This window comes from Pistacia vera, unplaced genomic scaffold, assembly GCF_008641045.1.
Source record: "Pistacia vera cultivar Batoury unplaced genomic scaffold, PisVer_v2 Contig82, whole genome shotgun sequence".
Taxonomy (NCBI): domain Eukaryota; kingdom Viridiplantae; phylum Streptophyta; class Magnoliopsida; order Sapindales; family Anacardiaceae; genus Pistacia; species Pistacia vera.
Window position 1 is genome coordinate 685,272 of NW_022196690.1, and position 71,612 is coordinate 756,883.

Below are 71,612 nucleotides of genomic sequence, written 5' to 3' on the forward strand. Positions count from 1 at the left end.
CGGGTGGCACGACCCGATCTAACCGATCCAACCTTTGGTTGACCGTTTGGAAAGTATTGTTGAACCTCTCTAGGTAGCTCATGATGGTTGGGTCAAGCTGTGAGCTTGAAGGGATATCCCCCACGGTATTTTGTGGGATTGAAGGCATCTCGGGAGAAATGTCCTCTTATACCTGGGGGATCTCCTCATCACCGTGATTGGTTTGCTCAAATTCAAATCAGCGAGCCATTTGCTATCGTGGGACTGATTAGTTAAAGATTCTCCTGATGAAGAACAAGTACTAAATCATGCCCTCCTTCTAGCGTCAAACTGTTGATGCTTGATTTTGACACCAACTAATCACACGTGGGAAATGTTGAGTTGACTTAGAAGACACGTGTATATGGGGGTATTAGATTGAGTAAGAGATGAAGAACAATGTTTAAAGTTGTTCAGATGGTTTAAACAAACGAATCCTATGTCTACTGATATTGTATTGATATGTAAGATCAAGTTGCGTATAGCGAGCTGATTTATAGCCTTGATAGTACAAGAGAGAGAGAGAGAGAGAGAGAGAGAGAGAGAATATGCTATTCTTAGAGTGAAATTAGCTAATCCCACAAACGGGAGAAGAGCCCTCTATTTATAGTGGGATGAATTGAGATAATGATTACTGAATCTGTGAGTGGGTCCGATTGTCGTTTAAATCCTTCTCTGTGTCCCGTTGCTCACCTACTCGAGTGATTTCCTCAATTTGTGTAGGGATTGGACACGTGGAACATCTCCAGCCTTTCGCCATTCTGGCGCATACCCACTACACTAGCAGGAGCATGCCGCTCACGTCAGCATGCAATGTGGTTGCGTTTGAATGGCTGCAGAACCTAACTAAACTCTGACCGCCTATGCTGATAAGGCTCGGCGTCAGCCCTACTTTTTCAAGCATAACACACCTCAATTAATCTTCTGACCTAGACACCCTTTAATTAATTATTGATCCAATGGGTCAGATAAGTCACAAATGTGGTTGATGGTTATTTTGTATGACTTGAATACAAGACCTCTGGGTAAAACCAAATGGTTCCCATCAAAAGATGTTGCTTTTTTTTTTTTTTTTTTTAAATCACCGGGGGTATTCAAGCTAGCCATGTACCTTAACTAATTCTTGAGGCCTTGGAATTGTTGATAAGGTAATTCAACTAATCCTCCGAGGCCTTGAAACTGCTGACTAGGTAACTTAACTAATCTCCTAGAGCCTTAGAACTGTTGACAAGGTAAGAGCCCTAATGACTATCACTATTAGTGCCTTGAGAAACTTGAACTCATAAGTTTATAGAATTTATTTTGGCTCTTTTACCATCAAGTCACCCAGTGGTGATTGATGTTGCTTCTCAACAACTGAAAATTAACCAACATTCTTCCACGTGGTTTCTACCCTGATAACATGAACAATTGGATAAGCTTTTCTACTTCCCTCCATTTTCGCTTTGGTTGGCTGTGTCCATAAGACTATAACTATACAAGTTCCTAAGGCCCAATAAATGTGGGTCGATTAGTGGCCTTGTAAGGATATTATTGTCTTTTCACATTGTTTGAAATTTTATTTGCCTATAAATAACACTTCGTCCCCCAGACACTGATTCACGAACTCCTCAAAACACTACAACAACATACACATATAGCTACAAAAATTAGTTACAGAAAGGAAAACTATAACAAATACATATTTACAACTATAAAAGTCAATATTTATAGCTAACTGAAATAATTTTAGTGATAAGATTTTCTCTCTCGAAGCTAATATTCATCTCTTGCTTTGACTTATTAAAACCGTGGCAATAACTATTTATTTAGCTACAATGTTATTAGTTATGGTAAAACATTGTAGCTAATTAATATATTTAGCTATAGACATTTTATTTACATGACATATAGTATCATTTAGTATCATTATTAGCTACGAGTTTAATGATATAGCTATTATTTTTGCATTAGCTATAAAATATTGGAATTTGTAGCTAATTAATGTATTTAGCTATAAACATTTTATGTACATGACATATAGTATCATTATTAGCTACGAGTTTAACTATATAGCTATTAGTTTTGCATTACCTATAAAATATTGAAATTTGTAGCTATTTAAGGTATCGAGCTACACAAATTTTATTTTCATGGTAGTAACAAAATTATAGTATCATTATTAGCTGCTAGTTTAAATATATAGCTAGTATGTGTGTATTATCTATAAATTATTTGAACTTGTAACAAATAAAGAATGTGAAAATTAATTTGCTACAATTCTTATAGTATCTAGTTATATATATCCTAATTCATACTGTGAGTAATTATATATTTATTACTTATGAATTAAATAGTTATAGTCATAGTGTTAATTACACCTAAGGTCAATAATAAATTAGAACGTTCAACTAATAGCTAACTTAAAAGAACTTTTCAGCAAGCTCAGAGTGTGGGTTTTTAAAAAATAAAATTTCATTTTAAAGGATCTTCGAGGTTTTTGTTTTTTTATGATGATTTAAAGCTAACACTTCATGAAATATAGGTGATTTTAGGTATGAGATATGAGATATTATAAAAATTAGTAATGTTACATATTTGTATATATAGACTTGTATGTATGTTTTAGATGATGATGATAATGATGATGATAGCGTTAATAATACTATTAATATTTGAGAATGACAAATTTATTTATTGTTAATTATATATAAAAAATGCAAGAAAATAGAAAAAAACAAATTAAATCATATGAAATACAGTTAAAATTATAGAAGATATGATACAAATTAAATTATATAAAATACAACAAAATCACCTTTTTAAAAAAAATTTCATTGTTTAAGTTGGGGATTTATTTGCAAGTTCATTTTATGAATAAGAAATAAATAATTCATTACGGAGCTTAGCAATGGTAGGATTTAAGTGGCTCTCGTCTCCTTGTGATTTAATAAATTATTCTCAAGATATCAATTGCAATTGCTTTAAAGCACTTGTGATTTAATTTACAATATCTTTTCGTATTGTTTATAATAAGAATATAAGTTTGCTTATAAAAATTGAACTTAATTGAATCACATGAGACTATGGTTAGCTTGTGTAAAAACCTCACTATGTAAATATTATTTATCTTATTCATCACTTATAATTCAAATTATTTATCTTAAATATGTATAATTTAATTTTCTTCATCATAATTTATGTAATTTATATTTTAAATGTGAACAATTTAATAAATAATTTATATACATCATAAATTATAAGATTAATTAATAAGATACTTTGTTTAACCTTAGTTATGGTGGACCTTATTATTATTTAAATAGCTTAAGCCCATGGACCTTATTATTATTTAATTAGGTCAAGTCCATTAATTTAGGGGTGAGCATAAAATTAGGGTAGAATTGAAACCAACAGGTAGACGGGAAATCGGTTTCGGTTCCTACCCGGAATCGGCTTGCATAGGGTAAGTTTCGGTTCCCATTTTGTGGAACCGGTTGGTTTCAATTCCAGTTCCTATGGACTATGGGGCAGGAACCAAGAACAGGAATCGGAATCTGGGTATGATACCCTGCTAGGAACCGGGGTAAAAAAAGTATTCTTAAAAAATGGGGGGTTCTCTGTAATTTTTATTTTTACAAACCAAAAGTCAAAATACATAAAACAAAAATCTGAATCCGGGGTTTGTAATTTCGTGAATTGGGGAAGAAGGGAAAAAAAAGGTGAAGGTCGCCGCTCGTCGAAATCAAATCTCTGAGTCTCCCAGAAGCCAAAGGTCGCCGATTCACTTCCTACCTATCAGTCTTCAACTTTGTACGCCCGTTGTTTCTCATTCGAGTGGTTAGACTTCTGGTTTTGGGTTCAATTCTTCTTTGATATTAGGTGATAAAATGAATGGCTTAATATGAACTATAAAGTGTTATCTATTAGCTTTTCTAAAATACGAATTTTTTTTTTATGGTATTTGTCTTCTCCAGTCATGACACTTGCTTCTTCAAAATGAAATTCCTAAACAGGACTTCGTTCCAAGCAAATCACACGGTTTTGGTTAATCAAGTAAGTGAAATTAAGTTTTTCTTGTTTCCCTTCTTATCACAAAACTTTATCTCTAATTCCTTGAACCCTAACATAACAATACTCCCAATTGTTTTGAGAAGATTCATTTTTTTTTAACAACCACCACCCGATACTACAAAACCACCACTCGAACAAAAAATTTAAACGCATCGCCATCAAAAAGATCTGCCATCACAGTTTCTTAAAAAGCAGAAGTGCAGAACACAACCACAAAATCAAAGTCCAACAAGAGATCAAATAAATAAAAGAGTGATGGTACCTTGTACTGCGAATTTAACTCTTCTTTCAGTTCAAGGATTTCTCCCTTTTTTGTTGTGGAAAAATACTTTGTCATGACCGCTCATCTTTGCTCCTCGCTTCTCTGAGGTATCTTCTTTCAGTCTTCGACAACGTCCGGTCAACGATGTTCAGTCTCAACGATGAACATCTAAAATGATCTCTAAATGGTGAGTGGCCGAGATAAAAATTGGTTCAGCAAGTATATTGGGGGTCGCGTTGTTGTTGGGCTTAGCCCGAGATTGAGCCCAAACAGCCCATTCTTAACGAACTTTGAATCTGTAATCATATAACCATCTCCCGAGAAATTCCATAACGATCTTCTATGGTTTGTTTTCTCTTCAAGCTATCCAAATTAGTTTATAGCAATTCACATGAAGATAAGTAAAAACATTTTAAATCTTCGTAATAAAATATGTAAAGGTACAATTGGTATAACTAGTGTTATAATTGAAGTACATGTGTCACTATCAAAAGATTTTTTATTTTTTATTATTAATTATTATATTTACCAATAGAGGTGTTCAAAAAAATATAAAAACCGAACCGACCGATTTTTTGGTTATCGTTGTTTCGATTCAAAAATAAAAAAGATTTTTCGGTTTGGTATCGGTTTACAAAATATGTGAACGGTTAATTGAAACCGGTTTATTATACAATATTAAATTAAATATAAAATAAAAAAAATATGATTATAAAAAACATTAAATTAAAAATATATAAATATTAAATATGAAATTAAAAACGGTTCAAAACTGGTTTTCCCTTACTTGTTTAGTTTCAGTTCAAGAAAATTCCTGAGCTGAAAAATCAGTTCGGTTCACAAAATCGATTAACCGTTTTGAACACCCCTAGTAATCGGGATATCCGGGCTAGCTTGCACATACCTCAACATCCCTGGCTTGGACACCCTTCAATTAATCCCTAGCCTAATGGGTTAGGTAAGTCACAAATGTGGTAGATAACGACTTTGGTTACTTGAATACAGACCTTTGGGCAATAATGCTACAGACACTGGGATTTTTGCACCGAAATATTGTACCGGCCTACATGTACACGCCTCTGATTTTTTTAACAATTTTTTTCGAGTGAACGGCCGTCCATCAAATTGGGATGGCCGTTCACTCACATGGACGCCCGTCCTATTATTATGGACGGGTCCATATACCAGGGATGGGCGTCCTCATTTAATGGACGCCCGTCCATAAGTAAATGAAATAATTTTTTTTTTATAAAAATTAGGGACGGCTGTTCATATGTTATGGACGGCCGTCCCTTAATTTTAGACAGGCGTCCGCAAATAAGGGACGCCCATCCTTAACCAAATATGAAAAAAAAAAAAAAAAAAAAAAAATTTGGGGACGGCTGTCCCTTACATTTGGACAGGCGTCCATACTTTTAAAAAAAAAAAAAACCTTTCTTCGCTCTTCTTCTTCTTCTCTTCTCTTCTTCGCTCCACTCCATCCCTGTAACACCTCAAATCCATTTTGCAGCAATCCTAATCCTCCCACTGAATTACAACATAAACAAACACAAAACAAAAATACAGATGAAACAGACTACAAGAGACAGACTGAAGTTCACTGTAAGTTTAAAACATTTTCAACTAAGAAGAACAACTTTAAAGTCTTTGTCTTCCCATTTGCCCATAATTGCCAAAAGACAAGAGAAGAAAGATACAGAGAGATTAGAGAAAGTTGTGAACTTTATATTTATATATTTTTTATTATTTGATGACGTTTATTCTTATGAGATTCTGTTCTTTCTGATCTTTATTTCATAGAATTTGATTCTTATTCAGCTTTCATTTCAGAGAAAAAGTGTTTATTTGCAAATCTATTTGGAGCTCTTCGCTTATGGGTTTTTTCTTCTATGGGGTAAGTTTTTCTGATTCTAATTATGGGTCCTCCCACGAATTACAGCATAACAAAACAAAAATACCTTTAGTGGATTTGAGGTGTTATAGGGATGGAGTAGAGCGAAGAAGAAGAAGAAGAGCGAAGAAGGTGTTTTTTTTTTTTGAAAGTATGACGGGCGTCCATTAGGAATAGACCCCGCAAACGTAAGGGACGGTCGTCCCCAATTTTTTTTTTTTTTCATATTTTGGTTAAGGATGGACGTCCCTTATTTGCGGATGCCCGTCCAAAATTAGGGATAGCCGTCCATAACGGTGAACGGCCGTCCCTAATTTTTAAAAAAAATTTATTTTATTTTACTTATGGAATATGCCCCCCGTCCATATAATATGGACGGATGTCCATGGATTGAACGGCCGTCCAATAGAAAAAATTGTTAAAAAATCAGAGGCATGTTACACGTAGGCCGGTATAATATTTCGTGCAAAAATCCTGGTGTCCTTAGCATATTGACCTTTGGGTAACCCACAATCTTGTCATGTGCTAACAAAGCAAGTGGTTCCCATCAAAAGATGTTACTGCCTTTTTTTTTTTTTTTTTTTTTTTTTTTAATGACTAGGGATATTCGGGCTAACTTAGCACACCTCAACTAATTTCTCGAGACCCTGAAATTGTCGATTGAGTAATTCAGTTAAACCCCCAAGACCTTGGAAACTGTCAGTTGGTAACTCATTAATCTCTCGGGCTTTGAACTATCGATAGGGTAAGAGCCCTATTGGCCACCTCTATTAACGTCTGAAAAAACTTGAACTCTAAACTCAGAGACTTTTCCATCTGATCACCCAGTGGTGTTGACGTTGCTTCCTAACAACTTAAAATTAACCACATTCTTCCATGTTGTTTCTACTATGATATTAGAGCATCTCTAATTGTGCTCTTTATTTTAAAAAGTATATTTCATATAAAATAAAACATCTTCATTATTTTTATAAAGATAATTTTTATTCAAATTCAATAGACTCTTTAAATTTTAAAAGAGAATATGTTTTTTCAAGAAAAAACCTTAATAGGAGAGATAAATTATAAATAAAATGCATAAAAACTTGTATTATTATAAAATTAGGATAGATAGTGAAATTTGACTCTCTAAATGTAGAGAGTCAAATTCACTCTTTAATTTATATTAAAGAATAAGAAGTCTATTGGACTCTTGTTTCTATGGATAAACTCTTTATAATAAAGAGTTGAGTTATATAAAGTCTTTTGGAGATGCCTTTATGGGGCGTTTGTGTGGGGGTAATGTGGATTACTAGAGTTATGTCATCTTTATACTTAATTACCACACTTGTTTGTCAGTATATAATTCTGATAATCTTCGATACTATAGTAGTTACTGTTGGTAATATTGGAGGTAATCTGATTATCTCCATTTTTTTAGGTATTCTAATTACCAGAGTAATCTTTTTTTGTTACAATTTATCCCTTATTAACAAAATTTTAGGACAATAATGCCCTTAATTTTAAATTTATTTACTGAATATGACTTTGACTATTTCACCCTAATTAATTAACTTTTTGAACAAAATTATCCTTGAATTCGAAATAAATTGCAGCCCACCCAAGCCACCACCCCCACCACCTGTCGTCGCCTTCCGCCGCAACCACAGCGCGGCTACACCGTCGCAGTCGAACGGCCCATGGAAGACTGAAAATGGCCATCGTGCGTCGATATGGCCATTTCTGGCCGAAAATGGCCAGATTGTGCCAAATCTGGCCATTGACGACTAAATCTATATGGTCGTCAAAGCCATATTCAACATCGATATGGTCGTCAACGGCCAGATTTGTCATGTCTAGCAGATCTTTGGCCGGAAATGGCCATACGATGCACAAAACTATTCTTGCCTTCTGTGCGTCGTTAGGTTGCTGACTGTCGATGGCTTGCGATGGTTGTCGCGACCGCAGTGGTTGGGTTGGTGGGGTGCTTGGTTGATTTTTCAAACTTTTATTATAGGTTGCTTTTGCTAGTTTTTAAATGCAAAGGGGTTATAAATATCCATATAATCAATATTAAAAAATAATGTAATGATAATATTTAATTAGAGGCAATTTAGTAATTTAAATACCTACCTACAATTTTTTCCTCCCAACTAAATATGTTAATAACATACCCCACCATTAACCAAACATATTGTCCTAAAGATTCTCATGGGGCATTTGGTGGGGGGTTATTTGGGATTACTGGGTTAAGTCATTTATATTACTTGATTACCATGTTTGGTTGTCAAGTAATATAAGATACCGTAATCTTCAAATACCAATAGTGGTTACTATTGGTATATTGGAGGTAATCTGATTACCTCCATTTTCTAGGTATTCTAAGATTCTAGGGTTATCTTTTTTTTTTTGTTACAATTCTATCCCTTATTAATAAATTTTAGGACAATAATGCCCTTATTTTTGATTTATTTACATGAATATGACTTTTCTATTTCACCCAAGGAATTAACATTTTGGACAGAATTACCTTAAATTCAAAACAAATTACAGGCCACCACCCACACCCACCTGTCGCCGGCAACCACCACACTGAAACGGACGAATGAAGGCCGAAAATTGCCACCATGTGCTGATATGGCCATTTTCGATAAGATTTATCACGTCTAGCCATTCGGCCAGATCTCTGGCCGGAAATAGCCATACACGCACGAAGGTCATTTCCTGCCTTTCGTGCGCTGTTAGGTTGTCGACAACCTCGCAGGTCACCGGCAACCATCGCAGGCGTGGAAATAAGGTTGCAACTTTCTGAAGCAATTAGTAGGGCATAAGCCAATCGCTCTATTTTCGGATACCGCATCTCGGCATCCAGTAAACGCTTGCTCGCGTAATAAACTGGCCATTGAACCTTGTTCTCTTCTCGAACTAAAGCCGCACTGACCACGTACTGAGAGAAGGACAAATACAATGTGAGAATTTCTTGTGGAGAGGCTTGGACAAAGAGGTGGCTTTCCGAGTGCTTTGAAATGCTTGTCACTTGGGGTCCACTCAAACTTCTTATTGGCCCTGGTATATTGAAGAATGGCAAGCAGCGATCTGTTGCCCTCAATAGAAGCGACTGAATGCCGCTATTCGCCCATTGGCTCTGAACCTGCTTTCGTTGGTCGGCTTTCATATCGAGGAGAGCTTGGATTTTCTCAAGGTTGATCTCTATTCCCTTTTGGTTAACCATGTATCCCAGAAATTTTCCTGAGGAGACTACAAGAGCATTTGAGAGGATTGAGCTCTCTATGTACTTTCGGAGTTATGCCGAACATCTCAGCGAGATATGCTATGTAATCATAAGTGACATGTGATTTAACCAGCATGTCATCGACATAGACTTCCATCGACTTTCTGATCTGCTTGAAAAACATCCGTTAACCAGTCGCTGGCAAGTTTGCCCCACATTTTTAGGCCAAGGCAAACCCTGTAACAATACAGCCCCCGATCATAACAAAGAGGTATGCTCTTCGTCCGATGCATACATCGAATCTGATTGTATCCCGAGTACGCGTCCACAAAACTCAGCAGCTCGTGCCCGAGGTGGCATCAACAGTTGGTCAATCCTTGGCAAGGAAAAGTTATCTTTTGGACATGCTTTGTTAAGGTCGTGAAGTCAACGCAGGTCCGTCTTTGCCATTGGCTTCTTCTTTACCATAATCGGTTGCAACCCAGCTCGGGTAGAGCCCTTCCCGGATGATCCATTCTGAAAGAGGTTATCTATCTCATCCTTTAAGGCAGTATATCGCTCTGGATCCATCGCTCTCTCTCTTTGGCGAACCGGTCTGACCCACTATATGATGTTCAAGGCATGGCAAAGATGTTCAGGCTGATCCCGCCATGTTGGCGGCGTCCATGCGAACACTCGATATTTTCTCTGAGGAAGCTGGTCAGGTCGCTAGCGAGCTGGGGGTTGAGATTGCTTCCAACCTTAACACTAGGCTTGACTCGGCTCAGCTCGCTCTGGTCGACTGACACTTCAGATAAGTCCTCAACGGTCCACTGGAAGGGCATCTTGGATACATGGATCCATATTATCCTCGGCTAGGCCAGGTTGTGGTTCGATTCGGCTGACCTCATTGCCTGTTTGAATGCCATGTGGACTGCCTTTTCCTTTCACGTCGTCTGCACTACCCTTATATACAGTCGCCAGATGTGCGTTGAGATCCGCTAACTTCCTCTATCCCTGTCGGGTGGGAAACTTCATCTTAGATGGTAAATCGAAGTGACCGCTTTGAAGTTTCTTAATAGAGGTCGTCCTAGGATGCCATTGAAAGCGGACGGGCAGTCCACTACTTTATGGACCAATGTGACCGGGAGTGAATCGTCCCCTTAGGATCAGGTGATCTTCGGTGAAACCATATAAAGGATGGGCAGGCTTCAGGTCGGCCTCATCCAGTTTCATTCTCTCAAAAGCCCGCTGGAACAAGATGTTCACAATGCTTCTATTATCCACTAATATTCGGTGGACGTCGCAACCGCTCGCATTGTTGGGGGATGATGCAATCGTGCTGTATCTTTTTTGAAAAAGGTGATTTTCTCCCTCTGCAAACCTAGATGGTCCACGTCGTGTTCATTACACGGATAGGGTCGTGATGGGCGCGCGAGCATACCTTTCTTGGGCATCTCGCGAATTCCCGAGGTGTGGTCCCTCAAAGATTATCCCTATGCTGCAGAACCCTAGACCATGACGCTTCTTACCCGATTCCTCTTGATTTTTCTCCCGCATGGGGGTAGAGTCATCAACGTTTTCTTTGAAATACCCCTGCTTAATGAGGTCCTCAACTGCTTGCTTGAGTGCTTGACACTCATCGGTGTGATGCCTATTGTCCTGATGATAGCGATAATATCTTTTACTGTTTCTGGGTAAAGGGGAACCTTTCATGGGCTCAGGCTCCCTAAGCAGTCCAACCTCTTCTGACTTGTCAAGAATAACAGAGACTGATGCATTCAGAGGGGTGTATTGACTCTTATCGCGATCGCGACGAGGAACTGAGCATAAGATTTCTTGGGCTCATATCGCTGCTTCTTCCTTTCCGCTGATTGTCATTGGCCCACCGATAATCAACCCTCCTTTTCCCCCCAACTAGGTGCACTGCCCGAAGGGCCGGGTCGTGGTGGTTGAGCGTCGCCACAGAGTTTTTCAATATAAGGTATTTTTCTGTAAGGCTGTATAAGCAGGTGAGGGAAACATCGTCCCCGATTGCGTCTCTTCCAGAGATCTGTCTGTGACAAACTCCCGCGATGATGACAGTTCGCACAAACTCTTCGGAGGGTGAACTACTTTATAAAGCTCCCTGTGGAACCTGTCGCTATAAGATTGGAGGGTTTCATCCCTCTCTTGCCTTATGTTGCTGAGGTAGCTCAAGGGCATAAGAACTTCTTGTTTGCTTGGAAGTGTCTCAGAAATGTCGAGCTCATCTGACGCCACGAACTGACTGATCCAGCTAGGAGCGACCTGAACCATCGATTGACATGTGAAATAGAGGTTCCTACCTGGCAACGACATTTTGCCAAGTCAGAGACTTGTGGAGTTCTATCAAGTCGTTGAATTCGTACAGATGATCCTGCGGATCAAAATTTCCAAAGAATGCTTGTTATCGGGCATTCTGAATCTGGGAAGGAGAGGGGCGGCTAACACAACCGGAGAAAAGGGAGACGTCTCTATGACCTGCCTTTGCTCTCTCGCTGAGCCTTTAGCTGATCTAGGGCTCATTGTAGCTCCTCAATTTGAGGTAGCAGCACACTTAGGGATCACTTTCTGCAATGTGGGTTCGACCCTCACAGTTGCAGTTGAGGAAAGACCGTAGGTCAGATTCCTTTGTGCCTCGGCCGACAGTTCTGGTCAATCTCGACACATGCTAGCTAGAGTCTGTGATGGCGTTGCATGGTTTGGGGAACCTTCCCGCATCCGCGTGGTATGAACTGACCCGTAGACGGTGGGAACTTCCCGCACGATGACGATCAGAGTTGTCATTTTGGCGAAATGGGAATCTCCCCGACTTGCGCTTTTGTGGGAGTGCTCGCGCGACGTGTGATAATCCATAGATTATACAGTTTTCATTAGACTTTTTAATCGTTTCAGGTACTTTCTGGTGCTTTTGACCTGAATTGTTGCTTAATTCTTTACATTTCGTGTTTCAGGTTAGAATGAACATTTGAGCAAAAAGGACAAAATTGAAAATTTTTTACTCAGAATTAGCGGATCATAGTTATGAGATTCTGAAGCAGGATAAAGCACGATGAGGCTTGTTCCAAAGAGAGAAGCCGGAATCGAAAATCAAGTGAAGATGCAAGCAGTGGCAGTTCTGTAATTTCAGAACTTTTCAAGAAGCTTCGCCACACGAGATTTCTTCTTCGCCGCGGCGAAATGACCAGTCACGCTCCAGATCTGTTTGGTTCTTCGCCGCGGTGAGGTTTCTTCTTTGCGCGGCGACATCGCAATTTCTAGTTTTGTAAAATGCACAATTTTACTTTGTAGTGTTTTTCTTAGAATTTAGGGCGAGGTATAAAAGAAACACTTAACCTTTTTGCCCGGGTCGTCCAGAGTAGGGTTAGCAACTTTTGCATTGTTTTTGAGTTAGCTTGGAGAGATTGATCGATTGAAGGGTGAAGATTGGATTTTGAACCAAAAGATTCATCTTTGGGAATTTCTTGTCCTCTCTCTTACTTTTCGTTATGTTGAACTGACTATTATCGTTTTTCTTATTTAGTGTTAATTATCTATGAACTAACCCACTTTGGGTTAAGGTTTTGATTGTAATTTGGATTTCTAATGGGTTAATTTATTGTCAGTGTTATGTTCATATAACTATGTTTTGATTGTTTGTTTGCTCTGAGTTTTAATGCTTTATGTGATGAACATGATGAATGAGAAAATGAATCATGTTAGCTTCTTGGGTAATCACCATTATAGTATTGTTAGAGATAGATTCAAGAATTAATGAAATCATTGTAGGATTCTTATGCTTATGAGTTTGATTTGTTAACCTTCAATTGTTGGGTGCGGAAGGTTAAAAAAGAGAATAGGAAAACATAGCCTGAGGAGGTATTTTTAACACCTTAGTGAGTTCGGTTTACAATCAATTCATATGAATGTGAATGTAGTGTAATTTTTAGGTTTAACCCATAAATCCGAATGAAGTCAAAACCCTACCCGTTTTACTTGAATTGATTATCTGTGTTTTTCATCTTGCATTCTTAGTTAAATTTTAGTTTAAAATTTATTGTTCAGTTTAATTAAAATTGCTCCCTTATCCAAAGAAGTCGATTGCTCCAACTTGAGAATAGTAGAAACTTGGTGTTTAGCTAACAATCCTCGTGGGAACGATACTCTATTCATCATTATATTACTTGTGCGATTAGTAACTTGCTACATATTGCATGTTGAGGAAACACGCATCAACGTGGCACGGGACGGCTCAACGACAATGTCACTAAGCCTTACGCCACGGGTATTCTACCCGGGCGCAATCGGTGTTCGTTGGCCCCTCGGAGCCTCTAGGCCCGTTGTGCGCCCTTGCTTCCCTTTCTTTACGCGTTACAGTCGCGGCGGCATGGGCTGTTGCCCTTTTTCCGCTCTTATCATGTGACCTGCAGGCATTTTTGCGGTGACACCGCCTCATTCGATTCGGTGGCACGACCCGATCTAACCGTCCAACCTTTGGTTGACCGTTTGGAAATTATTGTTGAACCTCTCTAGGTAGCTCATGATGGTTGGGTCAAGCTGTGAGCTTGAAGGGATATCCCCCACGGTATTTTGTGGGATTGGGCATCTCGGGAAAATGTCCTCTTATACCTGGGGGATCTCCTCATCACCGTGATTGGTTTGCTCAAATTCAAATCAGCGAGCCATTTGCTATCGTGGACTGATTAGTTTAAAGATTCTCCTGATGAAGAACAAGTACTAAATCATGCCCTCCTTCTACCGTCAAACTGTTGATGCTGATTTTGACACCAACTAATCACACGTGGGAAATGTTGAGTTTGACTTAGAAACACGTGTATATGGGGGTTAGATTGAGTAAGAGATGAAGAACAATGTTTAAAGTTGTTCAGATGGTTAAAACAACGAATCCTATGTCTACTGATATTGTATTGATATAGATCAAGAAGTTGCGTATAGCGAGCTGATTTATAGCCTTGATAGTACAGAGAGAGAGAGAGAGAGAGAGAGAGAGAGAATATGCTATTCTTAGAGTGAAATATCTAATCCCACAAACGGAGAAGAGCCCTCTATTATAGTGGGATGAATTGAGATAATGATTACTGAATCTGTGAGTGGGTCCGATTGTCGTTTAAATCCTTCTCTGTTCCCGTTGCTCACCTACTCGAGTGATTTCCTCATTTGTGTAGGATGGGACACGTGGACATCTCCAGCCTTTCGCCATTCTGGCGCATACCCACTACACTAGCAGGAGCATGCCGCTCACGTCAGCATGCAATGTGGTTGCGTTTGAATGGCTGCAGAACCTAACTAAACTCTGACCGCCTATGCTGATAAGGCTCGGCGTCAGCCCTACTTTTTCAAGCATAACACACCTCAATTAATCTTCTGACCTAGACACCCTTTAATAATTATTGATCCATGGGTCAGATAGTCCAAATGTGGTTGATGGTTATTTGTATGACTTGAATACAAGACCTCGTGGTAAAACCAAATGGTTCCCATCAAAGATGTTGCTTTTTTTTTTTTTTTTTTTAAATCACCGGGGGTATTCAAGCTAGCCATTACCTTACTAATTCTTGAGGCTTGAATTGTTGATAAGGTAATTCAACTAATCCTCCGAGGCCTGAAACTGCTGACTAGGTAACTTAACTAATCTCCTAGAGCCTTAGAACTGTGACAAGGTAAGAGCCCTAATGACTTCACTATTAGTGCCTTGAGAAACTTAACTCATAAGTTTATAGAATTTATTTTGGCTCTTTTACCATCAAGTCCCCCAGTGGTGATTGATGTTGCTTCTCAACAACGAAAATTAACCAACATTCTTCCACGTGGTTTCTACCCTGATAACATGACAATTGGATAAGCTTTTCTACTTCCCTCCATTTTCGCTTGGTTGGCTGTGTCCATAAGACTATAACTATACAAGTTCCAAGGCCCAATAAATGTGGGTCGATTAGTGGCCTTGTAAGGATATTATGTCTTTTCACATGTTTGAAATTTTATTTGCCTATAAATACACTTCGTCCCCCAGACACTGATTCACGAACTCCTCAAACACTACAAAACATCTGTTTTTGGAGCTGTGCTCTTCAACGGCTTACAAAAGCTTCTGGCGGTTTGTGATACACAGAAGACAACGTAGCAATGTTGGCAAGAAGTTCATCAAGAAGAGAAGAATCAAGTTGGTTTGAATCATCAGTGATCACAGGCTTCTCAGCTAACACAACATCCTTAGCTGCCTGAGAAGTAAAAAATCAGGCTCGTCACATTTACAGCTGATAAACAATGGCCTTAAAATTCCATTCTAGATGCATATATGCAAACAAAGATCCTAAAGACCCAAAGGTTTCAACACGGTAATTGTACCAATTATAGACACCTTTCCTCCAAGGGTTTGGCATGACTAGATCCGTGTGAAAAAAACACTTCAAAATTTGACACAAATAAGATGGATAAAGATATTGTTGGGTTGGATAATTTACTCTCTAGAGGTTGTTGGGAAATTCTACAATGCATGGCTGATAATGAAGACTGGCACAACTGATATGCACTTTTACAGTCCTCCCCAAATTAATAATAATAAAAAATAGAATAAAAGGCAGAGAGTGTAATGCCAATGCGTTCATATTCAAGCATATCTGGTGCTATTGAATTTGAACCGATACAAAAAGAAACTTGACACTGATTTGAGTAAATCCACACCTAGGATCAGTTGACAAAAGACGCCGATACGTATAGCAACTGAGTCGAACTCGATACCTCAAACTCGATCAGGCTTGAACTCGAACTCGTTATCTTAGCAACCGAGTTAAGTTCGAGTAAGTTTCTACTATGATAACGTTAACAATACGGTAAGCTTTTACCCTCTATTTTCGTTTTGGTTGGCTTTGTATCAACAACTACACAAGTTCCGAAGGGGCAATAAGTTTGGGTTGGTTAGTGCCTTGTAAGGATATTATCGTCTCTTCATATTGTTTAAAATTTTATATATTTGCCTATAAATAACACTTCCCCCTGAAACTCATAAATCTTTCTCGAACTCCTCAAAAACTCAAATGGAATCCACGGAGAAGAAATCTAATCACCACAAACAAGATATTGGACATGGTATCTTCGATCTTAAATTTCAACTTCATCTCAGAATTTCACTTAATCAACAATGTTTATTGACGTTTCTGATTTTATATTTGTTCAGGTGATAAAGGTCGACCTAGCAAGAAAACTAAATTTACTAATAAGGTTCTTATTTCTTCTCATTTTACAATTTTCTCAATTTTCTTATGGATATCTTACAGTTCAGTTCTTAAAGAATCAAGCAATTTGTGCAGGAGGATCCCTCCAAATTTGTTGAAGACGATGACGCCTATTACAACGAAGATGGGGATGATCTTCACGATGGTAATTTTTTTTTTATATATTTATTATTATTTTTAATATTTTGAGATTTCTTTGTTTGGCATAATTAATTGGTGAAATGTTAAAAATTGAAGGTGAGAAAGAAGAGAAAAAACGTGATTTTAGTAAATTAGAACTAAAACCCGATCACCCTAATCGGCCACTGTGGGCTTGTGCTGATGGACGAATATTTCTTGAAACATTCTCTCCTCTATACAAACAAGCTTACGATTTTCTCATCGCAATAGCTGAGCCTGTTTGCAGGTACCATTTTTATATTTTTAATTTTTTTTTTACATTTGGTGTAGTTTAGTAAGTTTTGTTATGTAATTAATAATTTTGATTTGTAATATTGTAGGCCTGAATCTATGCACGAGTACAATTTGACTCCACATTCACTGTATGCAGCAGTGTCCGTGGGACTCGAGACTGAGACTATCATTTCTGTATTGAATAAATTGTCAAAAACAAAATTACCGAAAGAAATGATTGATTTCATACATGCCTCGACGGCTAATTATGGGAAAGTAAAACTTGTGCTTAAGAAGAATCGGTATCTTGTTGAATCCCCATTTCCAGAGGCAAGTTAGTTGTTCTTTTGTGGAATGCTGGTCTCGAGGCTTGGTCTTAAGCCCTGATTTTGATGCATGCAGGTGTTGAAGAAGTTGCTTCAAGATGAGGTGATATCAAAGGCTCGGATTAGTTCTGAGGTTGGTTATTAAATATGATTGAAATCATTGGTTGTGGGCGTGTATATATTGTTCTTTACAGTATAGCTAATTATAATATACATTTATTACCCAATAGTTATTTCAAAATGTAATTTAGTCTCTTCTTACTTGCAAATGTTTGGATTATTTACTCTTGAAAGTATTTAAGCGTAATCAATTTATTGGTTCTCTTGTATGTTACTGTTTCCTCTGAGTTGAATCTTGGTGACATGGATCTATTGTGTTTAGGCCTTCCATGGAAGCGATGGATTTACAGTGAGCAAGTCTTCTGGTGAAATTTTAACTGGTCAGGATGAGTTGCTAAATGAAGCAGAATTGGCAGCTGCAGCTGAAGAAAAAGAAACTCACTCATTTGAGATTGATCCTTCCCAGGTATGTGTTGAATGTTAAATTTCTGTAGTGGATCTCACAGTGACCATACATGTTCATGTTGCATCATATCATAGGCATGCTTTTGCCGACATTAGCTGACAGCTTTTGTTCTTTTTGGTTCCTTTAACTGTAAAGACCATCTATTTGGTGTTATTTTGCAAAATCCCATGTATCATGTACATACATTTATTAATTTTTCTGGAAATAAACAATTAGACCAGAGGCAAAAGCATTTGATTATCAAGTACCAAGAAGTATCAGTTGGTTTTGTTGCAATGAGTGTCAGGCTAAAATGATTTGATAACATTTTATTATTTATTGGAAGGAATTTGAGTTTATGTATTGGAGTCATACTATATGGTTTTATATTAACTTATCTTTATGTAACTGTTCTCTACTTGCAGGTTGAGAATGTAAAACAGCGTTGCTTGCCAAATGCTTTAAATTATCCAATGTTGGAGGAGTACGACTTTAGAAATGATACTGTAAGTAACTAATTTCAACTCCATAGACTTGACTGGTAGTCCAGTCATAATCAGGGATTTTACAGACCTTTTTCCCATAATATTTGATGAAAAGCTCTTTTGATCTGGCAGATCAACCCTGACCTTAATATGGAACTTAAGCCTCATGCACAACCACGGCCATATCAAGAAAAGAGTCTCAGTAAAATGTTTGGAAATGGTAAGGTTATATTTGGTTAAAAACATTTATAGTAAAATTTATTTGCTGTTGAAATCTTATTTGACAAACATAAATTCACATTTTTTTTTTTTTTTTTTTTTCTGGAATGGGACCTTTAACATAGTATATCTTAGAAATAGGAAATCTATATGCATAATTCTTCAGCTAACTGGGGAATCATGTGAAGGAATCTGATCTGTGTATCATTTGTTTGTAATTTCTTCCCCTCATATATGGCTGTATTGAATCTTTACTAGGAGATGGCATCTTCTTTACCTAGTGACAACATTCCACCACTTCTTTGTTTGGCTTCAAGTGGATTGTAAACCAAGACATTACCTTGTGGATTTACAATATGAGTATGTGAATTGCAGGTAGAGCAAGGTCTGGCATTATTGTACTGCCTTGTGGTGCTGGAAAGTCTCTAGTTGGTGTTTCTGCTGCAAGCCGGATAAAAAAGAGCTGTCTTTGTTTGGCAACAAATGCTGTTTCTGTGGACCAGTGGGCCTTCCAGTTTAAGTTGTGGTCCACAATACAAGATGATCAAATCTGCCGTTTTACTTCTGATAGCAAAGAGAGGTTTCGCGGCAATGCAGGAGTGGTTGTGACCACATATAACATGGTTGCTTTTGGTGGTAAAAGATCTGAAGAATCTGAAAAGATTATTGAAGAAATCAGAAATAGAGAATGGGGTTTGCTTCTCATGGATGAGGTAATTATATGATTCCTTGATTCAAAGTCATTCTATATTGGTTTATTGAGTTATCAACCAACTAAAGATATGTGTTCCTTGTGGAATAATGTATTTATGATATCTTCTGTCCAGGTTCATGTGGTTCCTGCTCACATGTTTCGTAAAGTTATCAGCATCACTAAATCACACTGCAAACTTGGGCTTACTGGTATCATTCTGATAATATTATTTTTGATCATTCTATGTCGCTAACCTTCATCTTTTGTCATTGAGAGTGCAAAATTTATTGACAAATTGAATTGCAGCAACACTCGTGAGAGAGGATGAAAGGATCACAGACTTAAATTTCCTTATTGGACCCAAATTGTATGAAGCAAATTGGTTGGATCTAGTCAAAGGAGGATTTATTGCAAATGTACAATGTGCTGAGGTATGGTGTCCAATGACAAAGGAGTTCTTTGCTGAATATCTGAAGAAAGAAAACTCCAAGAAGAAGCAGGTTTGTCAATTAAAGAATGACTCTTTAGTTTTGTTGGATAAGTTTCAAATTTAAAATTATTCTTTTCCCTTCTTTTTCCTGTATCTTTGTATTGCATTTACATCGGCTTAAGAGAGTTTCTTTACTTTTCCTTTATTGTGAAAGTGAATGAGTGAATTTGCTATTGCTTTATGAATAGTTCTAAAAATGAACTAATCTTCTATATTTCAGATTCTATGATTATTTTAATGTTCCTTTTCCTGTCTCAACTTTGCGTTTTCTTAATTTTCAGGCCCTTTATGTGATGAATCCTAATAAGTTCCGAGCATGTGAATTTCTCATACGGTTTCATGAACAGCAGCGTGGTGATAAGATAATTGTTTTTGCTGACAATCTTTTTGCCCTTACGGAGTATGCAATGAAACTTCGCAAGCCCATGATCTATGGTGCTACAAGGTTGTTCATCACCATTAATTGCTTGTGGAGATTTGATTTTACTTATGCTTTTTTTCATGGCTAATCATCCATCTTTTTCTGCAATTTACAGCCATGTTGAGAGGACAAAGATTCTGCAGGCTTTCAAATGTAGTCGTGAAGTGAATACTATCTTCCTGTCGAAGGTATTTTTTGTGAAATTCAATGTCATCATTTTGCTCCAGTTATTTAACTATTGTTGGACCGTGTTTTCATAAAGGGAACTCTGTGGTGTCAAGTTATAACACGTATAAGGAAGGGAACTTTGTTTAAGCTTTTGAATTTGCTCTGCATATGCCAAGTCATATCCTGTAGATTGACCATTGGAAAATGTTTTGGTCCTTTTCCAATTGTGGGCATAAATTTGCTCAACTGAAACTTGAGGCATTGAAGGTGATTTTGTTGTTTCTGTTGTTCACAGGTTGGTGATAATTCTATAGATATTCCTGAGGCAAATGTGATAATCCAGATTTCATCTCATGCTGGTTCAAGACGTCAAGAGGCTCAGCGTCTGGGTCGTATTCTTAGGGCAAAGGTTTGTTTTGCTAAGCTTCAATAGTGAGTATAATATATTTGGCTGCCTGGGTTGATAATCAGCACGATGAATATTGCTCACATAATATACATCACAGAGAGCTTATATGCTTATTAACGAACTATGCTTATGAAAAAACTTATGAATTAAGTTTAATTTGTTAGATGTCTTGTTAAGATGAATTGTGTAGCAAAGGAACGAGATTATATCATTTTCTATGGGAAAGGAAAGGATGACTTATGGACATTTATTCTATGTTATTGTTCTTATTTGTGGTGTTAACCATCTGATTTAAGTTTTCTTATTGCCGTACGCCCCTAATTCAATTTGTTTGTTCTTAAAATAATATTGCTCAAATTTGGGTCCACAGGGTAAGCTAGAAGATAGGATGGCTGGAGGCAAAGAGGAATACAATGCATTTTTTTACTCCCTTGTTTCTACGGATACTCAGGTGTGCTTCTATTTTCCTTTCAACTTGTTAAATGCTCCATGTATAAGCAGCACTGTTGAGAATTCGAAACAACCACACCACCACCGGGCCTTTTGAGCTTAGTGTCTAAATTAATCTTTGTTGTCTGCAGGAGATGTTCTACTCAACTAAAAGGCAGCAGTTTCTGATTGATCAAGGTTATAGCTTTAAGGTACATCATTTTAACTATGCACTAGTTTAATTTATATATGAAGTGGGGATCATTCCTTACTGATGAGGATGGTCATTTACTTATTAGTAGCAAAGTACCTAATTAGATTCTGCAGTTAGTATGAGGAAAATTGTCATTCCTTAAATGTACAGGATCCTCCAGGTTGTTAATACCTTCTACATACATTAGTGGAATATTGTTGGGTGTTGGGTAATTGTTAAAATTTGCTTCAATAGTGTTGGAAGCATATGTGTGCATGTGCTTGCATGATTCTTGATGAGGTTGCTTCAATGCTTCTTTGTTAACGTCACTGTTACTATAACTGTGAAGTGCTTTGATAGCACTCTGCGTGTTGCATGCTGCATTGCTATTAGGTATAATGAGTGCCATTAATATAGCTGAACTTGAACTGGTTCACCCAATAGCTTTCAAGTGCAGCAACTGTTACATTTGGGTCATGGTTGGTATGCTATCTTTGGATCCTAATGTAATTTTCTGACAGGTAATTACGAGCCTGCCTCCAGCTGATTCGGGAGCCGAGTTGAACTACCACCGTTTGGATGATCAATTGCAACTTCTCAGCAAGGTTTCTTTTCTTTTCTTTTCATTTTACTTTTCACTTTTAACACTTTTGTGATTGATGAACTAGAAGTTTCTGACATGTTTTACATTTTAGGTATTAAGTGCTGGCGATGATGCAGTTGGTTTAGAACAACTAGAAGAAGATGCAGATGACATAGCCCTTCACAAAGCTCGTCGCTCAATGGGATCCATGAGTGCTATGTCAGGTGCAAATGGGATGGTTTACATGGAATACAGGTTTGGTTTTCCTACGTTTTCAAATCTGTGCAGAATCTTAGGTTTTTTTTGCCAAAGTTGTAGACAGAAAGAACTTTTGTCATCTGTCATTTTTGAATCAGTTTCTCTTGTTAAATGCCCTATCTCTTGTAAATATATAATAAAAAATGATTTCATCCTCTTTTACAGTACTGGTCAGAAGAGACCTGGGCAAGGCCATCTTAAGAGTAAACCTAAGGATCCCGCCAAACGCCATTATTTGTTTAAAAGACGCTATGGCTGAGGTAGCATTCAACACAATAATGCAGAAGATTGTGGTTCCTTTAGCCCTTGTTCATACTGCAGCAAGTCGCCATTTTGCATGAGGTGAATTTGCGTGAAAAGTTTGTATCAAAGAACCATGAACAGTTTGCCCGAGTATAATATTTTATACGAGTCTATTATGATCGAAAAGAGACGAGAGCTACATATTTTCAAGGTTTGATGTAGCTACGCCTTGTGAGCTTCATAAAATCAATAAGAATTTTCATCCCCTTTTCTGGTTTGAATTTCTCATCTGGGCTCTGGTGGCTTGTCACTTGCCAGTAAAATACGAAATGCTATATGGAAGGTACCCAATTGGTTAAAATTTTTCTTCCACTTACTCACGTTGGAAATGTCTTATCAAATCAAGATTGTACTGGAAAAAGGGTTTGTGTTGTTGATTAAAACACCCCCAAATACAAGAAATTGAAGTAAAATTGTATCAGGACTCCATCCACCGAAAGCATCCCCAAAGTCGATGACATTTACACAACTTGAAGATCAAACAACTTTGTCAAAAGAGAGACATATGAAAGACAAATTTCATTTCAATTAGTTCAGAGTTCAGACTCTACATTGAAGTGATCAATGTCTTTAAGCCGAGAAATGCTATACTTACAAACTTGCGTATATAAACTGATTCAACAACTAATTTATAATTATGTTCATAAGGTGAACTGTGTTAAAAAATATTGAAGGACAGTACAGCCATCAAAATCATAGCATTTTGAGTGAAGCAGCCGACAATTGACAAATCAAGTATTGAAATGATAGTATTTTCCCACGATGATGTGATGTAAATGGTACTTGAAAAAGTTTAGACCATGGCCTTGAAGTTGTAGCCTCCACGAGATCAATTTGCACTGCAGCCATTCAGAATTTTTCTACCTTTAAAACACCCACGTACTGACGTTTGATTTACCTCAACTGGCGTTCGGTATTGGTTAGTTTTCAAGTTGCTGCTGTTAAGCCACACCAGCGCATTAGCATTTCACACAAACAAATTATCTCTATTTTTTTTTTTAGTATACTTAAAAGATTTTTATTCAAGTCTTATTTTAATGTTAATAAGAATATATTAAAACTTTTATCGATTGATAATTTAGAGTTCTATAAATAGTTGAATTACACAAAAGTTTGACGGATGGTCATATAAAAAAGAAAAAAAAATCAATGAAGCATGAAAGAGAAACTGAAGTTGGTAAGTGACCCCAGAAACACACTTTCGACAGAAAAGTTAATTGATGGATGGCTTTTTGGATTCTTCACACGTCGGATGATTTCTTTAATTTCTGGCTTACGAAGGCCTAGTAGGGTTCTAGCATTTGACTGCTTTTGGAACATTTCTCCCTCATGCTTTTTAATTGCTTGCACTTAATCGTCTAAACCCCACTTCCATTTCATTTCAGACAACACAAATTATTTATTACACCACCTACTTGATTAGACAAAGAAAATTAAAAAAAAAAAAAAAAAAAGCTACTCACCCATAAGGCTAAAAGATTCACTTCACCAAGCAACATGCAAGAGACCATTACTGCTCATTTAATTTTTAAGTCATGAAAAGGCAAAGAGAATAAGAGTAATCACAAGCGTTCTCTCTCGGTTAACGAGATTTATTCTTATTTTTTTGAGTTCTTGGGTTACTTATCAAAATAATATTGTGACTTATCTATTCCTTTAGACTTGTAGTTGTTTAATGAATTAAGATTAGTTGAGATATGCGTAAACTATCCAATATCCCTGTTAAAAAAAAAAAAAAAAAAAGAATAGATACAAGCACATTACAATACTTGTAGCTTGATAAAGATATTACCTTTTTCTCAACAATCCCCCGAGTAGTGGACACAAAGCTACCAAAAAACTATAATGGTTAGCAGTAAAGAAAGACTGAGTCCACCTATCACAACAAGTCTTAAACAGTATAACCCCATAAAAACAAAATTCTTTATACATCCTATATATATCTCAAAGAGAGACCAAAAAGAAAAAAAAAAGTAAGAAATTCTTCTAATAAGAGAGAAATATTTCTTTGCCATTATCAAATGTCAACCATAACCCTTCACTGATGACTGCTGGCTATCTCTTTCAGGTTAAGCATCAAGAATCAATTCATACTGTTTATTGATTAGAGATTGGTAGCTGTCTGTCTGTTTCCTTTCTTTAGGGTGTATATAGTTTTTGAAAAATTGCATGTTTCATATACTACATTATGAGTCTTAATATAAAGTTTGATTGGATTGCTCTACTGCAAAACATAATTTAGAGAGAGATCCCACATTCAATTGAAAATGGTCTGCAACTGGATGATGGGTAGGCTAGCTGTTTAATAACTGTAGAACTTGGTTCTTCACAAAAGGAAGAAAAGAAGAAAACCCTTTAGAAGTTTGTTCTTTTCTTTCTCTTTTCATTATGATTATTTGTTGCCTTAACAAAGTTTCATCATCAGTGACATAGGGATCTTTCTTGTCTGCTACATGGAAATTATTTAACCATAAAGCCAGTCCACTTAACATTCATAAACCATTCGTTGCGCATACTTGTGATAATATATTCTGTTAAACAATTGCAAAACCAATCACTAAAAAACTTATAGAACTTGGAAAATTTTGATCACCACAAGAGTATCTATTCTCTTGGACTGGACAGAAGACACTTTTTAACATTCATTTTCCTATACTCATCATCTTCTCAATCCCGAGACTTTTCTAAGAAGCCTACCGGTTAATCATCTCATAATCTATAGCTGTACAATGATAGGATATTGAAGCTAATTCATTTAATTTGTTTCTTTTAATATTGATGTGGTCAAAAGTGTGTCTTTGGAATCATTGTTGTTGGGTGCTTATATGTATGATATGATCGATTATTATAATAACCTTCTTTTCTTTACTGCTCTCCCCATTAACTGAGTTGATGTCTTTCCAATTTATTCACTTTTAAATATTTTTTTCATAAGAAGAAGATGTTTTTGTAGCCTTCAAGTGATCACACATCATAGATTTTGAGACCAAGAAAAAAATTAAATCAATTAGGGAGCTGTAGCTTGAAAAGATTCGGCTTGTCTTGCCTTTTGTGACTCTAATTAGATGCTCATCAATATATCATCTCTTTTTCAGTTTCCATTGTCAAATTTTCATTGGAGTAGCCTAATATAGGCATAGGGTTGTCAAGCTCAACAAGGAAACTAGGTTCTTTCACAGAAAATGTTCATATCTTTTTCTGTAAAGAAGGTGCCCAGATGATGATCCATTATTGATAATGCTAGACGGGAGAGATGCCAATCTTGATCAAACATAAAGACTTTTGTCCATTTATATGACTTAAATTACTGGTGAAAGCATCTCCTTGTATTTCCTTATATTATTCATCGATGCCACGAGCCTTCCCACAGGATGAACTGAGACAAAGAAAATGTTATAATACATAGAGATATGTACTCTCATCTTTGGCATATCAAATTTTCAATTTGAGGTGATCGAATCCTGCAGATTTCGGTTCCTGCCAGTATGGACTTAAAATATATTGTGCCCTTTGAGAACAGTGCTCTACTGATATAGTCAGTATGACACCTGGGAACATCACTTTATAGGTGGGATTGATTCAATTTCATTTCAACATAAAACTACTCCAAGAAAGATTAATATAGTTTTTATACATTGCTCATTAATTAGCCTATTCTGAACAAAGTACTGCTCATGCTTTAATTTAACAACAAAAAAAGGATTTAGTTTTGTTGTTTCTGATATAAAGTTGGTTAGGTAAAATTGCACCAGATAGCTCTGAAATACTTAGAATAATCAATCAATATCACCTCAATCATTGGTTCATATATTATAAAGATTTCAGGAGCAGGGTGGTATAAGTTCTTTGCCACCTGCAAATATATATATTTTTTTTCCTAATTTCATTCAAACCCATTTCCATGTGAACATGACAGTCTCACAGAGAGTGAAACATGTGCCATTCATCCACAATCCATGGAGAGACATGAAAATTCAATACTTGATCATCATTAAAGCCATGGAGTTGACAACACTAAGGAATTGAAACATTAAACAATATAATAGATTAAATACTGTCCTCCAGGCCTGGAAATTCTTTGACTGCTCTCTGATTGGAAATTTAAAATCTCACTTTAGTTTTAAAAAAACAATAAATTTCCCTCACACTTATGCACTCTGTCTGCCTTTTCCAATTATGGGCATGAAGGGCTATCTATTCTCATCCATAAAAACTAAAGACAAACAGTCTACATGAAGGGCTATCTATTCTCATCCATAAAAACTAAAGACAAACAGTCTATCCCAAGCAAAACAATATCAGTTTAGACTTTTCTCATTGCTCCCAAAACATCATATCAGTTTCTTATAGTCAAATCTCTACTTGCTCCCAATTTTGCTTTAAAAATTTTCTCCTGATTCAATCAATTGCCATAGCAAACAAAATAACAAGTGTAATCTAACTTCCCTCCTCTTGTGGGGTTCAAGCATGCTATGATTTCCAATATTTTATTTTTCTATTGCTTCTTGCTCTTGGTGCGCCAAGTAGTCAATTGACTTCTCATAAAAAAATTAGAACAAGAAACCAGTACATGATCTTGTACATTTTCACATACATCAAATACAATTGAATATAAGTATATTCCAGATTTCGAACAAGGATTGCCCTTTATGGCTGCCAATAGCATAGACTTACAGTATTCCCATTGAAAGTGAGGCCAACTTGCAAGTTGCAGTAGATTTTTAAATGGCATTGAGTTTAAAGATCAATTACAATTCTAACATCAATGGAATCTACACCTCAAATGTTGATGAGAATTCAATAAAGAGAGCTAAATTCTTGAAAGGAGGTGGCATCCGTACACTTAAAGACTAATTTAAAATTTGATTCCTAGGTAAGGCTAAGAACCAACATAGAATGGTAAGAGTTGATGGATCATTTTTTAAGATGATCTAATCTCATGCATGCAAAGGTCACCAAGCCCTTTTTTTCTTTTTTCTCTTTCGAAAAAAGCAGTTTTGAAACAGTTACCCAAGGAGCTGGTCCCTTGGAAAGAAGTATGGGTCATTTCCCTTAACGACTGTTTCAATTATGAGTTCGATTACATATTCTGGAAAGCCATTTGAAGGTTTAAAGAGACAGAAACCTGCAGTAGCATCTCATAATTTACAGTTTAAAATAAAAGCTAAACAACGGCTGGTAGCAAAAGGTCAAAACAGTTGTCATTATTATTAGCATTGAGTATTCTGATATACAATATAAACATAAAATCATATACAAAGACAACTGCGAAAAGCTGCTAATCCTACAAGAACAAATCTGAAACTTAATTTAACGTAAGTTCATCATGCAGTAACTTATTGAAAAAGAACTTCTGAATTTTGTTTTTCTTCAAAAGGGGATCTGTGTTCTTCGATCGATGTTCTATTGACCTAAACATTCATTCATTCATTCATCCTAATTGGAAAAAAGGGTCACTATCCATCTCAAAGCAGCCATAATACTGGAACTGGTGTTGTCCGTAACTGCTCACAAAAGCTGGTCCTCTCATTGTCCCATGATCGTCTTCTTCATGCAACCCACCAAGCTACAAAAAAAGTCAATCAACACAGACTTTATAATTTTATATATATATAAGAATAGTCCGGAAGGAAACTATATATAATAAAAGAAAATTAAACAAATATATTAATTACTTACACAGAGCTCGTCTTCGTCTTCATATCTGGTTGAACATGCAGCTTTGGGAATCTCTCCAGTTTCGTCGTTGCGCGCGAATCTGCCACGTATACGTGGTCGGTTGTCCGCTAGCGTTTTGCGGCATGCATACTTGCATCAACAGAAAGAACCAGAAAAACCAACCGCATTTAATTCATATTTAATTAATCAAAATACGCATATAATAATCTAATCATGATTTTACTTTCTTTAATTATTGATTAGTAATATAAAAATTTGATTACACAAATAATAAATTAACTACCTTAATCGTCTTGTTGAAGTTCCTTTGATTTCGTTTAGCTCTGTACTTCAAAATCTTTTCTTTTCTTTCTTCAGCACTGTAACGCCCAACTTTGAAGTTTGCTTCCTCCGTGAATGGGCTCTCTGTTGCTACATGACTTGAAAAAGACCTCTGTGGTTTATGTGCTGTTCCTGTATTCTAAAATACCCACGAGAATACAAAAGAAACAAATGTTTAATTAGCATGAAAGTGACAAAAGAAAAAGGAATTTTTTTTCACTAAAAACAGAGACAAACAGGGGATTCAAGTAAACAAATTACTTGTAAATCTCCAGTACTGCAAACCCTCCTCATTTGCCCACTGAAAAAGTTACTTTCAGGTGAACTCAAGGCTTGGTTGTTAACATTTGGAGGCTCCATCAGAGTATCAAAGCGAGGTTGAAAGAGAAAACCAGATTTATTATCAAAAGAATTGCTACTATAACTCCTCTGCATATACTTTGCTACATTTTCAACACCACTATAACTGCGAGGGACAAAGGATTGTTGTTGTTGATTATAACAAGAATCAAAACCCACCAAAGACTCCTCACTTTTGACTTCCATGGCGTCTAAACTAGAGAAATCTTGGTACCCATTTGCAAGAGGCTGCAAATGAGTAGATTGGCAAAGGCTCAGATTTTCAAGAAGGTGACTTGGCGGCGAAGAAGAAAGAAGAGTATGTGTATGTTGGTCAATTGAGGAAGACTCATGAACCAGGTGATTTGGGTTGATCATTGAGGTATTGTTTGGGTTTGAGATTGCTTGAAGGATATGAAGAGAAGAGTCACAAAAAGGAGAGAAAGGTTCAGTGAAAAAGTTAAGGTCTCCAACATCAGAAGAGACCATTTCTGGGCTTGAATGTTGGCGGTAAAAGGAGCTATCAAAAACATAAAGATCAGAAGACATTTTTGAACTGAAATTCTTTGATTGGAATGATCTCTAAAAACCAAAAACACTGAAAAAAAAAAAAAAAACAATAAAGAAAAAGCTGTTGATGTTGTTTCTATAGAATTACTATTTTCTTCATGGCTAATTGGTCTGCGTATTTGGTTGTGAAACGGCTATGAAGCACAGCTGACACTTGGGCTCTAATTTATTTAATCAAGGATTGGCATTACCACAGGCAAGAAGACAAAGAACCAGTTTCTCGTCTCTCTCTTTAGAAGAAAAACAAAAATTGATTTTCTATCCAACAAGAAGAATGGAGATTGCTCCACTTCGCAACTCACATAAATAAAGCACTAATTTACATATGTGCCACTAAACTTTTCTTAAATTCTAAATATTCCCCAAATACTTTTGGATTCTTTCGTTTTGCGCCCTAGGTAGTAAACCAATATCCCCTTTTAACTTTAGGAACCTCCTACTTTGACTGACATGATATCGATAATCACCGTCCATTTTAATAAAATATTAAATAAAAAAAATGATCTATATTTAATTAGAAAGTAAGAGAATCTATATTAATTTTATTTATTTTTACTATAATGTGACTGATATATAAGTAAATAATTCTCATACTTGATTTAAATAATCGTATATATGATTTTTTTTTTATTAATTAAGATATTCGATTGATTTCTTTTTTTTTTTTTAATTGAGATATTCGAATTGATTTATATGCATCTTAATTAATCCTTAAAACAAACTATCTTATAACAGTCCACTAATACGACTCTTCAAATAAATAATAGACAAAAGTATTACCCCATTCAATTGATATTATCGACCCTTTGTTTTATTCTAACCAAAATATAATTATTTCTTTAAATGTCATTCTATAATATCAATTTAATACCATACATAAATAAATATTATTATTTAAAACTAGATTTAGTATTTTTTTTTTGGGTAATTGAATTTTATAATGAATAAAAAATAACGACTAAATGGGAAGACCTCTAAATAAATTGACCCTTGGAGAAAACAAGGAGATCGGTAACAAAAGAAAAAACAAAAACAACTAGAAAGACAATCCTTTACAAGAGAACCCCTTTACTAGATTTAGTATTAAATACCTCTATAAAGGAATTTTGATACTTTCATACGTAGTTTTTCATATGTTTAAGAAGAATATTTTTGAATTTATTTTTACAATTTAAATAATTTACCAAAAAAAAAAAAAAAAAAGAGTTGCCGGCAACAGATGTGTTCTAGCCCATGAGTGAAACAACACTTGTAACACTATAGTGATCAAAGTCCGCCGATATATCTAATGGTGTTTGAAGTGGTCTAAATCACCTCATTTTACAGCAATTTTCGAAAATCCAGAATCAACTGTTTTTAAATCGAGGGACTCATGTCTGGACAGACGAGGAGACCCACTTTCTGATTTTTTTTTTTTTTTTTTTTTAATTTCAAACCTCAAATCGCACACCGGATCTTCAATCTAATCAAAATCAACCGAAGTGTTAATGTGCCCGAGTTTGAATCTCGCCAGATCAGACGGTGAAGATGGCGTCCGACGCTGCTATGGAGAAGATGCAGCTCCGTCAAACCTACCAGAACATGTGGCACAGTGACCTCTTGGGTTCCATTAAAAAAGACACTCCTTGTATGTTTTCTATTTTTTTTAATGTCCGTGTTTCTGTTTTATAACGTTTAGGGTAATTTTTTTCCCCTGATATATTATTTGGTGCTTGTGTTAATGTGCAGATTGCTGCTTTGCGGTTTTCTGGTGAGAATTTTAGATCTTCATTTTTTATTCTTGTTAATTGCGGTTATGGATCTGTTAATTATCAGCTGAATTTTGTGATAGTCTAGGGTTTATTTTGTTTGATAAAATTATAATTTGTGGTTATTAAATTTGCTAATTTAGGTTAAATTTCTTTAACCTATTCTTAACTTGAAACTTTATAGTTAATTATATATCATGTCCATTTTGTTTCTTATAAAAAATGTTGCAGTATTTGAAACAGGGTAATGCTTATAAAGTTAGGATCTCTATTTTTCTATCTCACTCGTGTGGCAGTTGATTTGACAACTAATTCACTTATCTCATCGTTCTAGAGGTGTTGTGAAATCATCATTAGCATTATTGTTTGAAATATTATACATTAGCAATTTAGCAGGCATGAGGAGAAACAGTTGTTTTTTTTTTTTTTTTTTTTTTAACCCTATAAACAGTTGCTGAATTATGCAGGTACTGTTAGGTTTAGCTAGATTGCTCTACTCTATTTAGTACAACTTGTTAATATATTCCATACTGAACGTTGCAATTGTGTTTGTCTTGACATACTGTTAAATTAGCTGCTCTTAATTCTTTCTTGAGTTACCATTTTTCACTTTAATCTTTACCTCTCTTTGCTGGGGAATGAATTAGTCCATTCTGCAATAATTTTTTATTTTCTGATTTTTGCTGATCTCGTTTTGATTACTTTTTTAATTTATGAGATATTTAATTATAAACTGTTTGCTCCTTTGCATCGCAATGCAGTGCATCTGGTTCACCTTGTTTTTTGTAGTCCCCCATGTGTATCTTACATACTTTGGAAACGAGCACTTTACAATGACATGTCCAGGTACTTCTGATTCTGTTTAACTCTGATCTGAGCTGTTTTAATATGTAATATTTTGGTGTAATTGTAGTTTCATCTTGTTTTTCATAGGTATGTCTGTTGTGCTGGTTATATGCCCTGCAGCGGCAAGTGTTATGAAAGTTCTTGTACTGAACTTTGCCTTGGCACTGAGGTATGGGTTTTGTTTGTCAGTGCCGTTGCTTTGTTTTTCATGGTCTATGTTCTCAGCTTCTTGGTTAAAACACAACTATGGAATTTGTGGCTACAAGATATGCCTACATTTTTTTCTTATAGCTTCTATTTCAAAAAGGAGAACATGGGTTTTTTTTGTTCAGTATTCATAGAATGCCTTCTCCTAAGTCGTCACTATTCAATGAAATGATGAACTTAACATGCTTTGATGTGAAATTAATTCGTTATAAACTGACGTGGCAATTGTAAACGCTTTTATTTCAATCATTAATTACATTTAATTTCTGCTAATTTCCTGGGTTTCTGTTGCTTTGGAAATTCAGTGGCCGCTACTCGCTTTCTGTTGCAGGATGAATTCAACATCCAGACAACTCGCTGAGATAATTTTATTATTGTACTGCTGTAAATATCTCTCATCTGTAATTATGTATGCACTTATTTACCATTTGTTAATCATGTTTATTTGTTGATAAACAGGGGTTTATGTTATGCCTTCAACAAGTTGCATGCATATTTTCCATGGTTGCATGCATTGTTGGAAGTGATGAACTTCGGGAGGCTTCTCAGATTTTGAATTTGTTGGCTGATCTAGTTTATTGCACGTAAGGGTTGTTTTCCTCTCCCTCGTATAAGGCTTTAGTAAAAAAATGGCTACAGAATATCATACTGACTCACTGTATGTTTTCCTTTGCAGGGTTTGTGCATGCAGGCAGGTATGCAACTATGCAATTGACTCACTCTTATATATGAGTTTATGCCCAACGGATCTCTTGAGAAGCTCATTTTCTCAATGATAAACAACTCAAATCATCGTCCATGGAGTTGGGAGAAGCTACTAAACATTGCAATTGGTGTTGCACGTGGAATAGAGTACTTGCATCAAGGATGTAACCAAAGGATCCTTTGTTTTGATATCAAGCCACATAATATATTACTAAAACATAATTTTCAACCAAAGATTTCAGATTTTAGGCTTGCCAAGCTATGCTCAAAAGAACAAAGCATCGTATCATTGACAGCTGCTCGAGGAACTGGTTATATTGCTCTAGAGCTCTTCTCCAGACACTTTGGAGTGGTATCTTATAAGTCTGATGTGTATAGCTATGGAATGATGTTATTAGAGATGGTTGGATGCCAAAAGAATATGGATATTACAATTGAGAGTGAAAGCCAAATTTACATTCCTCAGTGGATCTACAACAAAATGGGCCAAGGAAAGGAGCTTTATCTAGAAATTGAGGTAGTTGGAGACGAGGAAATTGCCAAGAAGCTTGCAATTGTTGCACTTTGGTGCATTCAATGGATTCCAACAGAGAGGCCTTCAATGCCAATGGTTATACAAATGCTTGAAGGTGACTCACAAAGCTTAGAGATGCCTCCGAGGCCTTTTGTTTCTTCAGATGTTGAAATGTGTTAAAAAATTATTTATTAATAATGCCATTTGAAACATAATGTATTAAATTTCCTTTACAAGTTTTACAGTGGCGGAGTCAGAAATTTGTTTAAGAAGGGGCAAATTTTAAAAAAAAATCAATTAATTTAAAATTTTCGCAAAACTTTGATCTTGACAGTATTTTTTTTTTTTTTTTTTTTAATTTAAAGAAGAACTAAAACCCAATATTTTAAATATGGGTTTATAATTTTCTTAAATATAATGAAGAGTTGAGCTATCGACACCCGACTGATAGAGTAAAGAAGTCTCATTTCTTAGTACAACCTATTTCAAAGTTTTAAAATTAAATTTCTTTTCTTATGCACTTCATTTCATTTTTTGTAAAGGTTAAAATAGTTAACATTTCATTCGCTTCACTTATACTATAGACCCCACACCATCATTATTCATAAAATAAGATTTCAGATAATTAAATTGAAAGTTTAGAAAAAATTAAAGTTAAAAAGAATCCTTGCAAATAATCCCAATAATGTATTGTTAGTTAAACAACACAATATATATATCTTATAACTTTTGTATTGTTTGTAACTTGATATATCTTGTTACAAATCTTCTTCCTACATTAAATTAACTTTATATTTAAATAATAATTTGAATAGGATAAAAAAAAAATTAGGGTTTATGAGATAATAATAGAGGGCCACTGATAGAAACTTACCCCAATAACTCAAATAATTGGGTTGAGCTATAGGTCTTTTATGGGCTTAGGTAGAGCTCTCCAGGTAAATAATAAACAAAGGTCTTACTTTTGTACGCAATAGAAAATCAAACCTAAGACTATAGGTTAAAGCCATGTACAACGGGATATTTTATTAAAAGGCCAAATCAAGTTCAAATTTAATTAAAAGGTCATGTAGTTTGAAAGTGTTAAGTAAATAGTCTTATTATTGATTAAGGTTAATTAAACATGATTAGTGATAAATTATGATTAATGAAGTATTGTGTAATCTTTTAAAAATTATAATATGTCCCCAAAGAGCCAAAATTCTTGCAAACAAACCCAAACACCTTCTTCTTCTTCCTCCCGCCATTAACGCATCTCTCCCCTAGTTGTTGTTTCTTCTTCGCTTCGTATACATCTTCTTCTTCTTCTTCCGCCATTAACATCTTCTCTGCCAAAGATCTGCCTCTTCCTCCTCCTAACATTTCGTCCCGGTATGTGTATCTTCTCTTTGCATTTTATATTTCTATTTACAAAGGTTTAATGATGGATTGGGTTTGGGTTATGATTTCGATTTAGTGGTTTAGGTTTTTGGGTTGTGTTTGATGTAATGCGAGTTGAAGGAGTGAGATTTGTTGATGATTTTCTTGCATTGTGGCTAGTTGGGGTGGTAGCACCGATTATAGGTGAAGATGACTGAAAATGTATTCCGAAGCTAATTAATCGCTTAAGCGATCTGGTATAAGTCTGGTATATAGCAGCAGATTGCTTAAGCAATCTGGTATAAGTCTGGTATATGACAGCAGATCGCTAAGAGATTAGACTTATTTATACCAAATCGCTTAAGTGATATACTAGATCGCTTAAGAGACTTTGCAAATGTTTTTTAAAATATGTCAACCCTTAATATATCGGTTAATAATTTTTTTTCTTGCATTATAGGCACTTTACTATTATTAGACATGGGACAAGTTGTTTTGGGTGTTGAATATTTTGGTGAGTGGCTAGATGCTATTCCGTTTACTTGTTCACTAGTTTCTCTTGGCTATATGTCAATCTTTTGTGGTGCATTAAATTGATTTTATATTTTTGTATTTTCAGCTATGCCATCAAGAAGAAGGATGAAATCGAGAGAGTTGCCAAGGCCAACTGTTTCAAATTTTTATGTTGACAATTGGATATCTTTTTGTTTGAAGTTTTGAATAGATGATAGTAAGGATGCTTCTAGTTACTTAATTATTGCTCTTATTGTGCTACTAAATTCATTCAATATTGAGTTGTTATTGTGCTACTAAATCAATTCAATATTGAGATGTTATCAATATAGGATCGCTTAAGCAAGCGATGACATCACGTAAGCTAATTTTCTTGAATTTGAGAAAGAAATGTCAAGTACAAATAAAATTAGCCTTGGTTGCTTAAGCGACGTTGGCTATCGCTTAAGCGATCTTGAATTTGAGAAGGAATAGTCAAGTACAAAGAAAATTGGCCTTGGTTGCTTAAGAGACGTAGGCTATCGCTTAAGCCGTCACGACTTATCTGTATAGGATCGCTTAAGCGAGAGCTGACATCGCTTAAGCGATCAAGGGTAATTTGTACTTAGAATAGTCCTTATCAAATAGACAGTCGCTTAAGCGATGTCAGCTCTTGCTTAAGCGATCTAGTATAGATAAGTTGCGATTGCTTAAGCGATAGCCTACGTCGCTTAAGTGACCAAGGCCAATTTGTTTTTTTTCTCCTCAATCTTTTGATATTGTGAACGTTTGAGTGAGAAATTATATTTCGTAATGTGAAATGAGTGAGAAATTATATCTTTCTCAAATACATATTTGTGAAATGAGATACGTTTCTACTAACGTGTCACACTAGTGTGCTATGACATTTCTCCATGTACCATAGGGTTGTTAGTCACATATTGCAACTATTGTATTTTGGTGTTGTGAACGTTCGAGGTTTAAATTAACGGTAATAATCTTCTTAAATGACCTTAATATGTGTTGATGAAATTAGGTTGTCAAATAATCCTCCATAAATGGCCTTAATATGTGTTAATAACCAATGTCGCTTAAGCGATCAAGGCTAATTTGCTTCTTTTCTCTTGAAGCTCGTGATGTTGTGAACGTCCCAAGTTAACATTAACGTTACTTAATATGGGGTTGTCAAATAATCCATTTAAAAAACAAGATTGCTTAAGTGATGCATCTCTCATTTAAGCGATCAAGTATATATAAGCCTTGAACGCTTAAGCGATGTGCGATAACCCACATCGCTTAAGCGACAAAGGCTAATTTGTGTCTAAATAACCCTCAAGTACACAATCGCTTAAGCGATCTAGCATATATAAGCCTTGGTCGCTTAAGCGATAACCCACATCGCTTAAGTGACCAAGGCTAATTTGTGTCTAAATAATCCTCAAGTACACGATCACTTAAGCGATGTTTGCTCTCGCTTAAACGATCCAACATAGATAAGCCTTGATCGCTTAAGCGATAGCTCACATCGCTTAAGTGATCAAGGCTAATTTGTGTCTAAATAATCCTTAAGTACACGATCGCTTAAGCGATCTAGCATATATAAGCCTTGATCGCTTAAGCGATCCAACATATATAAGCCTTGATCGCTTAAGTGATAGCTCACATCGCTTAAGGGACCAAGACTAATTTGTGTCTAAATAATCCTCAAGTACATGATCGGTAGCTCTCGCTTAAGCAATCCAGTATAGATAAGCCTTGATCACTTAAGCGATAGCCCACATCGCTTAAGCGACCAAGGCTAATTTGTGTCAGTAATCCTCAAGTACACGATTGCTTAAGCGATGCAACTCTTGCTTAAGCGATCCAATATATATAAGTCTTGATTGCTTAAGCGACCAAGGCTAATTTGTGTCTAAATAATCCTTAAGTACACGATCGCATAAGTGATGTCAACTCTTACTTAAGCGATCCAACATAGATAAGCCTTGATCGCTTAAGCGATAGCCCACATCGCTTAAGCGACCAAGGCTAATTTGTGTCTAAATAATCCTTAAGTACACGATCGCTTAAGCGATGCAGCTCTCACTTAAGCGATCCAGTATATATAAGCCTTGATTGCTTAAGCGATAGCCCATATTGCTTATACGACCAAGGCTAATATGTGTCTATATAATCCTTAAGTACACAATCGCATAAGTGATGTCAGCTCTCGCTTAAGCGATCTAGTATAGATAAGCCTTGATCGCTTAAGAGACCAATGCTAATTTGATAATCTCATCAAAACCATTAAAATTGTTTTCTGATTCACTAATAAGTGTTCAACAAATAAGGAAAAACTAATAAAACAGCAGCCTAAAAATTTGTCAACCAAGATCCTCACTCACCAAACAATCAATTAAGAGACAAACTGAGGAACTTATATTGATTAACAAGAACAAATGCAATAAAGAAATCTGGAAAATGATAGTTCCAATAGTTCTAGCAGTTCCCAAAATAACAACCTACCAAAACATGCATTTTGTCTTAACTAAATACACTTTTAGTCCCTACTCTAAAGATTCAATGGATCCTGCCAACCCTTTCTAGCTAAATACACTTTCTGCTACTCAAAAAACACAGCCAAATCTATTCCATGATTTTTGTATCTCCACTAGCTTCAGATGCCTTCCTTTCTTCCTCCCTTTGTTGCTTCAAAGTTTTTGAACCATTAATAGACAAATCACCAGGCTTGCAGAAAAAGCAATGTCAAATTCCTCATCATAATAGACAAAAAAAGACATGAACTATGAGGCTTGGAAGGAGTATGCAACTAACTCTTGTTTGCTTGACAGGTTCTTGTATCTTGCTGGCATTACATGCAATAATCTACCTTGGAAAATTGAATTATGTACTTCTACAATGGCCCTGCACAATCAACCAAAAATGTTAACAAATGACTAAAATAAAGAGGAAGAAAATGTACTCTTGTTTGCTTGACAGATTCTTGTTTCTTGCTGGCATAATGTACAAGAGAGATAATGAAGGGCAAACCCTACAAGGCTGGCTACACGTGGACAACCATGTAATATGCAGGGCAAGACCCAAGCCCCCTTATTCAACTATCTTTGCCAACAAAAGTCATCCAACCTGCCATAAACAACCTACCTAGGGACTCCCTTTGCTTCCACAGTCCTTTGGAAGCCCAAAACACCCACTCCTCCGATGCTCTCCAACTGCTCGACAAAATGCAACAATGACCTTAACAACAAACACCAACCAAATATCCCTAAGTTGGCACCAACAACCAATAATTTCATAAAATATATAGATTATTACCTGTTCTTTCTCTTCTTCCACCTCCTCGCTGGAATTTGTACTGGCGTCCTCCTCTTCATTTTCAATTTTGAATCTTTTCGTCCCTTCTTCTGTCGGTGGGATGTCTTCTGTCAGCGTTGTCTCCTCTACCGGTGGGGTATCCTCTGCCAGTGGAGTAACTTCAATCATCGGAAGTTGCTCCACCGCAATCTCTTCTTCTCCATTTTTGTTAGACCTAGTGGTGCCTACAATTTGGGGAATTGATGGGTTTTTTTTAGTTTCTTTAAGGATCTCACCATTGTAACTTAATCAGGAATGGCAAGGAATGGAAAAAATGCAAAGAGCAAAGAAATTGAGAAATGGTAGAGAATTGGAAGAAAAAATGAAAGAGAGGAAGGTGTTTGAATCGTATTTTGAGAAAGAGAAACTGAGATGAATGTGTTTTGCCTTTCAAATTTTTAACCAACTTCTTTTTATTATACTTTAACCCACAAATGTTTAAATCTTTTCACCCTAACCCTTTTTGCTGCTTTAATTACGCTTAAGTGTGCCAGGTAAGATTTTTAAACAAAAAAATCAAAAATCAAAAAATCAAAAACCTTTTCAAGGTTATATTCTCAATTCGAAACTTGGGAAGGCATATCAATTAACTTTTCTCCAACTTCTTTGCTTTGCTCTTACTTATGGGCTACCAATGGATGAATATATATATAATGATAACAATAGTACTAATCTCACAAATATTTTTTACTAACCTTATGTGGTAGTTTGCAATTGGCTTGGTTAGGTGGAATCTATTGTTGGACAGATGAGACCCTCACAAGCTAACCAATTGTGAGCCAACAAGTGGTGTTTGTGAAAAAAAGTTAGTGAGAAATATTTGTAAGTGTATTACTCTAATGATAAATCAAATGATTGATTGTTGATTAGGACATGATGACATGATGTGGTCATTAATCAATTTGACTTAATCAAATCAATTTTAATAAGAGAGGTCCATCAAACTTGGAACTTCAAACTTTATACCCAAAATAGATATAAGATTGGCTATATTACCTAATTGACAGTAGAATCTTTTGTAACCTACCCCACTCAATTTATATTATCGACCTTTTGTTTTATTCCAACCAAAATATAATTACTTTATTAAAAGTCATTCTATAATACCCATTTAGTACCACACATAAATAAATATTATTAATTAAAACTAGATTTAGTATTTTTTTGGATAACTGTAAGTTTATAATGAATAGAAAATAACAACTAAATGGGAGAACCTTTAAACAAGTCAACCCTTGGAGAAAATAAGGGGGATCAGTAACAAAAAGAAAACGAAAGGAACGAGGATAAACAATCTTTTACAAGAGAACTCATTAACTAGATTTAGTATTAAATACCTTTATAAAGGAATTTTGATACTTTCATAGTAGTTTTTCATATGATTTAGAAGAATTTTTTTGAATTTATTTTTACAATTTAAATAATTTACCAAAAAAAAAAAAAAAAAAAAAGAAGTTGCCAGCAACAGATGTATTCTAGCCTATGAGTGAAACAACAGTTGTAACACATATTATTAGTCTTAATATAAAGTTTGATTGGATTAGCTCTACTGTAAAACATACTTTAAGAGTTTAGAGGGATATTAATCCATCTTCAATTGAAAAATGGTCTGCAACTGGATGATGGGTACAGTTAGCTGTTTAATAACTGTAGAACTTGGTTCTTCACAAAAGGAAGAAAAGAAAGAAAACCCTTTAAAAGTTTTTCTTTTCTTTTTCTTTCTTCTCCTCCTCTTTTTCTTTCCATTATGATCATTTGTTGCCTTAACAAAAGTTTCATCATCAGTGACATAGGGATCTTTCTAAAGCCAGTCCACTTAACATTCATAAACCATTCGTGTGCATACTTATGATAATATATTCTGTTAAATAATATGCAGAAACAATCACCAACGAACTTATAGAACTTGGAAAATTTTGATTTTATTCTCCTTGGACTGGGCAGAGGGACAACTTTCTTAACCTACATTCTCCTATACTCATCATGTTCTCAATCCCGAGACTTTTCTAATAAGCCTACTGGTTAATCATCTCATAATCTATGGCTGTACAATATTATTTCTTTTAATATTGATGTGGTCAGAACTCAGAAGTGTGTTTTTGGAATCATTGTTTGCTGGGTGCGTCTATATACGAATATGATCAATTTTTATGATAAACATTCTTCTCTAATAAGCCTACCGGTTAATCATCTCATAATCTATAGCTGTACAACGATAGGATATTGAAGCTAATTCATTTAATATTGTTTCTTTTAATATTGATGTGGTCAAAAGTGTGTCTTTGGAATCATTGTTTGTTGGGTGCTTATATATACGAATATGATCAATTTTTATGATAAACATTCTTTTCTTTACTGCTTTCCCATTAACTGAGTTGATGTCTTCCATTTTATTCACATTAAATTTTTTTTTTCATAAAGGGGAAGATGTTTTTGTAGTCTTCAAGTGATCACTCTATCATAGATTTTGAGACCAAGAAAAAAATTGAATCAATTAGGGAGCCGTAGATTGAAAAGATTCGGTCTTTGTCTTGCCTTTTGTGACTTTAATTAGATGCTCATCAATATATCGTTTTCTTTTTCAGTTTCCATTGTCAAATTTTCACTGCAGTAGCCTAATATAGGCATAGGGTTGTCAAGCTCAACAAGGAAACTAGGTTCTTTCACAGAAGATGTTCATATCTTTTTCTGTAAAGAAGGTGCCCAGATGATGGTCCATTATTGATAATGCTAGAATGGGGGAGATTCCAATCTTGATCAAACACAAAGACTTTTGTCCATTCATATTACTAACTTTACTGGTGAAAGCATCTCCTTGTATTTCCATATATTATTCATCGATGCCACGAGCCTTCCCACATGATGAACTGAGACAAAGAAAATGTTATAATACATAGAGACATGTACTCTCATCTTTGGCATATCAAATTTTCAATTTCAGGTGATCGAATCCAGTACATGATCTTGTACATTTTCACATACGTTGAGTACACTTGAATATAAGTATATTCCAGATTTCGAACAAGAATTGCCCTTTATGGCTGCCAATAGCATAGACTTACAGTATTCCCTTTGAAAGTGAGGCCAACTTGCAAGTTGCACTAGATTTGTAAATGGCATTGAAGTTAAAGATCAATTACAATTCTAACATCAATGGAAACTACACCTCAAATGTTGATGAGAATTCAATAAAGAGAGCTAAATTCCTGAATGGAGGTGGCATCTGTACACTTTAATATTACTTTAAAATAAGGTCAAATTTGATTCCCAGGTAAGACTAAGAGCCAACACAGTTACACAGAATGGTAGAGCAGATGGATCATTTTAAGATGATCTCATCTCATGCATGCATGCAAAGACCACCAAGGCCTTTTTTTTTTTTTTTATTTGGCAGTCTTGAAACAGAGTGGTATGAGCTGGTCCCTTTCCCTTAACGAAATTCAATTAAAAAGAAGGTATATATTTTCTTAACATTTCAAACCATACGACTGTTTCAATTATGAGTTCGATAACATATTCTGGAAAGCCATTTGAAGATTTAAAGAGACAGAAACTTGTAGTCTCATAATTTACAGTTAAAATAAAAACTAAACAACGGCTGGTAGCAAAAGGTCAAAACACTTATTACGTAAATTAATTTAACCTTAGTTCTATTGACCTAAACATTCATTCATCCTAATTGGAAAAAGCTTCACCATCTATCTCCAAAGCAGCCATAATACCGGAACTGCTCACAAAAGCTGCTTCTCTCATTGTCACATGATCTTCTTTTTCATGCAACGCACGAAAGCTACAAAAAGTCAATCAACACATGAGACTTTATAATGTTATATATAACTATAACAATAGTCAGGAAGGAAACTATATAATAAAAGATAATTAAACAAACATATTAATTACCCAGAGCTCGTCTTCGCCTTCATTTCTGGTCGAACTCGAACATGTAGCTTTGGAATCTCTCCATTTTCGTCGTTGCTTACGAATCTGCCACGTATACGTGGTCGGTTGTCCGCTAGCGTTTTGCGGCATGCATACTTGCATCAACAGAAAGAACCAGAAAAACCAACCGCATTTAATTCATATTAATTAATCAAACTACACATATAATAATATAATCATGATTTTACTTTCTTTAATTATTAGTAACATTAAAATTTGATTACACAAATAATAAATTAACTACCTTAATCATCTTCTTGAAGTTCCTTTTATTTCGTTTAGCTCTGTACTTCAAAATCTTTTCTTGTCTTTCTTCAGCACTGCAACGCCCAACTTTGAAGTTTGCTTCCTCGCTAAATGGGCTCTCTGTTGCTAAATGTCTTGAAAAAGACCTCTGTGTTTTATGTGCTGTTCTTATATTCTAAAATACCCACGAGAATACAAAAGAAACAAATGTTTAATTAGCATGAAAGTGACAAAAGAAAAAGGAAAAAATTTACCAAAAACAGATAAAAATAGGGGATTCAAAGTAAATAAATTACTTGTAAATCTCCACTGAAAAAATTACTTCTAGGTGAACTCAGGGCTTGGTTGTGGAAATTCGGAGGCTCCATCAGAATATCAAAGCGAGGTTGAAAGGGCAAACCAGACTTATTATCGAAAGAATTGATTCTATAACTCATCTGCGTATACTTTGCTACATTTTCAACACCACTATGACTGTGAGGAACAAAGGATCGTTGTTGTTGATTACAACAAGAATCAAAACCCACCAAAGACTCCTCTCTTTTGACTTCCATGGCGTCTAAACTAGAGAAATCTTGGTACCCTTTTGCAAAAGGCTGCAAATAAGTAGATTGGCAAAGGCTCAGATTTTCAAGAAGGTGACTTGGCGGCGAAGAAGAAAGAATAGTATGTGCAACTTGGTCCATTAAGGAAGACTCATCAACCGGTTGATTTGGATTTATTATTGAGGTGATGTTTGAGTTTGAGATTGCTTGAAAGATATCAAGGGAAGAATCAAAGAAAGGAGAAAAAGGTTCAGTGTAAAAATTAGGGTCTGCAGCACCAAAAGAGGCCATTTCTGGGCTTGAATGTTGGCAGTAAATGGAGTTATCAGAATCATAAAAATCAGAAGACATTTTTAACTGAAATTCTTTGATTGAAATGATCTCTAAAACCAAAACACTAAATAAAAACAATAAGGAAAAAGCTGTTGACGTTGTTGTTGTTGTTTCTACAGAATTACTAATATTTTTTTCATGACTATTTGGTCTGTGTATTTGGACGTGAAGTGCCAGAAGTGGGCTACCGGCTTTATAGATAGCGGACGAATGTAAACTTTATTAAAATTTTAAACATTCCCCATATACTTTTGATTCTTCATCTTGACACCCTAGCTCAGTAGCTCGTAACCTCCTACTTTGACTGTCACTGTCATGACATTAACCACCATCCATTTTATAAATATTAAATAAAAAAGTTAATCTATATTTTAATTAGAAATTAAAAGAATCCATAAGGTTTACTTATTGTTGCTATAATGTTAACGAGATTGGAGTCTATAATTTCTTTTACAATCTTAAGAGATTCAATCATTTGAATTAGTTAATTAATACACAATCCAATATAATTTCTCAACATATTGAGTTTAATTAGAAATACTATCTTAGTTAATTTATTGATATATGATAAATATAATTTAATAATTATCATACTTGATAAATTATCTTGATTCAAATAGTAGTGTGTGTGTATATATATATGATATTTTGGCTTATAGAAATGCAAATTTATGTGATATATAGAATGATATTATCGATCTATTGTTTTATTCTAAGAAAAGTGATAAATTGCATATAGAAAAATAAAAATATAATACGTTACTATTTTTTTTATTATTTTTTTTGTAAAAGTCATTATATGATATCAATTTAGTATCATACATAAATAGATATTATTAATTAGAAGTACATTTATGTAAGAAAGATATGAAGGACTTTTGTTATATATATAATTAATGGGTAATTTTCGAGAATACTAAAGAAAGAAAGATTTTGATTTTAATGCACTAAAAATTGTTTATTTTTTTGTACATAATATGTATTAAAATAAGTAATTTTTTTTTGTTTTTTGTTTTGTTTTTTAATGTTCTTATTGTGTGCCCTCTGGGTAAATAACACATGTTAAAACAACCCATAAATAATTTAGGAGCTTCTTTCATTAAACATTATAAAAATTAAAAATCACTCATCGGCTAGAATATGACTGTTGCTAGCAACTTTTTAATTTTTTTTTTGTAAATTATTTAAATTGTAAAAATAAATTCAAAATAAAATAAAATAAATCTTCTAAAAATATGGAAAACTCCATATGAAAGTATGAAAATTGCTTTATAGAGGTATTTAATACATTTTATATTTAATGGTGCTCAAAGTCCGCCAACATACCTAATGGTGTTTGAGGTGTTCTAAATCACCCCATTTTACAGCAATTTTCAAAAAATCCAGAGCCAACCAAATATTGTATAAATATTTATAACGCATGAATAAAGCACAAATGCACAGTGTCACTTTTTACATATATAAGAGCTTAGCACTTAAGCTTTCAAAAATATCTTTTCAAATTCTCAATTGCCAAAAGGTTTTATTAAAAAAAAAGATAAGATAACGTGAATAAATATCATCCTCTAGAAATTCAATCGTTACACACAGGCCAAGTGTGCTTCCACCGTTAGGAGTTTGAACAAATCAAAATCAAATTACCATGAAATTGCGGGAAATAGTAATAAAAGTCCACCAAAAAGTATATAAATAAATAATTTTTATTACTATTTTTCTTAAATAAAAGCATAAAATCATGTTTTAATAAAGAATGTTGTGTGTGGTTTTTCCGCCAAGCTCGGGTCAACGCAAGGATATAGCTCGACTCAAAATGAGTTCGATAACAATGATTGATCGACCTAGCATAAGCTCGTCGAACCGAAGCTCGACCAGAACAAGCTAGTTGAGGACAGTTCAAGGAATCATTTAATCAACTTTCAGATTATTTCAGATCCCAGACATTACGGGAATGACTAGATCAATCGTGATCACTGCGCAATCTATATCAATATTTTGGCGTTAGAAGGAGGGCCTCCGCAAATATTTCGAAGATTCTGGCAAACGTTCACCACAATTTACTTGTCCTATGATTAAAATGGTGTTCACCAGATCAAGAACTACCACCAGAAATCACAAGAACATAGAAACCACCCATCAAGAGGTGCAACAGGAGAACACTGGATGCCGACCACTTGTGTTGCCAGCTTAACATGCCGCAAACAACCAGGGGGCAGGGACATCAAACCCTGAGAATGGCCAACTGATGGAGATGATCAGGACAATGGTTGCATAGGCGATGCAACAGAACGTGGCTGAGCTGAGGAACCAACAACCAATTGCCCAAAACCTTGACCAACCGCGCTTCGCCAACGACACCCCAACAGGTATGAATTCTGCAGGTGGACAGTCTGCTTCATCACCACCAAGGGGCGATCAACACCTCCAACCTCGCAAGCAGCACTCCACGCACGAGCATGAGTCCTGCGGGCAAACAAACCCCGGGAGGTGACTAGGGAAGTAGTCGTTGAGGGAAAGCGAAGGCGATGGACATAACTGAGAACCTCGGCTGTATCCCTAGTGTCAGCATGCCGGTTTTAACTCACACTCAAGACCAGATCAATCTTCATAAGCCCGCAAAGTGAACCATGTGTGACAATATGGCAATGATCGACATTCCGATTATGATCGACATCGCGAGCAACACACTGACAAGCATGATAACACCTACCAACCCAGCCATCATGACTCGACCTTGCGCATCAACGCACACACCGGAGGAGCTTCACAAGCAACAGACTTGCGAACTCATTTGCTCGAGGTACAACTTAACAGAGCCAACCAGGGCAACCAAAGTGAAGACTTAGATCACATGCAAAAGATGCTCGATGATCTAAAAGCTCGCCAGAACAATCTGGTGGAGGAAATAGTAAGTTCCCCCTTTACAGAGGAAGTTCACCAAGCCCCGTTCCTATAAGGGTTCAGGGCGCCAAAGAGCAAGTTCGACGGGAGAGGGGACCCCATAAATCACTTCGATAACTTTAATGACCTAATGGAGCTACACCAGGTCAGTAATTTAGTAAAATGCCAGTGCTTCACAGTTATATTGGTCGGGGATGCCAAGAGGTGGTACAAGCAGCTTAAAGTGAACTCTATCAACTCTTAGCAACAATTCTCCGCACCGTTTCTACAATAGTTCTAGGCGAGGAGACAGTTTACAATGCCGCTCAGCTACTTGATTAACATTCTCCAAGAGCAGAACAAATAACTGACCTCATATTTAACGAGGTTCCAGAATAAGTAGGCAAAGGTCGCTGATGCCCCCGAAGAATCCATTTAGACTCTGCTGATTTTAGGGATCAGACCTAACACGGAGCTGTGGAAAGAGCTCTAGAGTGAAGATCATGTGAGCATGGCCAAATTCTACTAGATGGTTGCGAAGTTCTAGCGAGTATAGAGCTCGTTAGTGGCACTAGCCAGAAGCTCGATGCGTGGGGGTAAGGGGGAGCGAACGGAAGATAGGATCGTCCCTCAAATAAGCGTGCGGGCCAAGACTTTAGCGACAGGGATCGCAATAAATTTTAAAAGAAACAGAGAGTAGATAACCATGGAGACAGACAACCTTTCCCGTTGTATGCAAAGTATACCCCTTCACTCAAGACATCACCCACATCTATGAAGTATCCCGAGGGGCAAAGAGGTTGCCCGCTCCAAAGAGGATGAGAGGGCACTAAGCAGAAAAGATAGATAGAAATATTGCCGGTACCACAAGGATGTTGAGCACAACACGAATGACTGCCGAGCTTTGAAGGATACCATCAAGGACTTGATAAGAAGAGGTCATTTGAAAGAATTTTTCAAGGCAAAACCAACTCAAGAGAATCCTGGCGAGCAAACTAGCCAGATCCTGAGTCAGGTACAAACCCCAACTCAACATGCTCTACCAAACCCCAATAAGGTCTACGTGAATATGATCTACAGAGGATCGGATATAGCAGAAAGCTCGAGACGAGCTCACGAGCAATACGCTACAATTGCGAGGAATATGATTCATAGAAAGGAATTTGTGAGCATGCCCTTCGCCGCTTTATGGGTTCACCGGGGACAGCCTGGTTCCTAGAGGTACTATCGACCTCCCTATAACTCTAGGAGCGGAGTCGAAGGTCAAAACTATGATGGCTGAATTCCTAGTGGTGGTTGTCCAACCACGTATAATGTCATCCTTGGAAGACCAATCTTGGATGACTTAAGCACAGTCACATCAGTGCGTTGCCAAGCGATGAGATTTTCAACTTCTAGGGGAGTTGCGATGATCAGGAGTTGTACCAAAGAATCTCGAGAGTGCTACAATCAGGCTATAAATGCCGCACAGAAATTGCTGCATCCAAAAACAATGATTATCGTAGAATCCAAGCCGAACCCTAGACTTCTAGAGGACACTATAGATCCTCGTATTCATAAAGAAGAGTCTGCGACAGGACCAACCGAAGAGCTGCTAGAGATAAGTGTTAACAAGGAGGATCTTACTTATGTGTTGAAGATCGACAGCAGCTTGACCAGAGAGATGGCTGATAGTCTGGTCGGGTTCCTGAAGAAGAACCTCGACATATTCGCATGGGGCCACACAGATATGGTTGGGATCAGCCCCGAGGTGATGTGCCACATGTTAAATTTTAACTCACAAGCTCAGCCCATAAGACAGAAAAAAAGGGCTATGGACACAAAGAGCTCTCAAGCGCTCAAGGATGAAGTCGACAAACTCCTGGAAATCAATTTTATCAGGGAAATTAAGAACCCGGTCTGGCTCGCCAACCCAGTCCTAGTTAAGAAGTCGAATGGCAAGTGGTAGACTTACGTCGACTTTATAGATCTAAACAAAGCCTGTCTGAAAGACAGCTTTCTATTATCATGGATTGACCAACTAGTAGATGCGACAACGAAAAACGCACTACTTAGCTTTATGGACGCGTACTTGGGATATAATCAGATCCCAATGTACCAGCCCAATGAAGAGCATACTTCATTTATAACTGACTATGGAATTTATTATTACAGTGTTATTTCGTTTGGCCTCAAGAATGTAGGGGCGACCTACTAACACTTGGTAAACAAGATGTTCACCAACCAAATCAGTCATTCCATGGAAGTGTACATCGACGACATGCTCGTCAAATCAAAGGTCGTCGAAAGCCATATTGAGCACTTGGGGGAAATGTTTGACATCCTTAAAAATATCAAATTAAGCTCAATCCATTGAAATGTGTTTTCGGGGTGAGCTCCAGAAAATTCTTAGGCTTTCTCATGAACCAACGGGGTATAGAAGCTAACCCAAAAAAGATTCAAGCCCTGCTCGACATGAAAAGCCCAACCAACATAAAACAGGTACAGAGCCTTACTAGACGTGTGGCCAAGCTTTGCAAGTTTGTCTCCCAAGCCATGAACAGATGTTTACCATTCTTTGAGACCTCAAAGGGGAAGAAATGTTTCAAGTGGACAGAAGAGTGTGAAAGAGCCTTCCAGGAGCTAAAGAAACACCTCAGAACGCCTCTCCTATTATCAAAACCCAACCAGGGTGAGCTGCTACTACTGTACTTGTCGATATCAAAGTCTGCTGTTAACGCGACGTTGGTATGAGAAAAGGAAGGAATACAATGACCAGTGTATTATGTGAATAAGAGACTGCTCGATGCGGAGACAAGGTATCTGAAGCTGGAGAAGCTCACCTACGCCCTCGTCGTTGCTGCTAGAAAGTTGCAACCCTATTTTTAAGCACACTCCATCCATGTGCTGACAAACTTTCCATTGAAGAAGATAATGTAGAAGCCTGAGGCATCGGGTAGACTGATCCAGTGGACGATAGAGATGAGTCAGCACGACATCAGGTATATCCCAAGGACATTAATCAAAGGCTAAGCCGTGGCAATTTTATATCTGAATTCTCCTATTAACCAGATGTCGAGCCAAGCCCGCCAAAGATCGAGTAACAGAAACCCAAGAGTGACGACTTATGGTTATGAACTCTATACGTAGATGGCTCCTCGAATGAAAAGGAAGCAGGAGCGAGCCTATTGCTCGAGAGCCTAAAGGGAGACCCAATCAGAGCTGCAATAAAGTTCAGGTTCAATACCTCCAAAAACGAAGCTGAGTATGAGGCATTGCTTACAAGTATCCGTCTCGCTAGGGAAATGGGGGCAAAGTCCATCAAGATCTACAGCCACTCATAGCTCATGGTCCATCAAGTTACCGAGGAATACTAGACAAAGGAAGATAGAATGACATCCTACCTTCAGCAAGTAGAGATCAAGATCGGACAGTTTAGATCATTTTCCATTCACCAGATCCTAAGGAAGAAAAACTCACAGGCGGATGCATTAGTTCACTTGGCCTCAACAATGAACAATGAGAAGGCCAATTCGATCATAGTAAAATTCCTCTCGAAACCAAACATCCCCGCTCTACAACGCCTAATGCTGACCACAAGTCAAAGGAATAGTTGGATGAATGCAATCACCGCCTACTTGAAAAATGACACACTGTCAAAAGACAGAGCCAAAGCTAAAGCACTCCGCGCGAAGGCAACTTGGTAGACGCTCATCAATGATAGACTGTACAAGCGAGGATTCAATGTACCATTGCTGTGATGTATTGACCATGAGAATGCAAATTATGTTCTGAGGGAAATACATGAGGGAATTTGTAGAAACCACACAGGGGGCAGGTCTCTAGCTTATAAGGTGCTTCACCAAGGATAATACTGGCCAATAGTTTATGAAGATGTAACGAACTATGTCCGCAGATGTGACAGATGCCAGAGATTTGTAGATATTTCGCGAGCTCCACTATAAGAATTGACCACTCTGATAAGCTCGTGGCCATTTGCGATATGGGGCGTTGACCTTATTGGCCCATTGCCTCAGGGAAAAAGGGGCGTTAAGTTTGTGGTGATTGCTATGAATTATTTCACCAAGTGGGCAGAAGCTAAACCACTGGCAACAATAACGTCAAACAGGTTGAAGGATTTTGTCTATAAAAACATAATTTATCGGTTTGGGATTCCCTACACAATAAAAATCTACAATGTGAAGCAGTTCGACAACGAAGATTTCAGGACCTTTTGCAAGCAACTCGGCATCAAAAAGAGTTTTGCTGTCGTCTATCAGCCTCAAGCCAACAGACAAGTAGAGGTTGTGAACAAAGTAATCAAGTACACCATAAGGAAGAAGTTTGACGACCCTAAAGGGAATCGGGCTGACGAGCTGCTAGAGGCTTTATGGTCTTACAGGACGACCGCTAGAAGGTCGATGGGCAAAACTCCATTTTCTCTATCTTATGGATGTGAGGCGATGATCCCTGTTGAAGTAGGAATCAGTTCGTTCCGAAGAGAAGTCTTTGACGAAGAAGCAAACGAAGACCTTCTCAACCTAAAACTAGACCTGATCAAAGAACATCAGGCTAAATCCTGACTAAGGCTCACCTCGTATCAATAACGAGCCAAGCGATAATTCAATACCAAGGTCAAAAATAGAGACTTTGAAGTGGGCGATCTAATCCTTAGAAATGTCGTATAGGGTACTCAAAACCTGAGCTTGGGGACATTTGGGCCCAAATGGGAGGGTCCTTTCAATATATCCAAAAAGCTCGCACTAGCGTCCTTTCACTTGGAACGCCTCAACGACGAAGCAATAATGCGAGAATGGAATGCCAAGCACTTGCGAAGGTATTACCAATAAGCAGCTCGGGTTTCACTTGTTCTTATGTTCAGTATTCACTGTAAGGCCATATACGGCCACCACACTTGATTAATAAACGAGGTACTATTCATTATTTTCTTCGATTCGTTGATGATATCTTAAGACTGTTAGCGTTTTACTAAATCGCAATCTAAGCGATGATATTCTAAAAACTCAGACTCAAAAGTCCAAGAAAGACAACTTATCTCGAACAAGCGATGCCAAAATTCAAATCATTGAGGGTGAAACATCCCCAAGTCAATGTAGTTAAACTTGAAATTAATTTCAAGGAAAAAACACATCGAAGGAAATCGGCCGTAAGCCGATGACCAAAGAAATCGAAAGGGACAATAAGTGTAAGATCGAAGTTTATTGTCGCATTAGATTTCCTCGCAAAAATCGGATTAAAAATCTAAAATCGACGAGGTTAAACTTGGAAAAAATCCTAGAAAAGCACGTTGGGGAAAATCGGCCTTAAGCTAGTGACAAAAGCTCAAAAAGGATGGAAAATCTAAAATCAACATTAAACGTCGCATAAATGTTTTCTTGTAAAAATGCGAAAAGCTCCTAAAGGAGCAGCTATGCACAACTTTGAGCAAATTCGGATCCCAAAGTTCAACTAGGATGAATTAAATGACTCCGCAGTAGACTTGGCAAACGGACAGGTTGGGCGAGTATGGACTGGGTAGCAACGCGTCACAAGTGGAACGGGTCGCGGGTTCACGTGTAAAACATTCTAACGAGTCGACATATACATGACCCGTACCCACCCGTGCAGGTACGGGTCACCCATGAGTCACCTATGAAAAGATGCCATTTTTTGTATTTTCCGTATTTTTCACAATTTTTTTCATATTTTTGTTATTTTTTACTGTTTTTTGTTATTGAAAATTTCAAATTGCATACTAAATTGTATTGATTTAAAAACTTGATATAAAATTCATTTATTAAACTTGTTAGTTATTAACTTATTATATTAAATAAATGGATGATTAAATTAAATTTGATTAGATTTTCACCAAACATTATTAATTCAATATTAATATTTTTCATATTTATATCAAACTTCACCATATAGAATTAGTAAACACTAAACACTGAACATACATAATAGTTACTAATTAGTAAACACTAAACATATAAAGTTATTTAACATTCAACATACATAACATAGTAAACAATAAACAATTAAACATATATAATTGTTTAACCAAACACACTAAACAAACAAAGTCTATTACACATTGACGGTGTTAGAAACCGCCCTTGATTATGCAATCTCCTTCTCCGCTGGCACTTGACTTAATGGCACAAGCAGTTGAGCATCATCAATTTCATCTTCTACAATTAACAAAATATAAGTTAACTATCATAATATATTAACAAACAAAAATATTAAAACATGTGAAATATAAGTTAAAATATTATGTTTAACTTCATATCCAGAAATCCATGTCCTGGTGCATATCAAAGACTCTGCATTCTCCGGTAAAAATGAACTTCGATATTTACTGAGCACTTTGCTACCAACACTGAAACTGGACTCCGAAGCAACAACCGTTATTGGTATACTCATCACATCATGGGCCATCATTGAAAGTATCGGGTATCGATCACTATTTTTCTTCCAATGGTCCAGGATATCCAAATTACAAAATTTGATGCGATCAAACCTTGCCTCTCCCAAATAAGTATCCAATTTAGACTTCTTAGTAGCACTAAAGTCACTCTTGTAATAGTCAAATTCCTGCACCATTTAAATGTTTAAATTTAATAAAGCAAAATTACAAAATAAAGAAAACCTTATTAATCACAACAATATAAAAATATTTAGGGAGTATTGACTTACACAAATATCATCTCCAATGATATTAGGATTACTAGCCTATACACAAGGATCGCTGGAAACCTCATTACCACTTAGACCCTCATAAGCTGCAAAAAGCCTATACAACTCCTACTTGACCAACTCCAACTTTCTTGTTGCAACTATTGGGCCATCAACTTTTTTGTAGCAAAACTCAACAAACTCAAACTTGAAACGTGGGTCTAGAATTGTTGCAATTGCTAACACAACAGTATAAGAATCCCAATATTTGTCAAACTTTCCTTTCATTTGACTTGCCATGGTATTAAGAACTTCATCCTCATTTTCCATCTCTTCGTATAAACGCACTTGAACTCTTCACACATTTCTAAGGTACAAGTTTGCTGTGGGGTATTGGGAACCCGAAAAAAGAGTAGTGATCTCATAAAATGGTTGCAAGAACTTGCAAATCCTTACCCCCCCTATCCCATTCTTCATTTGAAGGATAATTGGGATCTATCAGTGCCAAATGAACAAACACACGACAGTATATTAATGCACTTTCAAGCATTAAATAAGTGGAATTCTATCTCGTGGGAACATCCATTCGCAATCCTTTTGAGCTTATCACACTAATTTTTTTAACAAGTTCTCTAAACTTGATTCTTTTAGCCTCATTTCCTTTAACATATTTCATACTTTCACGAGTTTTATGCAAAGTCACGTTACTCACCTTTAACCCTTCTTGGACTATGAGATTCAAGATATGTGCACAACATCGCACATGAAAAAAAGAACCATCACATAATAAAACATTTTGCACACAAAGTTGACTCCTTAAAATGTCTTCGATTTTATCATTGTTACTTGCATTGTCTAATGTAAGAGAGAAGACTTTCTTTTCAATCCCCTAATTTTTTAAGAAATCATACACTATGTCTGACAAAAGAGCCCCCGAGTGTGGAGGAGGAATGTGGCAAAAATTCAGAATTCTACTTTGTAACTCCCAATTCTCATCAACATAGTGAGCCGTTAAAGAAATATACCCATCAGTAGTACAAGAACTCCAAATATCAGAAGTTAAGCATATTCTACTCGAAACCCTCTCTAAAGCAAGCTTAATCTTTTCCTTCTCCCTATAATATATCTTTAAGCAATCTGCCTTTGCGGTGTTCCTAGTATAATGCTTAACTTTATGATTCAAATACATGTGGACATTCCTAATTCCTTCATGCTCCACTACTGAATATGGGTAATTATGTTTTATGATTCCTATTGTCATCTTCTCACAATAAATTTCTTGAGAAATCTTCAAACGTCTTAATTTAGTATCACAATCCGTCATCATTTGATCTACACTACTAGTTATGGTACGTTTAGGACAACCTTCTATATGACGCCTCAAATTCTTAGTCCCATGACTAGAACTACCGTGTGCATAAGACTTACTACAAATCATACACTTTGCCCTCACCTCCCCATTGTCTTCTATATATGTTGTAAATTGACCCTAAACATCTGAAACTTTACGTCTTTTTTGATAAACAATACTACCAGCAGAAGGAAGTTGACCTATGGCTACATTATGACCCGTTCCTAAATCTATAGACTCCTCCATACTAAGCCAATCTAAAGGACACAACAAAGTGTTTACATTTAAATTAATTAACCAATCATAATTCATAACAATTCGTCCAAAAAAAAAAAACACTCCCATATATTTTACAAGCAAACTAACCCTACCAAATAACTGGATTTTTCCAACTCAACAATTAACACTCCTCAACTCCAATAACCAATCATAATAATTCATCCAAAAAAAAAAAATATAATGTGGTATATGTTGTGAATCATCATTATTTGAGTCAAAAGAAAATAAACACACATTCAATAACACTATCACTAGCAATTCTTACCTTGGTTAATTTAAGAATTTAATTAATGCGAGTCAAATGTAATGAAGGCTTCACTGGTTCAAGGCTTGACACACTTCACTTTTGATGGATTTCATGCCATCCACAATTCTCAAGCTTAAATATTTCCAATTATTCAACCATCACTAGCATTATTTCACTTTCACGGTATTAACCTTCTTTTTTTTCTCATCGACAAATCTCAGTTTACCAACAAAGTTAAATTCAAGTACAAATACACAATGAAAACGCAAATATTCTCCTCAGTTTTACTCATAATGCATTATTTTTGCTCATAACAACGAAATTATTCTCCAAAATTCATCAAATGTTCTTTGAAATCAAAACAAACTGTGATTTTCTCCATTATAAAATTTAAGTTCGTTACCTGGGTCCTGGCTTCTGGGATAATCCTTGATGTTGACCTGCAGTGAGCATACTGTTGACCTCCAACTATGTGAGAGATGAGACATGCTGTTGTCATGCTGCTGCCATGAGAGAAGAGAGTTGACAGAGATCAATGCTGTTGACCTGCTGCTGCGTGAGAGAAGAGACCTACTGCTGTCGTGAGAGAAGAGACTTGAATGTTGTGCTGCTGCTGCTGCTGCCGTGAGAGAAGTGAGAGAATGAGGGAGTGGAGCTGCTGTGAGAGTGAGGGAGTGGAGTTGCTGTGGGAGGAATGGAGCTGCTGTGAGAATGAGGGAGTGGAGCTGCTGTGGGAGGAATGGAGCTGCTGTGAGAATGAGGGAGTGGAGCTGCATTTTTTGTCTTTTTTTAGTGATAAGTTTTCGTTTAGAGTAGGGTTTCAGTGATAAGTTTTTTCAATGAACAAACACATCTAATTTTTTTTTTTTTTAATTTCAAATTGCGGGTTTGCGAGTAATACCCGGTCCACCCACAAATGTCACTGGCGGGCCGGGTATGGTTCACATTCCCAACGGTTGAGGTCTGTGTTACTCGTACCCACCCGTTGGGTGCAGGTACCCGTTGACCCGCGGGTACCGATGGGTGTTTGCCAAGTCTACTCCGCAGACAAATAACAACCATTGCTCAAAAAAGAAATGGTGAAAAATTTACTTTCATTAATTTAAGCTCGATTACAAACGGGCAATTAAACAAAAAAAAAAAAAAAAAGGAATTCTTCAGGCTGATGGAAGAGCTTGAGTTTCATCCTCGACCTGTCCAAGAAGGTCGACACCTTGAGAAAGAGATGGCTTGTCAACAGGAGGAGCGATAACTTCCACTCTGAGATCGAGAACCTTAGTTGGTGACATCGTGTTCAGGGGAGTTGGATCCTTGACCTGGTGTTGGGGCTTGACCTCCTCCTCCCCTTCTCCCTCGGATTCGTTCGAGTAAACACCCCCTAGGCTTCGACCCTTATCCTTTCAACTTTATTCTGGTAAGCTTAGGGAAGGAAAGAGAAGTCGATTGAAGGATTGGCTTCCTACAATTTCTAAACAAGGAAGACGGATGTTTTCCAGGTCCGAGCAGTGATGGCCTCGTTCAGTTCATCAACTTGAAGCCTGAGCTGCCTAGCCTTGGCCTTGGCCTCTTGGTGACCTTCCACTTCCTAGCCTAGGTCGAGTGAAGACCTTTTGGATTTGGCCTTCCAGCTCACGGCAGCTTTCTAAGCCAAGGATAGCTCAGAGTTCAGTTTGTTGTTGGCACCCCGCTGCTGTGCCAAAGTCTCCACGACCTCTGCTGTCTTAGCCTCTGCCTTGGCCCAGGCAACCTCACTCGCTTTGAGTTTGTCAAGGAATTCCCTTTCCTTAAACTGGAAGGTTGCGACTTCCCTCTTAAATCACTCGAGCTCAGCAAGCCTGACTTCTTTCTCCTTCTCAGAAAGCTCAACCCTAGCCATAGCATCTTCTTTCACCATCTCTGCACCTTGCCATTTCCAATGGTTCACCTCTAAGGTGTCATTGCATTCCTTGTATAGAGGTCTTCTCACTAAGGGTGCGCGAACTATCAGTACCTCCGCCACATAGCTGCAGGTTAGAGCCAACATCTGGGAGGGAGACTAGTCCCTAATGGCCGCGAATGTTTGCAAGTGACACAATCCTTAGCCATCGCGGCCCCAATGCCAATATGGTTTGGAAGTTGGTCGATCAGCCCAACGACCGCAGCTTGGACTGCTTCATCCGTTTCCTTATTCTTTGGCTAGGACGAGCTACGTTTGCTCGCCCCAAGAGCACCTACCTCTCCAGCAGGAGCAGTTTTCTTCTTGGACAAGCCTTTGTCCGCTTCCTTTCGTAGGCTGTCGGCTTGTGTGGCGACCTCTTTGCCTGAGCCAATTTGCTGCTCGAATGCTTTATTTTTTTTTAAACCTCCAATTGGTTCAGATGCCTTCTTCATTGGCCCTTTTCAGGGCTCCGTAATGCTTTTCTCGTCAACTACCTTAGTGGCAGTCACAGGCTTCTTCACGTTTGGGCCTCCCCCAAGCTCGCCACCAACGCGCTTTGAGCTGGCAATTTTCGTGGGTTGCTTCATCACCGAAGCATTTGGAGCCTTCATAGAGGCTGCAGGGGCGACTGCTTTCTTCTTTTTTGGCTTTTCGGCCCACATACCTGCAAGGAAAAAGGTAACAGAATTAGCAATCTACTTTACGCGGGAAAGTAAACATGAGCAAGCAACAACTTACCTTTCTCCAAAAGCACTAAGAAATTAGCCTCGTCCCGATAAAAGTCGTACTCTTTCAGGTGGTAAAGCATAAGAATCTCGTTGACATTACGCTGATTGTTCGAAAGATCGCTAAAATGCTGTAACCTCTGTAAGCTCACAGATGGAAGATAACTCTACTTGACATTAACTACAAAAAACAAAACAGGACGATCAGTTAGAATGTACAGCTCGAGAATAATCCTCACACATACACGCGAAGCCCGAGCCTTACTCACTTCCACATCAAAGACACCAGTCTCCCGGGCTTCGTAGAAAAAGAACTAGGAATCCCAGTGTGGAACTTTTTTCAGAACATCGATCAATTCGTTAAAACGTATTCTCCTTGCTTTGGAAAGGTAATATGTCTGGTCTTGCCCTTTTTTAAGCCTGTACAAGTGGACAAACTCTTCGACGGATGGCTCGCCCAATTTAGCGATCATGTACGCGATGTACATCACGATAATGATCACATAAAAGTTGGCCGTCAATTGAAGAGGAACGATGTCAAATCGCTTCAGTACGTTGTCAATGAAGTAATGCGGGGGTAGTAATGGCAATGGGTCAGACCGGGACCGAGTACCCCTTAGCCCAGGCCGAAGCCCAACCTCATGACAAAGGCCCAAGCCCAACCCAGGCCTGTCACGGGTATGACAAGTAAAGCCCAAGTCCAGCCCGACAAGCTTTTTGTAACCTCAGACCTGGCCCAAGCCCACCCATTTTTATAATGTGAATTTTTAAATATTAATAAATTTCAATTTTTTTTTATATTTTCAATTCTAGAAACAATTTTTAAATATTAATTTTTTTTTGAATACTCACTAAATACATAAATAACTTTCCACAAAGTGCATTCATCCATCCATGTAGGATTTGGAAAAAATGAGTATATATATATATAGGATAATCTTGTAATTAAATATATAGTATAAGGGTAATTTAGTATAATTAATACTAAAATTGTCAGACCGGGTCGGGTCTGAAGACATACCCAAGCCGTACCTGAGGTCAGGCCTTAAAATCAGGCCGAAGCCTAAGCCCACGATCATCGAGTAAAACCCGACATTTTTGGGCTGGGTACCCGAAAATATCAGGCCCATTGCCATCTCTATGCAAGGGAATGGATACCCTGCACCTAAGGAGAGTCTCAGAGGTAGCTACCCATCCAAGTGGTGGTTCTTTCAAGAATATTCCCTCGGAACCATCAAGTTAAGTGGTGGCGCGTAGACCGCCCTTATGCGTTCGAGGTCCCCAAGGGTAATCAAGGATTGTGGTTCTCTTTGTAGCCTATGGATTGGGGACAGCAGAGATTGGGCTAGTTGAATCGAAGCACGATCAAACAAACCCGCAATGTCAGGGTCTGAGCTTCAAGCGATGAATTCTTCGAAGACCTCGGGGGACACATCCCCAAGGGTTGTCGAGTCTATCGGTGAATCAAACATTCGATCTATTATACGACTACTAGATGATGACATGGCTGAAGCTCGACTCTAGGTACTTGAAAAAAGAAGCGAACATGTGTTAGAGCTTGTAAAATCGACGACCATTCCACACTTGCTTCTATTTCAGGCACCCGAGATGGCTCCCGCGATACGGCAAAAATATACGACAACTCAAGACCGCCGAAGACACACCCAAAAAACCCTCCTAAAACCTTAAAACATCCAATATGGCCACTATAGTAGCCACGTTTGGATGCAAAAATCAGAAAAACAAAGGAGAATAAGGGAGAGAAGCCTTACCAGAATGGGGAAAGTGCCGAGAACTTGTGAGAAAACCACTGTGATGATGCAAGAGCAACAACGGAGAGCAGCAAGAGAGCCAGAATAACTTTTGGAATGACTATTCTGAGGTTTTTTGCCACCTTTTATAGTGGTTTGCATGGGAGATGAAAGGGCAGGGTTTAATTACGGTCATCAAAAAGTCGATCCTCACCCTTCATTTATCGAGCAATCTCAGCCCTTGGATGTGGCCATGTGTCGACCATCCATGGGGAGCGATGAACTGTCAGATTGCAATAATGATAACCGTCGTCGCATGTCGCCTCAACTTCACGCGTGAACAGCTGTCGTCACCCACTTGCGATGAAACGTAACTAACAAAAGCTGTCGTATTTAATGCGACACAACCACATTAAAATTACCTTTATAACCTGACTTTTCATATTTTGAATTTTGACAGGTACCACGGGGAGTAAAGATCCAAGTGTAAGGTACATCGCCTAAGCTTAAGGTCAACCATAGGGGCCCGTTCGGACATGCTTTTAGAGATACGCTGCTAAAGCTAAGCTTGGCGTCAAATCGAGCAATAGTCTTTGAAGCCCAAAGTGAGCATTGAACACTAGGGGGCAGATGTTGTGTGTGGTTTCTCTGTCAAGCTCGGGCCAATGCGAGGATATAGCTCGACCCAGAATGAGCTCGACAACGATGATTAATCGACCCAACATAAGCTCTTCGAGCCAAAGCTCGACCCAGCACAAGCTAGTTGAGAACAGTTCAAGGAATCATTTAATCAACCTCCAGATTATTTCAGATCCCAGATATTACGAAAATGACTAGATCAATCGCGATCACTGCACAATCACAAATCCCAATCGCGAGAATATTCGAATTGCGATTCAGATCAATTGTAATCCCCTTAATTTCACTCTTTTCTTTGTACAAATCTTGTATATAAACCCCCTTAAACGATGAGGAAGGGGTTATGAATTTCATATATGAACTCTATTGTAAGCTCTCACAGCAAATACAAAAACAGTGGACGTAGGCTTCAGAGTTAACCTCGCCGAACCACTTTAAAACTCTCATTATCTTTACTTTATTGCATTTTTTTTTACATAAATTGTTGATTGTTCTTAGTCACGCACACATTAGTTCCAATCCCAGCAAGGTCGATCGGATCTCACTGGTTGGTACAGATTTCTGTATTAACAAAGAATCAAAAAATAAATGAAGCAATATGGTACTTTATATATATAAAAGCTTCTTCTCAATTGCCAAAAGTTTTACAATCTTTACTAAAAAGCATGGTTTTAAAACCTGGCCCGGCTGGTTGAATCAATTCAACCGGGAACCGGTGGCTAGGCCAGGTCGGCTCATATAAAAAATTGAAAATAACAATTGACTTGTTTTCACCCGTGGTTGAACCAATTTTTTTGCAACGAACTGCCGGTCCAACCGATATAAACCGGGTCAGCTACAGTGAAATATTAAAAAAAAATTAAAAATAATAAAATTAAAACAATAAAACTTAACCCTTTTCACTTACGCCTTGTCTCTTCTCCCTTCCCTTTCAACAAAACCTAACAGTAGAGAGAAAAAAAATCAAAAATCAAAAACCCATTTTACCAAAAATGAAATCAACTTCTACGATCTTGGGCTTCTTTGATTCCATTTCAATCATCAAAATCTTCAACTAATCTAAAATCTTCAGGCTAAAACTCTAATTTTCCAGATTCGATTTTGATAATTTCTTCTTCTTTGATCTTCAATCTTCCACAGCTCCCACGAGGTATGTGTATTTCATTGTTGTTAACTTGTTATTGTTATTGTTCTTTGTAACTTTGATTTTTATTTTGCTATGAGATTGTTTGAGATAGAGTCATAGAGATTGTTTGATATTAAAGAAGTGGGTTTGAAACTTGATATTGAAGAGTTGATTGTTTGGTGTAAGATTGGTTGTGTTTTAAAATTGAAGTGTGTAAAAATGGCTGGTTTGATTGGTTGTATCATGTGTGCAGTGTGCAAAAATGGACAGCATTGTGCATTGTGCATTTTGACACTTTGTTTTTGCACACTGCAGTGTGAAAAACTAGGTGTGCAAATGCATATTGCAATGTGAAAATGCACACTGTAGTGTGCGATTCAGTGTGCATTTGCACTCTACAGTGTGCAAATTCACATACTGCAATTTTGCACACTGCAGTGTGCTATTTCTCATATATGCAATGTCCCAAATTTATTTGCAATTTTTTAATTCATTGCTTAAAGAGTATAAGATAAGTGCTAACATTTATCTTTGTTATTGTGGGTTGCCAGGGAATAGACGAAAATTGAGAATGTCATCATCTGGGTCTAGGCAACAATCTTCCTTCGTGGGTACTTCCTCACAATCTTATCGAGGAAGGAGTGATATAGCATGGGGACATGTTGTTGAGGGCATTGATGAAAATGGAAGGAAGACATTAAAATTATATATTGTTTAAAGGTGATTAGAGGGGAAGGTATTTATCGTATGAAACTCCATCTAGTGGGAGTAAAGGGGGAAGTTGGAATATGTTCCAGGGTTCCTTTTAATGTTCAATTTCAGATGAAATAGGTACTAAACGATATTGGGGTAAAGAATACCTAAAAAACGGAGACTCGTAAGCATACACATCCTTATGGTGCCAATGTTCATGGATTTTAGGGTGACATGTTGGGTGAAGATTGTCAAGAGCTGCATCCATCAGAAATGGTTGTGAATGAAGGTGGTTATGCTAGAAAAAAACCATGTACAATCCCTAACACTAATAGAAATAAACCAATTGGGATTAGTAACTTCTTTGCTCCAAGGACTACTCTTGGGTCTTAACCCTCAATTAAGAGTGTTTTGGCTAGGAAAGATGTTATGTCGAGAGTTGATATGAACTTTGCAAGGTTTTTTTACGATGCTTGCATCCCTATCAATGCAATAAATTCAATTTATCTTCAGCCATTGGTGGATGCTATAGCTGCAATAGGTCCTGGGTATAAACACCCAACTTATCATGCTATGCGAGTCAATTTATTAAAAGCTGCTAAAAAGGAAGTGTAGCTACTTGTGGACAGTTGTAGGAAAACATGGGAAGATGTTGGATGTAAGTTAATGGGGGATGGTTGGACTGATACTTGCCAAAGGTCATTGATTAATTTTCTTGTGTATTGCCCTAAAGGAGTTTCCTTTGTGAAGTCAGTGGATGCTTCAAATGTTGTGAAAGATGTCGTGACATTGTTCACCTACTTGAGGAAGTGGTTGTATGGGTTGGACCAAATAACATTGTCCATCTTGTCACTGACAATGGAGCAAATTATAAAGCTTCGGGAATAATGTTGGCTGAGAAATTAAGAGTATAACTTGGTCACCTTGTGTAGCACATTGCATAAACTTGATGTTAAAGGATATGGCTGAGATGAATCACATAGCTACTCTTGTGACACGTGCATCTGAGGTGACAAAGTTTGTGTATAATCATACATTGTTGATAGCATGGTTGAGGAAAAGACAGGTAGTGTATATTTAGCTTATTTTATTATGAAGTTATAAGTCATAACATATTAATTATTATCTGGAAAACAATTTTACTAACATGTATATTTATCTTCTGTCACTTAAACAGGGTTGGATGGAAATTGTATGCCTAGGTGCAACTCGTTTTGCTATAACTTTCATTGCCTTGAGAAGTCTACAGGATCACAAACATGACTTGCAAGCCATGGTGACAAATAGATTCTTTGTGGATTCTAGGCATTCAAAAAGTCATAAAGGCAAGGAGGTTATTTCCATAATTCTAGACAACAAATTTTGGGATGCAATGTGTATAGTTTCCAAAGTTGTGGATCTGTTGATGCGTAGGCTATGGATTGTAGACTCGGATGAGAGACCTTCCATCGGATATGTGTATGATGGCATATACAGAACGAGGTTGGGGATCAAGAAGTTGTTTAAGAATTAGAAAATATTGTACAAGCCTTATGCAAACATTATTAAGCTGCGATGGGATAGGATGTTACACCGTGATATTCATGCTGCAACTTACTTTTTAAATCCAGCTTTCCAGTATGATAGTGGATTTAGCTCCAAACCAAAGGTTCAATGTGGTTTTCTTGATGTTGTTGAGAGTAAGGCAACTGCATTTAAATTAAACAAGACTGCGTTGGTGGAGGAGAAAAGAATATTTCGAGACTGCGGGGGCAGCTTTTCTCGAGAACTTGCAATTCAAACATGCAAAACCACACGATCGGTATGTATTATGTAATAGTTATTTAATTTGTGAGTTTTAAGTTTGATTTCCACATTATGAATTAAAGTTTTTTCTTGTGTCTAATTTTTAATTAGATGAATGGTGGAGAACATATGGGTATAGTACTCCAAATTTACCAAAGTTTGCAATCAAAATTCTCAGCCAGACTTCAACCTCTTCCCGGTGTGAGCAAAATTGGAGTGTTTTTGAGCGCATACATTCAAAAACGAGGAATAGATTGGAGCATCAATGATTAAATGATCTTGTATTTGTTCATTATAACTGGCGGTTGAAAAACAGGTATAAAACATTGTTGATTACATTTTACTCATTTTCTCATTATTCTTATTTTCCTTGATCTTTTTATTTGTCATGCTTTTAAATTTTAATAGTTAAAAATAGTCTTCAAGGATGAGTTACAAGAATACTAGTTTTGATCCTATTGATTATGAAAGCATCGACAAGACTGATTTCTGGGTGGTTGATGACGAAGAGGAGGATGCTAACCTTAATTATGAGCAATTGGAACAAACACTTGATAGAGATGGATCTATTCCTTTTGGTCCTGGTGATCACCCTGCCTATTATGATTCTACAGAAGCGGCTTGAGGTTCCAACTTCTAACTAATAACTTTCAATTATGTTATTTAATTTAACTTACATTATTTAATTTAGTTTGTTAAATTTTATATTACATTAGTCCATTTAGTTTACAATCAAAACATTTAACTAATAAATTTATTTAACACAAAATGCCAATCCAACCTTGATTAAATTTATTTAATTTGGCCGAAATACTGTTGGGTGAGTTGATTGACAGGCTTTCTTTAACACAAAATGCCAATCCAAATGACTTTGCCTTAGCTTGTTTTTTAAATTTGGTTTGGGAGAACAACATTTTCCCACCCAAGGTTTGGCGAGATGACACTTTCCCACCCATCAAGTTTCAAAATGACACTTTCCCACCTTTCGTCAGGTTCTGTTAGTGTTTTCTATTAATATTTAACTAAAAGAAAAAAATACCCTTAAATAGTTTATTATAAATTAAAATTTAGTTAAGTGAAAGCTTTTACTCAAGTGTAAAGATATATTTTTTCCTTTATTTATTTAATTAATTAGGAATATCAACTATTAAGATTTTTTATGTTAATTAGTAAAAATGAAAAACATTATATTAGTAGATTATTGAATAATAGTAATGAGATATTTATTACATAATAAATAAATAAATATTAAGGTCATATAATTTTAAACAATTTCATAACATTACTCTTAACTTTTTAATTAGGGCTAACTATTTTTTCTTTTTTGACTTTTTAATATCTTACTTTTTGGCTAATTCAAAAATAAAAAATTTTATAAAGTCAAATATTTAAGGGCATTTTTGTCTTTTTAGTCAAATATTAACAAAAAACATAATAGATTTTGACAAAGGGTGGGAAAGTGTCATTTTGAAACTTGACAGGTGGGAAAGTGTCCTTTTCGCCAAACCTTGGGTGGGAAATGTTGTTCTCCCTCATAGTTTTTGGTGCAAATGGAGAACGAGAAGGCCAATTTATAAAAGTATTTAGTTTTACGCCAATGTATTTAAAATATAGAATGGACACAGGAAAAAATAAAATTGCTATATTCAATTCCTCTCTTCAGTTCAGTCATTGCTATTCTCCCCCAACCCAACCTTAAACTGCAACTATCAGTCCACCACCACTGAAATAGTCAACGTCAATGTCAACACCGAGTCCCCCTTAGGCCCTTACTCTCCTTAGGCAAACTTGCCAGCGAAACCATGAACGCAATATGCGATACAATAAGCAAAACGTTCGCCCTTCTCAACTTCCCAGCTCCTAACGCCTTATTGTAAAAAATGCTGAAAGTATTATGAAGTCAAACGGTGTCCTTTTCAGGTTATTTAAAGAAGTGAATCATGGACATTGATTCAAGACAGATCGTGCGGCTCACATTTGTTGACAGCCAATAATATAAAAGGGGGCAAAACAATTATAAGTTTTTATCGGGTTAGTCTTCTCTGTTAGGGTTCATTCTTTGAGTGTTTGAGAAACTGATTAGGGCTTGATTGTTGTGTCTATTTCGTTGTAATTCTGGGCAGGATTAGATTGAAGGTTGCGTTTCCTTCAAAGGCTAGATTAGTGCTCTGAAATCTTGTGAGTTGCAGGTACAAATTAGAGTGATTAAGTCTGGGTGGTTGTATTGTTCAGATTTAGTAGATCGAGCTTGTAATCGTTATGTAACTGTTGAATAATCCTAGTGCAGTGAGTCTCCATATTTCGGAGCTCAATATGGATGTAATCTACCTAACATTGGATAGATGAACCATGGTAAATATTGTCTTGTGTGTGTGTTTTATTCTTGGTTCTTGTTTGTGTTGAATTGATTCGTGGATTGATTGAATTAGACTCAGGTTACAACAAATGCATCTAAAATAACAATTTATCCTTTCTGATTACTGATCTATTTAGCTGTTAGTCACATAGGTTTTCGTCATTTTACTGGAATACTGATTATAAAGGATAAATTGCTATTTTAGATACTATGTGTAAATTGTTGTTTAATGATACTTAGGGGGACAATGTAACAAACTATATATATCGTTTTTGTTTCTTTTTTCTTTTCTTATAATAGTCCAATCTTTCATCTAGTAATACTTTAACTAATAACTTTATTTTTGCTTGTAATTTTTTACTAATAACTTTATTTTTGCTTGTAATTTTTTGTAGATGCTGGTTATGCTGATGATGACAATAACGAGGACAACGACGAAGATGATCTTGATATAAGTAATCTTGCTTCTAGATCTGATGCCCAAAGTCAATCTTGACTTGAATTAATTGGAAATGTAATAAAAATATAGGGTGTTTGTTTTATTTTGATTATGTTGTTTTAATTTAATTTTAAACTACTTGTTAGTTGTTACTTTATAATTTATAGTTTATAGTTTATAACTTGTATTTCAGATTTGAATACATTTGTTATAAGGAAATTTTGATTAATGATGTTAAAAATCAAAATCAGTAATTTTTTTTTTCTGCTGACGTCATGATGATGTCATCATACTGACGTCACGGTCGGACCCGCCGGTCAGACCGTTCGGCCCGTCAAACCTGTGATCCGGTGGCTTGATTGGGTTGACTCCGGGTCAGATTTTAAAACCTTGCTAAAAAGAAAAGATGAAATAACGTGAATAAAAATCACCCTTCAGAAATTCAATCGTTACACGTCGGCCAAGCGTGTTTCCACCTTGGAGAAATCAAAATCAAATTACCAGGAAATTGCTATTTGTATTTCCTCCTCGGAAGTATAACCGTATTCTAAAATATTTTAAAGCGTTGACCAGGTCAATGCCAGCCCAGCAACTAGAAACGCCAATAGAAACGCGACACGATGAAAACATTTTCCAAATTTGAAGCGGCCAGTGCTGTAAAATTAGCCTCGTAGTCTTCTTCAGACGACTTTCCATATGGACTGTTTTTAAATCGAGGGACTTACGTCTACACAGACGACAGACCCACTTTCTGATTTTTTTTTTTTTTTTTTTTAATTTCAAACCTCAAATCGCACACCGGATCTTCAATCTAATCAAAATCAACCGAAGTGTTAGTGTGCCGGAGTTTGAATCTCGCCAGATCAGACGGTGAAAATGGCGTCCGCCGCTGCTATGGAGAAGATGCAGCTCCGTCGAAGCTACCAAAACTTGTGGCACAGTGACCTCTTGGGTTCCATTAAAAAAGACACTCCTTGTATGTTTTCTATTTTTTTTTTAATGTCCGTGTTTCTGTTTTAGGGTAATTTTTTTTTCCCCTAATTTATTGTTTGGTGCTTGTGTTAATGTGCAGATTGCTGCTTTGCGGTTCTCTGGTGAGAATTTTAGATCTTCATTTTTTATTATTATTAATTGCGGTTATGGATCTGTTAATTATCAGCTGAATTTTGTTATATTCTAGGGTTTATTTTGTTTGATAAAATTATAATTTGTGGTTATTAAATTTGCTAATTTAGGTTAAATTTCTTTAACCTATTCTTAACTTGAAACGTAATAGTTAATTATATATCATGTCCATTTTGTTTCTTATAAAAAATGTTGCAGTATTTGAAACAGGGTAATGCTTATAAAGTTAGGATCTCAATTTTTCTATCTCACTCGTGTGGCAGTTGATTTGACAAGTTATTCACGTATCTCATCGTTCTAGAGATGTTGTGAAATCATCATTAACATTATTGTTTGAAATATTATAAATTAGCAATTTAGCAGGCATGAGGAAAAACAGTAGTTTTTTTTTAACCCTATAAACAGTTGCTGAATTATGCATGTACTGTTAGGTTTAGCTAGATTCTTCTAGTCTGTTTCGTATAACTTGTTATATATTCCATACTGAACCTTGCAATTGTATTTGTCTTGACATACTGTTAAATTACCTGCTCTTAATTCTTTCTTGAGTTTCCATTTTTCGCTTTCATCTTTACCTTTCTTTCCTGGGGAATGAATTAGTTCATTTTGCAATAATTTTTTATTTTCTGATATTTGCTGATCTGGTTAATTTACGTTTTGAATTTATGAGATATTTAATTATAAAATGTTTGCTCCTTTGCATCGCAATGCAATGCATCTGGTTCGCCTTTGTTTATTGTAGTCCCCCATGTGTATCTTACATACTTCGGAAACGAGCACTTTACAATGACATGTCCAGGTACTTCTGATTCTGTTTAACTCTGATCTTAGCTGTTTTAATATGTAATACTTTGGTGTAATTATAGTTTCATCTTGTTTTTCATAGGTATGTCTGTTGTGCTGGTTATATGCCCTGCAGCGGCAGGTGTTATGAAAGTTCTTGTCCCGAAGTTTGCCTTGGCACTGAGGTATGGGTTTTGTTTGTCAATGCCGTTGCTTTGTTTTTCATGGTCTATGTTCTCAGCTTCTTGGTTAAAACACAGCTATGGAATTTGTGGCCACAAGATATGCCTACATTTTTTTCTTATAGCTTCTATTTCAAAAAGGAGAACTTAGCTTTTGTTTGTTCAGTATTCATAGAATGCCTTCTCCTATGTCGTCACTATTCAATGAAATGATGAACTTAACATGCTTTGATGTGAAATTAATTCATTATAAACTGACATGGCAATTGTAAACGCTTTTCTTTCAATCATTAATTACTTTTAAATTCTGCTAATTTCCAGGTTTTCTGTTGCTTTGGAAATTCAGTGGCCTCTACTCGCTTTCTGTTGCAAGATGAATTCAACATCCAGACAACTCGCTGCGATAATTTTATTATTGTACTGTCGTAAATCTCTCTCAATCTGTAATTATAGATGCACTTATTTACCATTTGTTAATCATGTTTATTTGTTGATAAACAGGGGTTTATGTTCTGCCTTCAGCAAGTTGCATGCATATTTTCCATAGTTGCATGCATTGTTGGAAGTGATGAACTTCGGGAGGCTTCTCAGATTTTGAATTTGTTGGCTGATCTAGTTTATTGCACGTAAGGGTCTTTGTCTTCTCCCTGCTATAAGCTTTTAGTCAAAAAATGGCTACAAAATATCATACTGATTCACTGAATGTTTTCCTTTGCAGGGTTTGTGCATGCATGCAGGTATGCAACATGCAAGTGATTCACATACTTGTGAATGGAATGATTTCAATGTGATATTTCTTTCGTTTTGTTTGATTATGTGTAGACACAACACAAGATTGAATTGGACAAAAGAGATGGTGTGTTTGGTCCACAACCTATGGCAGTACCCCCTGTTCAACAGATGTCTCGCCTTGATCAGCAATATCCTCCCACAGTTGGATATCCACCACCGCATGATGCATATGGACAGCCCTACGGTTACCCACCTCCTCAGGCACAAGGCTACCCCCCTCCGTCACAAGGCTACCCCCCTCCGTCACAAGGCTATCCTCCTGCTTATCCACCTCCTGGCTATTCTAGGTGATCACGTTTTCTGTGTTGCATCTGAGTTTTCTGTCCAAGGTGACTATTCTGCTGTGTTGCATGTTACCAGTAAATTTCCAAGTCTTGTGATATATTTAACTGGGTTTCGAGTGGAGCTGCAACTTTTTATGAGTGTTTACTTGCCAATAGGCCATTGTTATAGTAGTATATTTGTGTGTTTTGTGATATTACCATTGTTTATTAAAAAATACATAATCGGTACAAGTACAATAATATTATTCTTCTAGTTTTACCTATTCTCTGCTATTTTATCTGCAATTTTATGTTTGCCAATAAATGAATAATATATATATATATATAGAAACAGAAAAATAATGTAATTTGTGGTGATGACCCAATTCCTATGATTTGATTCTGAATTTGATATAGGCGAAGTTTAGAATGAAAGTTCCACAAGGAAACACAAATGATTTGGAAGTTGCATGCACATGACATGAGGGCAGCTTTGCTTGTCTATGTGATTTAAGTTGAAGTGTCCCTATTAATATTTACTAAAATAAATATTAATATAATTGGATCATGTTTCTTTATGATGCTTCAATCCAAAGCTTTTCTATGACAAAAGAAAAGCAAAAGTGAACATTCGTGGGGGTTTCTTGCAAGAGGATGTTTAATTAAGCAAGTTGTTTGTTAATTTAAGAAAATATGAAAGAGTTTTGCCCTTCTGTTTCTCAGCTAAAAGTAAAAAGGATGTGGGGCCGCTCGCAATTTTGAAAAATTCTGGGACTTTTTCCATCAATAAGAAATTCTAAGTGGGCATTATTAGTTTTATTTAACAATAATAAAGCAATCTAAACCGTGTGGGCTCATTTCATTTTTTGCTTCCACACGCGGAGTCGCTAAGATCTTGCCATTTGGCAGCACCACTCGATGTCCCACNGGTCATGATGTTAATGCATGATTAATATTATGAAATGGCATGAAGATGCAATGTAATACATGTTTTAAGAGATGTATGTGAGCAAGAGGTAATGTAAATGGATTGATAATCCATAGATGAATTAAAAGTATTAAGCTCACCAAAATATGTATTTACATGCCATAAGATGTTAGAGATGCATATAGACATGATGGAAAACGCGTAAGCATATCCTTGTATACCGGTTGAGGAAAGATGAATACATGCTTTAGATGTTAAATAACGCGTAAACACGTTTCTTGATGATATGAGCTCTAGATGAATTTGAGGCTAGATGATATGAAGTGCTTAAGACGCTAAGAGAAGTTTGATCGGCTACACGTTAAATGCTTCATATACATTTGTATAATTTCCGGATAAATTCTTAAAGTTTCTAAATTATAAGTTTGGATCCTGCGTGATATTTTATATGCATGTTTTGGATATTATTATTATTATCCTTACACATATTTTTTCTAAATACAACTCGTTCTCTAGACATGTATCCCAAGGATTCTCATTGAGGGATAATCAGAGGATACCTGACTGGAGGGGGGTTTTACATCCCTCCCTTGGTTGTTGTTTCTTCTAAGCTTCGTCTACATCTTCTTCTTCTTCGTCTACATCTTCTTCTTCCTCCGCCATTAACACTATCTTTTTCCTCCGCCATTAACACCTTCTTCTTCCTCCGCCATTAACATCTTCTCCGCCAAAGATCCGCCTCTTTCTCCTCCTGACATTTTGTCTAGGTATGTGTATCTCCTCTTTGCATTTTATATTTCTATTTACAAAGATTTAATGATGGATTGGGTTTGGGTTATGATTTCAATTTAGTGGTTTAGGTTCTTGGGTTGTGTTTGATGTAATGCAAGTTGAAAGGAGTGAGATTTGTTGATGATTTTCTTGCATTGTGGGTAGCTGGGGGTGGTAGCACTGAT

At 36.6% G+C, this 71,612-nt stretch overlaps 6 protein-coding genes across 6 annotated transcripts; 4 read left to right on the forward strand and 2 right to left on the reverse strand.

Annotated features, from left to right (window-relative positions):
• The first annotated feature begins 16,887 nt into the window (after positions 1-16,887).
• On the forward strand, positions 16,888-22,761 carry LOC116117602 (general transcription and DNA repair factor IIH helicase subunit XPB1). The gene is made up of 17 exons (XM_031403623.1): positions 16,888-17,073; positions 17,168-17,390; positions 17,463-17,519; positions 17,769-17,912; positions 18,317-18,397; positions 18,509-18,596; positions 18,971-19,308; positions 19,423-19,498; positions 19,596-19,789; positions 20,061-20,224; positions 20,316-20,388; positions 20,664-20,777; positions 21,148-21,228; positions 21,359-21,418; positions 21,921-22,004; positions 22,095-22,237; positions 22,406-22,761. The coding sequence occupies exons 1-17, from the start codon at positions 16,889-16,891 to the stop codon at positions 22,497-22,499; spliced, it is 2,199 nt and encodes a 732-aa protein (XP_031259483.1). The 5' UTR covers position 16,888; the 3' UTR covers positions 22,500-22,761.
• A 5,038-nt stretch (positions 22,762-27,799) lies between these two features.
• LOC116117600 (zinc finger protein CONSTANS-like) lies at positions 27,800-29,125 on the reverse strand. Its single transcript, XM_031403619.1, has 4 exons — positions 28,805-29,125; positions 28,506-28,682; positions 28,223-28,351; positions 27,800-28,109 (listed from the first exon to the last, which is right to left on the reverse strand). Exons 1-4 carry the CDS (start codon positions 29,087-29,089, stop codon positions 27,975-27,977), a joined length of 726 nt encoding a protein of 241 aa, XP_031259479.1. The 5' UTR covers positions 29,090-29,125; the 3' UTR covers positions 27,800-27,974.
• A 2,869-nt stretch (positions 29,126-31,994) lies between these two features.
• On the forward strand, positions 31,995-33,402 carry LOC116117637. The gene is made up of 4 exons (XM_031403664.1): positions 31,995-32,046; positions 32,134-32,215; positions 32,713-32,837; positions 32,930-33,402. The coding sequence occupies exons 1-4, from the start codon at positions 32,039-32,041 to the stop codon at positions 33,027-33,029; spliced, it is 315 nt and encodes a 104-aa protein (XP_031259524.1). The 5' UTR covers positions 31,995-32,038; the 3' UTR covers positions 33,030-33,402.
• On the forward strand, positions 33,052-33,652 carry LOC116117651 (rust resistance kinase Lr10-like). Its single transcript, XM_031403674.1, has 2 exons — positions 33,052-33,105; positions 33,194-33,652. Exons 1-2 carry the CDS (start codon positions 33,052-33,054, stop codon positions 33,650-33,652), a joined length of 513 nt encoding a protein of 170 aa, XP_031259534.1.
• Positions 33,653-42,352: 8,700 nt separating this feature from the next.
• LOC116117652 lies at positions 42,353-43,758 on the reverse strand. The gene is made up of 4 exons (XM_031403675.1): positions 43,159-43,758; positions 42,861-43,037; positions 42,578-42,711; positions 42,353-42,467 (listed from the first exon to the last, which is right to left on the reverse strand). The coding sequence occupies exons 1-4, from the start codon at positions 43,756-43,758 to the stop codon at positions 42,353-42,355; spliced, it is 1,026 nt and encodes a 341-aa protein (XP_031259535.1).
• A 23,467-nt stretch (positions 43,759-67,225) lies between these two features.
• On the forward strand, positions 67,226-69,986 carry LOC116117638. Its single transcript, XM_031403666.1, has 8 exons — positions 67,226-67,559; positions 67,656-67,677; positions 68,451-68,507; positions 68,595-68,676; positions 68,995-69,090; positions 69,175-69,299; positions 69,392-69,410; positions 69,496-69,986. Exons 1-8 carry the CDS (start codon positions 67,460-67,462, stop codon positions 69,754-69,756), a joined length of 762 nt encoding a protein of 253 aa, XP_031259526.1. The 5' UTR covers positions 67,226-67,459; the 3' UTR covers positions 69,757-69,986.
• The last annotated feature ends 1,626 nt before the right edge of the window (positions 69,987-71,612 follow it).

Bases quoted from the DNA above. Each gene is read 5' to 3' on its own strand.
- LOC116117651 (XM_031403674.1), top strand. From the start codon at position 33,052: ATGGAGTTGGGAGAAGCTACTAAACATTGCAATTGGTGTTGCACGTGG. The intron at 33,106-33,193 runs GTACTTGCATCA...TTTCAACCAAAG, and splicing joins GGTGTTGCACGTGGAATAGA to ATTTCAGATTTTAGGCTTGC.
- LOC116117602 (XM_031403623.1), top strand. From the start codon at position 16,889: ATGTTAAAAATTGAAGGTGAGAAAGAAGAGAAAAAACGTGATTTTAGT. The intron at 17,520-17,768 runs GTTGGTTATTAA...TATTGTGTTTAG, and splicing joins AGGCTCGGATTAGTTCTGAG to GCCTTCCATGGAAGCGATGG. The intron at 22,005-22,094 runs GTTTCTTTTCTT...TTTACATTTTAG, and splicing joins AATTGCAACTTCTCAGCAAG to GTATTAAGTGCTGGCGATGA.
- LOC116117652 (XM_031403675.1), bottom strand. From the start codon at position 43,758: ATGTCTTCTGATTTTTATGATTCTGATAACTCCATTTACTGCCAACAT. The intron at 43,038-43,158 runs GTAATTTATTTA...TGGGTATTTTAG, and splicing joins TTTTCAGTGGAGATTTACAA to AATATAAGAACAGCACATAA. The intron at 42,468-42,577 runs GTAATTAATATG...GACTTTTTGTAG, and splicing joins AAGGCGAAGACGAGCTCTGG to CTTTCGTGCGTTGCATGAAA.
- LOC116117637 (XM_031403664.1), top strand. The intron at 32,216-32,712 runs GTATGGGTTTTG...GTTGATAAACAG, and splicing joins AACTTTGCCTTGGCACTGAG to GGGTTTATGTTATGCCTTCA. The intron at 32,838-32,929 runs GTAAGGGTTGTT...TTTCCTTTGCAG, and splicing joins GCTGATCTAGTTTATTGCAC to GGTTTGTGCATGCAGGCAGG.
- LOC116117600 (XM_031403619.1), bottom strand. From the start codon at position 29,089: ATGGAAGTCAAAAGTGAGGAGTCTTTGGTGGGTTTTGATTCTTGTTAT. The intron at 28,352-28,505 runs GTAGTTAATTTA...TGTTGATGCAAG, and splicing joins ACTTCAACAAGACGATTAAG to TATGCATGCCGCAAAACGCT. The intron at 28,110-28,222 runs GTAAGTAATTAA...CTTTTTTTGTAG, and splicing joins AAGACGAAGACGAGCTCTGT to CTTGGTGGGTTGCATGAAGA.
- LOC116117638 (XM_031403666.1), top strand. From the start codon at position 67,460: ATGGCGTCCGCCGCTGCTATGGAGAAGATGCAGCTCCGTCGAAGCTAC. The intron at 67,678-68,450 runs GTGAGAATTTTA...TGTTTATTGTAG, and splicing joins TGCTGCTTTGCGGTTCTCTG to TCCCCCATGTGTATCTTACA. The intron at 68,508-68,594 runs GTACTTCTGATT...TGTTTTTCATAG, and splicing joins CTTTACAATGACATGTCCAG to GTATGTCTGTTGTGCTGGTT.